The 71,368-nt window shown below is 47.6% G+C and overlaps 1 protein-coding gene across 3 annotated transcripts; it reads left to right on the forward strand.

Moving 5' to 3' along the window:
* Positions 1-643: 643 nt before the first annotated feature.
* Positions 644-51,175, forward strand: TNS4 (tensin 4). Of its 3 annotated transcripts, XM_059726961.1 has the most exons (15): positions 644-822; positions 23,342-23,527; positions 24,768-24,908; positions 33,578-34,252; positions 40,372-40,819; positions 41,278-41,708; positions 42,929-43,015; positions 44,293-44,412; positions 44,857-44,949; positions 45,398-45,475; positions 46,232-46,303; positions 47,478-47,646; positions 48,536-48,604; positions 48,950-48,976; positions 49,554-51,175. In XM_059726961.1, exons 4-15 carry the CDS (start codon positions 33,727-33,729, stop codon positions 49,681-49,683), a joined length of 2,250 nt encoding a protein of 749 aa, XP_059582944.1. In that variant the 5' UTR covers positions 644-822; positions 23,342-23,527; positions 24,768-24,908; positions 33,578-33,726; the 3' UTR covers positions 49,684-51,175. The 3 variants fall into 3 exon arrangements, with proteins under 3 accessions (XP_059582944.1, XP_059582945.1, XP_014460239.1); XM_059726962.1 differs by lacking the exons at positions 644-822; positions 23,342-23,527 and having other exon boundaries at positions 24,632-24,908; XM_014604753.3 differs by lacking the exons at positions 644-822; positions 23,342-23,527; positions 24,768-24,908 and adding an exon at positions 25,487-25,893.
* The last annotated feature ends 20,193 nt before the right edge of the window (positions 51,176-71,368 follow it).

A 71,368-nucleotide genomic window follows, 5' to 3' on the forward strand; every position in this document is an offset into this window, starting at 1 on the left:
GGTCCTGGAAAAGAAAGAACAGAAAAGAAAAAAAAGTGCAGCAGGTCTCCTTCCCCCCTTTTTCCTGGGGCTTAGCAGCTTACTGGAAGGGCCTTCCACAGCTACTCACTGCGGCTTAACTTTGAGGAGCAGCCTCCCTTTTTAGTTAGGGTCAGTACTCCTTCGAGAAAAAAAACAAAAGACTCCTAGATGCAAAAGCCCTATCCTTGGGCTCTTCGCCTTTGTCCCAACTTCAACCCATCTGGGTTTTAATCTTGCCCTTGGGCAGGGTCTTCCTCACCAGCATCTCACTGGGCTGTCCCTCTTCCCGAAAAAAAAGAAGAAAAAATAGATCTCATTCCACTCATCCCATGGTCATCGCTTCCTCTGACGGAGTTGTAGCAGAAATGCCACCGTCTGTGTCCCTCTCCAGAAATCTGTCTCTGCCAGCATGAGAGGCTGCTGTTGAATTCCTCAGGGAGGGGGATCTTTCTCCCTGCCTACATGACAAAAGCCTGGTGCCTCGGATGTGGATTCTCTGGTCACCTGGGGAGGGGGGGGGAAAAGCCCCACTCACCAGCCCAGGTGACCAGTGATGCTTTTTAAATTGGTTGGCTAGTGGCCAGCACTGGCAGCTTCGATTGGACCAGGCTGCTGAGGTCAGAAAGGTTATTTAAAGGCCCGGTCCAGGAAGAAGGCAGCCATTAGCCATGCAGTCATCGAGGTGAATCTGAAACTGGGAGAGGAGCTTCACCATCTGAAACAGTCTCTCTCGTCATAACCGCATGCTCAAAGAGTGACCTGCCTCCAGAGGAAAACTCCAACCACCTCTGGATGATGAGTGTGAGTAAGCTACTTGAGATTCAACTAGATATTTAGCTTACAGTAACTCAGATGCGTGATCAAAAGGCTACCTCAGCCATACTGGTTTGCTCTACCTTTTACCCTGTTTTCACCCTACCCCCCTGTAATCAATAAAGTTCTCCTTTGTGACTGGTGTGAGAGACTTATTGAGGGGTGGGTCTGAATTATGCCGAGGAGGCCCCTTAGGTCTGTGGACTAAGGGAGACTTTCCTATTAAGCCCCTGACTTGGGAAAGTGCCCCAAGTGCCTGTATTGGGTCTAGTACCAAGTGGACGATCAGGCCTGTGTTTTCCAAGGTGAGCAGAGCCAGAATTGAGTCCAGAGCCTTGGATGGTGGCAGTGGGAACCCCAGGCTAGCGGGTGTGCTCCAGGGAAGGGGTCGGCCGGACGTGAGGCACCCCAGGGAGGCACTCAGAGCCTGGAAGGTGGGTGGGTGCAGTGAGGTGGGCAGCTCAAGGCAGGAGCGCCCCCTACTGGCTCGCCACAGGAGTTTCCTATCGGCTCCCACCACTGCTCCTCCGTGGGCTGACTGCCAGCGTCCCGGTTTACTTGGCAGGAAGCTCCTCCAAGCTTCTTCACTGGCTTGCTCCTGGCTCCGCTCTCTCTGAAGCGGTTTCTCTCCCTCTCTCTCCCTCCTGCTGCTACACCCCTGCCTCTTCTTCTGCCATGCCGTGTTTGTTTTGTTCCCAGTACGTGTTTGGGTTCAGGCTGGGAAAACCAGAGAGGCTCCAGGACGATCTGATCCGGACTGTGTAGCTGCCCATAAACCAGGCTTCCCTAAGCATCCTCTTCTCCCTCAGCTGGTCCAGTAAGTTCTCTGCTGTTACAGGAAGAAGCAGTGTTTTTCTCTCCTCTTCACACAGCCTCCCCCTTAAGATGGCTCTAGGCACCTTCACTTTTCTCTCCCTCTGTCTTTGCCCAGATATTAGTGACTCACTCAACTGTGGTCTGTTTTCATTCGGAGGATTCTCCTCTTGACCGCACCAGGACAGGAAGTCGGCTACTACGTTAGCTCAACCAGATCTATATTCAATGTGAAAATGAAACAGTTGAAGAGCCAATGCCCAGAGGGTTATGAAAGCATTATCAGTTTGAGTGGTTTTTAGCAACTTGAGCGGGGAGTGATCGGTTATCAGAATGAGCTCCCGATCCAGTAGGTAGTACCTGAAGTATTCCACCCCCACATTTGATGGCTAGGCACTCCCATTCTATTGTCACATACCAGTTCGTGTGCGTTCAGCTTCCGGCTGGCATAGGATATTGGTCGGTCCACCCTGTCTATTTCTTGTGAAAGCACAGCCCCCATCACTTTATTGGAGGCTTCAGGACTATCTCATGGCACAGGGCCTGTTCTGTGTTCTTAAATGTCTCCATGCACTGCTCTTCCCATTTTACCGGACCATTACCTTTGCCTTTTAATGTGTCAGTTAAAGGGGTTGTCACCTCCGCAAAGTGAGGGATAAAACGGCAGTAATAACTGGCTAGGCTCAGAAAGACCCTTATCTATTTCCTGCTTTGAGGTAGTGGGTAGTCCTGGATAGCTTCAGTTTTGTCTGTTAAAGGCCAGATGCAGCCTTGCCCCACCGAGAACCCTAAATACTTGGTCTCTGCTTTCCCTAGCACACATTTCCCTGTGTTGGCAGTTAATCCGGCCAGCTGCAATTCCTGTAGAACCGCTCGGAGGGCCCCCAGATGTTGGCCCCCTTTGTCTGAGTAAATAATGATATCGTCGAGGTAAGCAGCTGAATACCTTTGGTGAGAAGCCAAGACCCAATCTATAAGCCACTGAAATGTTGGCACAGCCTCATGCAAACTGAATGGCATGTGCTTAAACTCATATAGTTCCCATAGGGTACCAAATGCAGTTTTCACCTGATCTTCCTTCATAGATTCATAGATGTTAGGGTCGGAAGGGACCTCAATAGATCATCGAGTCTGACCCCCTTCATAAGCAGGAAAGAGTGCTGGGTCTAGATGACCCCAACTAGATACTCATCTAACCTCCTCTTGAAGACCCCCAGGGTAGGGGAGAGCACCACCTCCCTTGGGAGCCCGTTCCAGACCTTGGCCACTCGAACTGTGAAGAAGTTCTTCCTAATGTCCAATCTAAATCTGCTCTCTGCTAGCTTGTGGCCATTGTTTCTTGTAACCCCCGGGGGCGCCTTGGTGAATAAATACTCACCAATTCCCTTCTGTGCCCCCGTGATGAACTTAAAGGCAGCCACAAGGTCGCCTCTCAACCTTCTCTTGCAGAGGCTGAAAAGGTCCAGTTTCTCTAGTCTCTCCTCGTAGGACTTGGTCTGCAGGCCCTTGACCATACGAGTGGCCCTTCTCTGGACCCTCTCCAGGTTATCCGCATCCTTCTTGAAGTGTGGCGCCCAGAATTGCACACAGTACTCCAACTGCGGTCTGACCAGCGCCCTATAGAGGGGAAGTATCACCTCCCTGGACCTATTTATCATGCATCTGCTGATGCACAATAAAGTGCCATTGGCTTTTCTGATGGCTTCGTCACACTGCCGGCTCATGTTCATCTTGGAGTCCACTAGGACTCCAAGATCCCTTTCCACCTCTGTGCCACCCAGCAGGTCATTCCCTAGGCTGTAGGTGTGCTGGACATTTTTCCTCCCTAGGTGTAGCGCTTTGCATTTCTCCTTGTTGAACTGCATCCTGTTGTTTTCTGCCCACTTGTCCAACCTATCCAGGTCTGCCTGCAGCTGTTCCCTGCCCTCCGGCGTGTCCACTTCTCCCCATAGCTTTGTGTCATCTGCAAACTTGGACAGAGTACATTTGACTCCCTCGTCCAAGTCACTGATGAAGACATTAAAGAGTATCGGTCCAAGGACCGAGCCCTGCGGGACCCCACTGCCCACACCCTTCCAGGTCGAGACCGACCCATCCACCACGACTCTTTGGGTGCGACCCTCTAGCCAATTGGCCACCCACCGGACTGTGTAGTCATCCACATCACAGCCTCTTAATTTGTTCACCAGTATGGGGTGGGATACCGTATCGAAGGCCTTCCTGAAGTCTAAGTATACGACATCCACCCCTCCTCCTGTGTCCAGGCGTTTCGTAACCTGGTCATAGAAAGAGACTAGATTGGTCAGGCACGATCTTCCCGCCACAAACCCTTACAGGAATCTGCCAATATCCCTTGGTTAGGTCCAGGGTGGAGATAAACCTAGCCTGTTCAACCCTCTCAATGAGCTCACTAATCTGCAATATGAGGAAAGCGTCAAACCGGGAGATGGCATTGAGCTTCCTGAAATCTATGTAGAGAAGTAAAGTCCCATCTGGCTTAGGGATGGCCATAAGGGGACTCTGCCATGGGCTCCGGGATTCGGTGATCACCCCTTGAGTAGCAATTTATCTATCTCAGTCCGTATCAGGTGGTACCAGTGATAGGGATCCACCTCCATTTCTCCCTTACTACTTTTCTTTCCAGTTTGATAATTCTGTGGCTTATGCCCTTGGCACAGCCCGGTATTTCACTAAACACATCACAAAAGGTTTTTACCAACTGTCTCAGTTTGCCTTGCTGTCTGTGCATCAGTTGTGATCCCAAGAGTACCTCTGGGCAGCCCCCTGGCTCCTCCTGATGAGTGCCTATTTGTTTAACCACTTCTTCCTCTGAAGAGGGGTTTACTAACAAGCCTTCCTTCTCTTGCCATAATTTCAATAAATTAATGTGAGAGATTTGTTTCTCCTTTTTGTGCCCTGGGCAGAGCACTTCATAGTCAACTGGGCCGACTCTTCTAATAACTTCAAACAGTCCCTGCCGGCAGGTTAAGAACTTGCTAACCATGCTGGGGAGGAGTACCAATACCTTTTTCCCTACTCAGACCTCACATACTTGCAACCCTTTCTCATAATAGGCTTTTTGTTTCTCTTGGGCCTGGAGGAGGTGGTCCAGCGCCACCTCACCAGCCACTTGCAGCCTGTGCCTCAGTTCCCACACGTATTCGGTGGGCTGGGGTCCTGTGGGTTCTTCTTTTTCCCACCCTTCACAAACCGTATCTAATGGGCCTCAGGGTTCATGCCTGTAAACCAGTTCAAAAGGGGTGACTCCCAAAGAGAATTGCAGGGCTTCTCTCACTGCGAACAATAAGGGTGGAACTAACAGGTCCCATTTACGGGGTGCCTCTTGTGTGCACTGGCATAGCATATTTTTAAGAGTGCTGTTGAACCGTTCTACCAGCCTGTTTGTTTGAGGGTGGTACGCAGCCATGCGCAGATGGCAGATTTTAAGTTCCATGCAGAGGTTCCTCATAACGTGGGACATGAAATTTGGCCCTTGATCCATGATTATTTCTTTCAGGATCCAAACTCTCACCACCCATTTAAGGAGTTCCTCAGCAACACAAGGACCCATGACAGTGCATAGGGGGTTAGCATCTGGGAACAGTGTGGTGTAGTCGATTAAGACCAATATAAACTGGTGGCCAGCAGAGCTCTTGGGTAGCGGCCGACTACATCTAAGGCAATCCATGAAAATGGTTCAGCTGCTACCGGTATAGGCAATAATGGCACTTGTGGGGGTTTCCTGAGACTGACTCATTAGCAATTGTGGCAGGCCGGACAGAAATTTTTGACTAGCTCATATAGGTGGGGCCAGAAACACCACCAGGTTAGCCTAGTTTCCGTTTTTACCCTCCCAAGGTGCTCCCTTCAATGGGTTCTTGTGCACAAGCCTCAATAGGGGAGTCCTCATAGATCATAGAAGTAGGGTCAGAAGGGACCTTGTAGATCTTCAAGTCCCACCCGCTGCCTGGGCAGGAGGAAAACTGGGCTCAAATGACCCCAGCCAGGTAGGCATTAAGCCGCTTCTTAAAGACCCCCAGGGTAAGAGCCAGCACCACTTCCCCTGGAAGTTGGTTCCAGATCCTAGCCGCCCTAACTGTGAAGTAGTTCTTACAGATGTCTAATCTAAACCTACTCTCCAACAACTTGTGGCCGTTATTCCTTGTTATCCCAGGGGGGCGCTAGGGGAAACAAGGTCTCCCCCAAACCCTTCTGGTCCCCCCTAGTGAGTTTATAGACAGTCACCAGGTCCCCCCTCAGCCTTCTCTTGTGAAGGCTGAACAGGTTCAGGTCCCATAGCCTCTCATTGTAGGGTCTGCCCTGATGTCCCCGGATCATGCGGGTGGCCCTCCTCTGGACCCTCTCAATGTTGTCCACATCCCTCTTGAAGTGGGGTGCCCAGAACTGGACACAGTACTCCAACTGTGGCCTGACCAGTGTCGCGTAGAGGGGGAAGATCACCTCCTTGGCCCTACTTGAGATGCACCTGTGGATGCACGATAGGGTCCGGTTAGCCCTGCCGACCTTGACCTCGCATTGTCGGCCAGTGTTCATCCTGGAGTCAGTAATGACTCCAAGATCCCTTTCTGCCTCCGTGCTCTCAAGAAGGGAGTTTCCCATCTTATAAGTGTGCTGCCAGTTACTACTGCCCAAGTGCAGCACCCTGCACTTGTCCATATTGAAACGCATCCTGTTTTTGTTAGCCCACCCTTGCAACCTATCCAGGTCTTTCTGCAGTCTTTCCCTCCCTACTAGCATGCCCACCTCACCCCAAATTTTGGTATCATCAGCAAATTTGAACAGGTTGCTTTTCACCCCATCGTCCAAATCGCTGATAAAGAAATTGAACAGTGCGGGCCCAAGGACCGAGCCCTGGGGGACTCCACTGCCCACTTCCCCGCAAGTCGAATATGACCCGTCCACCACCACCCTCTGAGTGTGACCCTTCAGCCAATTAGCAATCCATCTGACTGTGTAGGCATCGATGCCACAGTTGCCTAGTTTTTTAATGAGGATGGGGTGGTCAACAGTGTCAAAGGCCTTGCTGAATTCCAAAAAGACTACATCCACGGCGACACCTGCATCCAATGCTTTTGTGACCTGATCGTAAAAGGCAATCAGGTGGGTCTGACATGACCTGCCCCTAATGAAACCGTGCTGGTTGCCCTTGAGCATCATCCCCGATGCTGGCCCATCACAGATGTGCTCCTTGATGAACTTCTCAGAGAGTTTCCCCAGGATTGAGGTAAGACTGACGGGCCTATAGTTGCCCGGGTCCTCCCTCCTCCCTTTTTTAAAGATGGGGACCACATTGGCTATCTTCCAATCATCTGGCACCTGGCCCGAGCACCACGAGCGCTCATAAAGCCGTGCCAAGGGCCCTCCAATAACCCCTGCTAGCTCCCTCAACACCCTGGGGTGGAAAGCATCTGGACCTGCTGACTTGAACACGTCCAGCCCCTCCAGAAGCACTCTAACCCAGTCCTCCTCAGCCTTAGGTCTTGAGGTGTTCCCCTCAAGTCCATCTTGAAACACGGTGGGGGAGTCCCGGTCCCTGCACAAGAAAACGGAGGTGAAGAATTTGTTAAAGAGGTCTGCCTTCTCCTCTGGCGCAACCACCAGATTGCCCAGCGCATCTTGCAGGAGCCCCACATTTCCCGGTGCCTTCTTCATCCTCCCTACATATTTGAAAAAGGACTTTTTATTATCTTTGATCTTGGACACCAGTCCTAGCTCTATGTCCGCCTTAGCTTTCCTAACAGCCCCCCTACAGGCCCGAGCAGTGAAGGTATACTCTTCTTTGGAGATACCACCCCCTTCCACTGGGTGTACGCCGCCTTTTCGGCAGTCAGGCATTCCCGGATGTCCTTGGTGAGCCAGGGAGGCTTTTGGGCACTCTTGCCCCTCTTGCTTCTTGTTGGGATCGTCACCCCTTATGCCCTGAGTATCATCTCCTTAAGGAACGACCACTCATCTTGGGCACTGAGTTCCCCTGCCTTCAAGAACCCCAACGCCTCTCCCACCAATCTCCTCAACTTGTTGAAGTTGACCCTCTTGAAGTCTAGGGCTACCGCCTTGCTGCAGGCCCTTGACACCCTGCGCTGGATGATGAATTCCAGCAAGTGATGATCACTATCACCCAGGTGGTCAAGGACCTGGAGCCCCCTTACCAGATCATCGCTTGTGGCCAGGACCAGGTCCAACAGGGCATTTCCTCTGGTGGGACTGTGCACCTCCTGGGTTAAGTGGAGGTCCTGTATCTCGGCTGGGAACCTCCTGGAACGGTCCAACCTGGCTGACTGCTCCTCCCAGCAGATGTCCAGGTAATTTAGATCACCCATGACAACTACATCCCTTGCCTTAAGTGCCTCTGCAAGCTGCCCTGAAAATTCCCAGTCCAGCTCCTCCCCTTGGCTGGGGGGTCTGTAGTAGACCCCCACCATTAATTCCCTTTCCCCACGACCCCCTTGTATCTTGACCCAGAGCACTTCAGCTTGCCCCTCCTTGCCACAGTCCTGAAGGGGTGTGATGGGGTTTTTCTCTCCTCTTCACAGTGCCACCCTGCTCTACCTGCTGTGTAAAGTGCAGGTGTCTCTTTCTGTGGGACTGACGAGGCTTTGTTTCTTTAGAAGATTATATAAGCACAGTATCTGTAGGATTTCTTGTTTGGAAAGATCCCAAAGTGCTTTACAAGCCATGCAGGGAACATTTCATTCATCCCTGCTGTGGAGCCAGCTGAGGCATTTAGTGTTGGCACCTGCCTGAATGTTGGATCCAGCTTTTGTTGAAGCTGATGGCGAAACTCCCATTGACTCAGCTGGGACAAGCCTAAATTCTAGGCATGAACACAACCAAGTAGCTTAGGAAAGGACATGTAGAAGAAAGCTGTTTCCCTTTGAGGATGCAGAGTTTAGCTACCAAGTATGGCATTTGACCAGGTTGGTAGAAGATGCACCCCTACCATAATGAAAATTCCCAGGCATTGTTAATGGCCAGAGGTGGTCGGGCCCTCTGTTTTATCTAGCATATCCAGTGGCACCATTCTTCCTAATGCCACAGAGTGTAAATCCTTATGGAGTTTGACCACTACATCCTGCATCATCAAGGTAGTCCTTGGAGATCTCGTATCCACATTCTGGCCAGGACTAGCTAGGATCACAACTGGAGATCTCTCATCCACATTCTGGCCAGGACTAGCTAGGATCACAACTTGAGACACCATGCAAGAGACTGAAAGTTAAAGAAGTAGACTGGAAGTAGGTTGAAAGTTAAAGAAGTAGACTTTAGATGCTTTCTTTTATACCATCAAGAGAGGCATGAGCATCCCACGCTCCTCCATACTTTTACTGGAAAATAAATAGGGCTGTGGTTCCAGAGAGTCTCAAGTAAAGCCTCTTGGGAGCTGAATTCACTGGGCCTGGCACAGACCTTCAGTGCTGAGCCAATATTCAGTGCCCAGTAGAAGTAGCAGGAATCTCCCCTTATACATGGAGTATACCAGATAGTTGCTGTCCCATATCCCTACTGGATTAGTAATCTACTGCAAGCACCAGTGTATGGCAATTAGCAGTGAGGTGATGGCATCAGAGGGTTCAAGTTACAATCTGTCCACTGGGGCGCCAGACAGCGTGCAGCATGATCCCATGATTCACTCCTGCTCTTACATAAACACAGAACTTATTCATAATTGCATCCAGAGAAGAATCTAGAGGCATCTCTATAAGGAAAGCGTTGGACCCTAACATCTGTATTTCTAAATGGCAGACGCTTCCCACTCAGATATGCTCAGCACACCCAAAGTACCCATTTCCCAAGGGACAGCATCACCTACTGTAGCAAAGAGAGGGACTAGCCAGCGAAATGCTGGTAGGATCATTTTAAGCAAACCTCTTCATTTAATCACAAGAAACAACTCATTAAAGGCAATGTCAGTGCAACTGCCTAGCCAGAGAGAAACATTTTGAAGATATGATCTGTTTTAACACTTAGAGCTTTAGACAGGGGAATGCATGAGCAAATACATATTGTAGGGAGTCACTCCTTGCCCTTGTGTCAGTTCAGGTATTCTCTTTCCTCCCTGCCCCTGGGGAAAACAGGAGCCCCAGACTGGCCACAATTGAATAATTGTGTATTCCAGACTTGCTATGTATGCTACCTTTCTAAAAACCTACCTTAGTGATGCAACTTGTGGGATAAATGCAACCCACTGAGGTTGACAGCATTGCCTGGGGCCACCTTTACTCTTTAAAAGGGATGTTCAGAGCCTGATCATATGACCATCTGATGTCCAGTAGGCCATGCCTGCTACAATGATTAGAAGTAACATGAATTGCTGGAACCAGTAGACTTGGATGGAGATGGGAAAGGAATTTACCTTTGAATTAAAGTTGGTGGCAGCTGTGATCCACTCCATTACATGCAACTTAAAAGCCCAATCCAAAACTCACCAGCCATTGGGAGCCTTTCTATTGCTTTCAGTGAACTCCTTGATCAGTAACCAAACAGTTGGTAAACACTTCCACCTTCTTTGGACTTTCAGGGCACCTAGCACCTCACAGGATTTGTCCTTGGCGCCTCAAAGATTACCAGTATAGCCCTTGATTGAGCAGAATCAGGGATTGCTGGGTCCTCCACCCATTTAGCAATGGAATCATTTATTGATGCTAAAACCTTGAAAAAGAAGCAAGTAGGGCAGCTCTTGAGCTGACCTTCCAGCTATATAGATCACTCTCCTACTTTCCCCACATCCGTGGTGGAAAGCAGAAAAATCCCATTTTTGGCACTGGAAGTCATTCACTACTGAGCTCACACCGTGCAGCATGTGCAGACAGATGTTGAAAACCTTGCCACCGTCACTGCCTCTGATACGCTCCATGTACAAAACAGCCACATTTAGATTCAATCCTGCAAAGACATATCTGTTACCTTAGGGCAGATCCAGCCAGTACAGGATTAAGAGCATGCGGGGGAGAAAGAGACAGGGATTTTTTTGGCCGTTTTCTCAAAAAGCCTTCTGTTACTTGGCAGACCCTTGCTTTCACTTTGATACCGGGACCAGGTGGTGTTCCCAGGAAGCAGAGATCAAAGCTTCTGGGCATGGCAGGCTCCAACAAAGGTATATTTCTTCAATCAGGGAAGCTTTATTATTACAGTGAAAAACAAAAGGGTTCTTCAGTAAAGGGAGTCTGATTAATATCACTTCGGGGCAGGGGGGAAACGGGGGAGTTCTTTGCAGTACTCTCAGTCAATATGTTTTTACATCCTTGGTCAAAGAATAGGTGACTCACCTGACAGCAGTTTTAAAAGCAGTGAAGGTGCAGTCACAGGAGCATGTGATGCTGTTAAACTGCCTCTTTCAGTAGCTTGTGGTTTAGCATAGGTACTAGCAACAGAGTCCTCACCTCAGGCTACCACTGCTTGCTATCCCATGTTTCTAGTGTGAAACTATGGGCCAAATTCACTTCTGGTGTAAAGCCTCTGGTGGCCTGTCTCTAATCATCACAAATGTCATTAGGTGCTTCAAACTTTTTTCTGCTCTTCTGTATTCATGTGGCCTGCAGTGCTCATGTCATCAATAGAGTCTGTTATGGGCCCATAAGCCCAGCATGGTTAAGGCAGGCCAGTGGCATGGAAGGGAGTGATGTGGCCAGCATTCATGTCCAGCCTCCCATTACTCCCAGCCTGACCTGCTTACAGCTGAATCAACCGGAGACAGCTTTTAAAAAACAAAGGTCTAATTCTCACCTTTGGAGCTTAAATCAGGGGCCAGCAATGTTTTTGAGCAGAGTGCCAAAAAAACCTGCAAGCTCGACTTATAAGATGTTGGCATGCCGGGGGCAAACAGAGAAGGAGCTGCAAGGGGCCCAATCTTTGTTGTGGCAGTGCAGCCCCATCCCCATCCCTGCCATCTGCCCCAAGGCACATGTGCCAAGCAAAATGCCTTCGCATACTAAATTCTAGCACCTGTGCCAGGGGTTGCTTACCCCTGCCTTAAATACTTTTTCATTGTGCCCTTCATCACTGGAGTCCTGTGCTCAAATCCCACTGTGATCCCCCCAAAAAATGGAGGGTTAGCCTTAGTACATGGCTTGGCAAACTTGGGGGTGTGCTGTGTCTAAGAGGTTTTGACCCACCTCAGAGATGGAGGGGAGAAAGGTGCCTCTTACCTACAGGCTAAATTGTGCAATACTTTTTGTAAATTCAGGCTGTGATTCAGTGACCTTGGTGAGAATGCCCAAGATGCATGTGGAATATATATGGGAGGGGTGGGGGGCTGCTGATCAGGTTAAACATGTATCAGTAGAATTGTATAAGACAGCCATCAGTAACCTACAGCCTGCCGACTGGATCCAACCTGCAGAGCCATTTGATTCGACCCACAGACCTGGATCTTCAGTGGCATTCAGCAGCAGAGAGCTGTAGCAGAAGTCACTTCCCTGTACAACCATGGAGAAAAGTAGCAGTGGTGGGTGCCGTCCCCATGCCACCATAGGGAAAAGTGGTGGCTGTGGCTGGTTCCTTGTGCCTGCCTCCCCATCTCTGACCCAAACTGGGTCACTGTAGCCTGTTGCCATAGGGGGGACCACAATATTAGAGTAGCAGTGGGCTGCAGGTTCAGACCAGGGGGGTATTAGTAGAACTTCATGAAGATCCTGAGACTGAAATACTAGTGGACTGGCCAGAACTGACCTTTTGAGTACATTATAGAAAGCCCACTTTCATGAGCTGTCAATACATGCAACATTGTTGAAATGATCAAAAAGCGAAGCATTTGTTTTGTATAGTATCCCTTGCAGGAAAAGCATACTCTCCGCCTCTCCTCCCAAGTGACTGCAGATAAAATAATAATCACATATTGTATTCCTGCTTTCTGAGTACCACAGAACTGCACAGGTGTTAGGGATAGAACCTGCCCTTTGTACAATAAGATAGAGTTAAGCAATGGAGTAAATTGTTAGTGTTTTTGGGTAGGTCTCTGCTGCAAATAGAGGTCTTACTGCAGCACAGGGAGATTATAGATTGAATCCTGCTAGTTTAGGTATCAGAAGTGTGCTAACAGCTACCAAAGATGCAGTAACAGCATGAGCTTCAGAGCCAAATTAGTACCCAGGCCAGTTCAAACTCCAGGCCTCTGTGGCTTTGCTGCTGTGTGCTTTTAGAACTGGGGGATCTGGGCTTTCTAGCCATGTCCTTAGTGGCTGTGACAGGAAGCCTTAGAACAGCTGTGAAAGGTGCCTGAGTTTTTGCTTTGCAGTATTTCGTTTGATGTTACACCTACTGGATCAAAGGAAGTTTTGCTACTGAGTGCAGGATCAGGCACTTTTATCCTTCATATTGTGTGTGTTGCGGGGGGGGGAGAGGAAGAGGGGGCCCTGTTTCTGGACTCTTCCTACAATTATCTGACTAATAGGGCTTGGCATAATCGTCCACCCTGCGTTATCAAGCATATAATACCACATGCATATTAGCTCTGACTCAGAACATTTCATCAACCTTTTTGTGTTGGCACTGATGCTTTGTATGAACACGTGCAATGGAAAGAGGATTGGAAATGCAGCCTGGTGGCATCTGTGCCATAAAGAAGTGTTATAAGCATCTTAGTTAAAAGGCTAGGTATCATCTTATCTCGGTTCATTATCCGTCCCCTGGCAGTGGGGACAGATGGCAAAAGTTGGGCTTGAAGAACTCTGGGAGACTGCGTAGTAAAGGGGGGGAGGGAAGGGCGAGCAGTGAGCAGGGACCACCCACAGACACTGGTGATGGTGTTGGGGGGGGGCAGGTGACAAGCAGTGACTGCCCGTAGAAGCTGGCAGCAGCTTCAGTGACAGCCAATCTCACGTGCCCTGCCATGCCCCCCCTACATGTCACCTATGGTCCCAGGCCAGCTTTTTGCAACTCATCAGATTTTAGAGTCTGTGGGACTACTTGTGCTTGAGTGTTTCGCTGGAGACTTGGGCCTGATCCTAAGCCTATTGCTATAAATGCTAGGGCTGTGTGAAGCTTTGGTCCCTGATTTGATTTGGCGGAGATTCGGCCCAATTCAGTGGCCAAATCTCTGAATCCACATTGAATCAGGAGAACCTTTCATCTCTCCAAATTGAATCAGAACCCTCTGAATCGATTTGGAGAGATTTGAAAAGAGCTGTAGACACAGCTTTAAATGTTTTTTCTTCATACCTCAAGGTACCAGGCGACTCGTGAATGTTGTGATGCTGGGGCGCATGGAGCATCCCTCAGGAGCATGGGGGGCTCCCCAGCGTGCTTGGCAGCAGACCCAGAAGTGTACCAGAAACACTTCCAGTCTACTTCTGGGGCCACTAGGGAGTGCGCAGGGGGGCACCCTCATGCCCTCTCAGTCAGCAACAGGTGCCTCCTGGGTCTGGGCTGACACTTCTGGTCTACTTCTGGGTTCACCGCCGAGCACACAGGGGAGGGCCCTGCACTCCTGTGGGGCTCTCCATCCGCCCCAGCATTGCAGCATTCACATGCCGCACCTGGTACCTCGAGGTATGCAGAAAAAACATTTAAAGCTGTGTCTGTGGCCAAATCGTTGACTCTCCAAACCAGCATCAAATCTTCAGATTCGAATTCAGCTGAATGGAATCAGGGACAGTGGTCCGAATCAACGATTCAAATCACTGTCCCCGATTCAGGCTGAATCCGAATCGAATACAGCCCGTTTCGCACACCCCTAATACATACCAGTTTTTCCCAAGATTTATTATTCCTGTAGCAGTTAGAGGCCTGAACCCATTGTACTGGATGCTGTGCACACATAGAGTAAGGGACAGTCCTTGTCCACACAGTTTATAAACTGTATGGACAAGATGGACAAAATATGGAAAGGAGAAGGGAGGGGCAGTAGCTTCCCAGCAGATCAGCAGTAAATCCTGGAACAGAATCCAGGTTTCTTAAGTATCCGTCTGGTTTACCCACTGGACCCCAGCACCTTTATTGCTTCAGTGTGCTATGGATCTAGGCCTCCAAAGTGTAGAGCTGCAGGAATTCCTGAAGGTCAGGATTTTCATCCAGGGTGCATGGCCGTGCTTCTTCTGTGAAGGCCATCCCTTTTGTCCTGACAGACAGTTCTGTGCTGCTCATTGGAATGTTTTGTTGGGGTTTTTTTCAAGGAGGGAGCTAATTTCTATTAATTTTTGAGGCAAAAATAGCATGAGTTTGTTTCCTGCCCTATTTAACTGTCTTATCAAACTTCCTGTGAACCACTTTGATGTTTTGGGTGTGCCGCCACTTAACAGCTGCTTATTTGGTGGAGGCTTTGCAAGGCATTCTGCAGACCATGGCTAGGGGAAGATTAAAAATATATCACAGAGCTCTGACATTTTACATCACACAAAGCAGAGCAGATGAAAAGAATGCAGCCCACACCAGTCCAAGGAACAGCAGTCAGCCCAGAGTCCTACCCTTTTTCTGTTCCATTTGTCAGATTAATACTTTCCTTTTTTTCCCTTTGTTTTGTAAATTAGCTATGGATCAGGCAGTGCTGGAAAAGTCCAGTTTGTGTTGCAGGAATAAGGAGGTGTGCCTGAAGGAGAGAGAAATCAAAATAGAAGTGGGAAGGAAGAAGCATTTTCCTCTTTGAGGATTCCCACACACTGTGTGTAGCTGGGAAGCAGGGGTTCCTAGAGCAAAGAGGATGGGACAGATCCTACCCTTACTTTATCCTGCTCTGGCATTCCAGCCCCTGGACCAAGCCAAGGGACTTTACAGCCATCTTTGCTTCCTGGGTGGTGATGGTCTCATAGTTTCATAGTTTTATAGTTGGTAGGGTCAGAAGGGACCTGAGCAGATCATCAAGTCCGACCCCCTGCCAGGGGCAGGAAAGAGTACTGGGGTCAAACAACCCCAGTGAGGTGTTCATCCAGTGTCCTCTTAAAGACCCCCAGGGTAGGACCATGCACCACTTCTCTTGGAAGTTGGTTCTAAATCTTAGCCGCCCTGACAGTGAAGTAGCACCTCCTGATATCTAGCCTGAATCTACCCTCTGCCAGTTTGTGACCGTTATTTCTAGTCACTCTTGGTAGTGCTCGGGGGAACAGGGACTCCCCCAATGCCTGCTGGTCCCCCCTGACTAGTTTGTAAACGGCCACTAGATCCCCCCCCACAGCCTTCTCTTGTGGAGGCTGAACAGGTTCAGGTCTCGTAGCCTCCCCTCGTAGGGTCTGCCCTGCTGTCCCCGGATCATGCGGGTGACCCTCCTCTGGACCCTCTCCATGTTGTCCACATCCCTCCTGAAGTGCAACACCCAGAACTGGACACAGTACTCCAACTGCGGCCTGACCAGTGCCGCATAGAGGGGGAGGATCACCTCCTTGGGCCTGCTTAAGATGCATCTGTGGATGCATGACAAGGTGCGGTTGGCCTTCCTGACCGCTTCCCCACACTGTTGGCCCATGTTCATTCTGGCATCAATAATGACTCTGAGATCCTTTTCTGCCTCTGCACTGATGAGAAGGGAGGTCCCCAGCCTGTAGGTATGCTGCTGGTTCTTCCTCCCCAGGTGCAGCACCTTGCACTTGTCAGTGCTAAAACCCATCCTGTTCTCATCTGCCCACCCCTGTAACCTGTCTAGGCCTGATTGCAGCCTATTCCTCCCTTCTAGCGTGCCCACTTTTCCCCACATCTTAGTTGCATCTGCAAATTTGAACAGGGTGCTTTTTACACCCCCATTCAAGTTGCTGATGAAGATGTTGAACAATGCAGGTCTGAGGACTGAGCCCTGGGGGACCCCACTGCCCACATCCCTCCAGGTCGAATAAGACCTATCCACCACCGCTCTCTGGGTGTGGCCCTCCAGCCAACTAGTGACCCATTTGACTGTGTAGGTGTCGACGCCACAGTCTCCTGGTTTTTAAATGAGAATGGTGTGAGAGACAGTGTCGAAGGCCTTCCTAAAGTCCAAAAAGACTATGTCCACTGCTACACCTGGGTCCAAGGATTTTGTGACCTGATCATAGAAGGCCACCAGGTTGGTCTGACAGGACCTGCCTGTAATGAACCTACGTTGGTTGCCCCTAAGCATAATCTCCCCTGCTGGCCCCTCACGGACACGCGCCAGGATAATTCTCTCAAAAAGCTTACCCAGGACCAAGGTAAGACTGACTGACCTATAGTTTCCTGGGTCCTCCTTCCTCCCTTTTTTGAAAATGGGAACCACATTGGCCCTTTTCCAGTCCTCTGGCACCACAGCAGAGCACCACGAGCGCTCATAAAGCCATGCCAGGGGTCCCACAATGACCTCTGCTAATTCCCTTAGCGCTCTGGGGTGGAGATCATCTGGACCTGCTGATTTGAACACGTCCAGTCCCTCCAGAAGTTCCCTAACTAGGTCCTCACTGACCCTAGGCCTGGCTGCACCTCCCTTGGGTCCTATGGGGGTCCCAGTGGTGGGGGGTGACCCGGTCCCTACTCAGAAAAATGGAGGCAAAGAAATTGTTAAATAGGTTAGCTTTGCTGTCTGGTGCGTCAACCAGATTTCCTAGCGTGTCCTGCAGAGGCCCCGTGTTACCCAGTACCTTATTTTTACCCCCTATGTATTTAAAAAAGGACTTCTTGTTGTCCTTGATCTAGGTTGCTAGTCCCATTTCCATCTCCACCTTGGACTTCCTGACAGCCCCCCTACAGCCCTGAGCAACCGAGGCATAGTCCTCCCTGATGATGGTCCCTCCCTTCCATTGGGTGTACGCCTCCTTTTTAGTTAGGAGACGTTCCCATATGCCTTTGGTGAGCCATGGGGGCTTTTGGTCGGTGGTGTCTCTTCTGTTTATCCCCTGGAGATGCAACATGGAATCCCTACCAATTTATCAAATAAATAGCTCTTACTTCCCCTTGAGAATGACAAATGGAAGCAGTTCTCTTAAACCTTTATACATTCTCATTCTTAATATACATTAGCATTCCCTGTGAGTTTAAAATACTATTAATAAACAGCTTCTTTTACTTTACATTTGTGTTTGGTCAGCCTTGTATTAAGATCTGCAAATCTGTTTGTGTTAAAACTGCAGAAATGACAGCCATACATTAATCACCCCGTATGATCCAGGTCACCAGTGTTGGGGCAGGGAGGGGGAATTGGTTCATTTCCATTAGCAACCTATTGTACATATAGCTGCAAGAAATAATTGTCTGTATTTATCTATGGTCTTCTCTGAGTCACCATAGATCCTGAAGTAGCCCATTTTCACTGTCTTGCAACCTTCTAGCTGTTGTTTTCCTCCGCATTGCTGTTACCTCAGGGCTTTTGTACCATATACATAGAAAGGTCAGATGGACAGACTTCAGGAAGAAGATGATACTTGAGTTCATCTCAGCCAGTCGTTGGGCTGGCTTGGCTTTGCTTGGCCTTCTCTAGTTGTCAAAAATAACTACAGTAAATCCTTCCGGACCTCACCTTGCAGCCTCCTTTGGAGATGCTTGACTTCTGTGGGGGATCGTGTCTGTTGACCGCTAGAGAGCGACTCTATTTCAGCTCAGAGAGGGTTTCCTTGCTATTGCATACTGTGCCTGAAATTCTTTTATTTATGGATAATAACAATGAGTGAACTTATCCCTATCTATATAATTAGCTAATTGTCTGGAATCTTTGGGATGGGAAAAGTTCAGTGTTATATAGGGACTTGTCTACACTGGGACTTTCCACATAGATGTAGCTAAACCAATGTAGCTGAACTAGTGCACAGCTCTAGTCTGGACCCTCACCTTAGTTTTAAGAAAGGCACCTTGAACAAACAGAGTTTAACTGGGTTTGAAACGAGGATAAATTCCACTGGTGCAAGACGGTTTTACACTGGGGTGTGTAGTGGCACAGTGATGTTGGAGCAAAACACCTCTGTGTTGACAACGCCCCGAGTGCTTGTTTATTACTGGTCTCTGTGCAGGGCACATCAAGGACCCACACTGGATATGATGGCCTGAAGAGAGAGCAGCTAATGCTGTCAGACAGACTACAGCACCAGCAAAATCAAAGTCAATGAAAATTGTTTTTCAGAGGAATCATGTAATATCTCTGCATTTGTATTTGTGTCAGAATTCACGGAGGAGTTTAAGAGTATTGTAACAAACAACCCACTTTCTATAGCAACTGGGCCCTCCAGGACATCTCCAAGTGCCTTACACAGTGGAAATGGGAAAGCACTGAGTTGTGAATGTTTGTTACGCTGATTGAAAGCAACATTAAAAAAGCAACACAGGATTTCAATTTGGCTTTAAAAGTGCCAATAGCAGTAACAATCCAATACTCACTGGCAAAGAATTGCATCACTCTCGGACAAAGAAGCTTTTTAAAGCCTTTGGCTATAGGGTGGACTGTTAAAAATACAGCAAGTGTCCTTCACCTCTCCCCTTTTTTTATCAAGGGAATTTAGCACTGTTGAATAGTATCAGATAGATGGAGGCTGCCATGCTCTGCTCCTGCATGGTTTAGATATGGCATAGGGGGTTGTTAAGACAGCATTTATTAATATTTGCTTCCCTCTACCTGGAAGGAGGGGAGTTCAGTTCCTATGACCCCATCTATCACTGGCCTCTCTACTGAGAGTGCCAGCCATGGGGCAGATTATAGCATGGACACTTGCCACAAGGGACTGCACTGAAAGCTATCACTTCTTTTCAAATTGGGCAGCCAGAAGCTGTCAGAGGGCAAGGACCTTGGGGCTAGATATGGGCTGAATTTGATATGCTAGTCTAGGAGCTAAAAGTCCCATATCCTATTTCCAAAGCAGTCAATTCTTCCTTCCTCTATTACCATCCCTAATAATGCTTTCCTCCACTTGGCTGCATATAGTTCTTGGGTACTGTGTGCATCCCTTCTTGGATGCAAAGCCTGAAATACCTCAAGAAGGGGCAGAATTATAAGACTCCAGACTTGGGGCATGTCCAGATGAGTGTTACACATGTGAGGTATGAGGTGCTGGAGACCGGTCTGCAGCACCACGCACCGCACCTGCTGCACATGCAGGCATTCCCCGCGCTGCTAATTTGCAGCATGGGAGAGGAGGTTTTGACACTAGGAGATCCACAAATTGTGCTGCAGCTGTTTGTCCCCAGGGAAACACATGTTTCTACTCATGGGGACTCACTCTTGGTGTCTGACAAAGATGCCCTTTGTAGCCTCAAGCTAGTTACTTAACCTCTGTATTTCAGTTCCTTAACTATGAAATGACAATAACACTTCCTTTGTCTGTTTAGATTGTAAATTGTTTGGGGCAGGCAAAGCATCTTACTGTGTAAGCATATATCACCAAGCACAAAAGAGCCCTAATCTCAATGGGAACTTCTTAGTGCAACTGTAATATAGGTTAAGAGTCATAATAAGTATCTTGGCTGTAGTAAAAAATTCTGGGTTTTGAGCATATCAACAATAATTGTGGTGAATTTTGCCATTAAAGGGAAATAAGATTTGACAAGAAATTACTTTCTAATAGAATACAGCGGCTTTTATGGGAAAAAGGTGACCTGTGCTGGCAGTTGGTTACATCCCAATGAATGTACAATGCAAAACACCGTTTACGCAGGAATGTGAAAGGAGGGGCATAAAAGCCCAGTGGCTGATGATAAATGAACTGCAAGAAGATTGTAGAGATTAAGGAGCAATAAGAAAGGAAGTTTATATGGTGAACAAATGGATTTCCTTATACTGTCGGATATTTCAAAAGAGTTAGCTAACAATGCAAGAATGTTAGGGATAATCTAAAAAGCATTTATGGGTATACAGAATATGGGTATACAGAATAAATGGGTACCCATACATGGGCTGATTCTCCTGAATGAATGAAAAAATATAATTCTTTAAGAGAATACTCCTTCTCTCACTGAGACTGCTGGCAAAACTCCCTCTTTATTTCAGTGGCCCAAAATCTGTAACTGCAAGAAAAAAAAATATTGGGGGCATTTTGGGGAGGCAACAAAGAATATCCAGTTGTGGCTGGCAACTTCTGTGCGAGTTTTGTATGTGTAAAAGCTGCAGGCTCTGACCCTCTAGCTCTTTTAAAGAGAATCCCATAATTCCAATGATTTTATAGTGATTGTGTCATAAAAAATATCAAATCTCTCAAGTAAAATCTGTTTTATAAAGATTCTGGATAAACAATAAACTCTGTATAGTATTGATCATAAACATGTCACAAAATGCTTTACTGAAATCCACAGTATAGTCTTAAAACTGTACAACAGTTACAATTAAATCATGTGCTTGTCTATGGAGATTTTTCCATGGCATACATTTGTTATTAAAAATAACTTGTTTTATGGTTGGACCTATAAGCAAAACCCAAATTTGGTCTCATTGTACTAGACACAAATGGAAGCAAGTTTGTACAGTTGTCCTTTGTGCCTTGGAAAATCTCTACCTATTGTTCAAGTTAAATGATTGTCCAGGAATCAGGAAACAATTTACATCCCCAGGGGTACATCTACATGAGATGTGGTAGTGCGCATTTGTACAGTTTACTGCACAGTAAGCACACATGTTTACATATGTGCGTGTTTACTGTGCAGTAAAAACCTTTAATCCCACTTAAATTTGCTATATGTAAATGCAAGTAACAAATTTAAGCAGGATTAGATACTGCACAGTAGTGCATGTGTACACACGACCCAGGACTGCCCAGCCACTAGCCCCAGGGCTGGAGGCTAGCAGCCTCTCCTGACACAGGGCTGGACTGCCTCTATGGCAGCCCCTGTCTGCAGGCTTTAAAAGCCTGCAGACATTTTGAGCCCTGGAGCACGCAGGCAGGGAGCCTGAGGGCACTGCAGGCTCCTGTGTCCCCCTGGGCAGGTAACATCATAGTTGTGCCTGCCTGCCAGCACCCCAGCACTGCTGCCTGTCACCACACTGCTGAGTGGCTGCCAGGACAGTGCCATCCAGGCCAGCAGGGTGCTGCAGGGTGGGCCTCTGACCAGCCCTGCCAGCCCCCAGGTACACCTACAGGCAGCCTCTGGACAGCCAGACCAGTGCCACCTCCCTGCAACACACCCCCAGCAGTCTGCCCTGCACCTGCAAGTGCTGTGGGGCATTGCCACTGCCATGCAGCTGTCAGTCCTAGGCCATGGCCCTGCACTGGGTGCTGCAGGCAGCTACCCAGGCCTCACAGTACCATGTACCCACACTCATGCCCTCCATCCAGGCCTTCAACTGGACCAAGGAGGAAACTGGTAATCTCATAGCACTGTGGGGCAAGGCAGAAGTGCAGCACCAGCTTGAGCAGGGCAGGCACATTTATGAGGCCCTGGGAGGCCAGACAACTAGTCAGCGCAGTAGTGCCACATAAAAGTCAAGACATTGCAGGCACAGCGGGTTGCCGTGACTGGCCACAATGGTTGATCTGGCCATGCATGTAAGTCCATGGTCTTTATGTGGCAACTGATGACCATTCTTGTGCATATCTTCAGCAGCACGGGTGGCCTGCCCGAGTCCCTGCCCCAGCCTGGCACCTCCAGTGACACATCACCAGAGGAGGGCCCTTCAGGTCTACAATGCCCCATCCTGCTGAAGCTCCCCAGCTGCAGCTTCTGCCAGCAGCTCGGGGAGCCCTGTCCAGGGCCTACCTCACCAGTTCTGCAGCCCCAGGGTCAGCCACAAAATGTGGCCAGTCATGACACTGCTGGCCACCAGCAGTGCCAGCTCCCCCCTGTGGCAGGGCCCTGGCTGTGCACCTGCATGGTGCATCCCTCCATCAGAGGACACTGGCTGGAGCCAGATGCCATCACTGCCAGCCAGATCTGAGCAGAGGCACTGGTCACACCACCCCAGCCATGTGGTAAGGCCTGCACTGGGGGGAGGGCCCTCCCCACCCCTGCTCCTGCCCCTGGCCCTAGCCTCTTCCCCTGCCTCCCCTCCCTGCCTGGCCTGCCTACACCCCCCTGGCCCTGGTCTCCCCCTCTCACAGCACACAGGGAGTGGGGAGACAGTGCCAAACTTTATTGATGTTCTCCTTGGCAGTGGGAGGCAGGGACATGTAGCACAACCACAGGTAGCCCTCCAGGCAGCAGCAGAGGTTGCAGAGCAGTCTAGACCTGTCCCCTATGTCATCACAGCTCAGGGTCCTATACCAGGTGCACCTAGGACACCATGGCAATCAGTAGCAGCAGGGCATAGTGGGTCAAGCATTCCTTGGCCTGCTCAAATAGCTTCTCACACACTGCCCATGACACGCACAGCATGGGCATGCTCAAAGCACAGCACCAGCATACCAGGGAGCTGGCCCTAGGCCAGCACCCCAGATAGACCCCATGTGGGGAGGGCAAAGGCATGGGCATCTCCTTGTTCCAGGCATCTGGGAGCACCATGGCCCCTGAGCTTGGGTGCTGTAGGCTGGTGGCAGCACAGGAGGCAGGCTAGCCAGCCTGCAGGAGGAGGGGGAGAAGGGTGAAGTGGGGTCTGGAGCTGCAGCAACAGGTGCTTCCAGGAGCCTGCCCTGGGCACAGTGTGGGGGAAGCAGGCTGCCTGCGGCCAGCACCCAGCAGCCCACCGACCCCTGGGGAGTGAGTGGGGATGGGGGATTCAGCCAGTGACTGCCTGGGTCTCAGCATGTCAGCCTGACTTATTACGGTCCCTGGGCACCCATGCACACCCAACCCCTGATGTGAGACAGGGCAGCACACGGTCCCTGGTACAGAGCATCTTATCTCAGAAATGTTGCAAACTCTCACAAACAACTTCTGTCTCACGGCTCTACAGGGCCTGCAGCTGTACACAGAGGAGAGGCTGCCCCTGGAAGCTGGGATATGGCCTCAGGGTCACTGCCTCCCACAGCCGGTCCCTGTGGATGCACTGGCTCCACCAGAGGGAGACGCAGGACAGGACATTCATCATGGAGCAGACAGTGACAACATCACAGGACTGGCTGGACGTCTCACGGGCCTGGTGGGTGGAAGGCGTTGCCCACAAGGACGCGTAGGACTGGTGTGAGGAGGCAAGGGACTGGACCAAGGAGACATGGGAGCAGGTGGACCAGTAGTTCTGGGCTGAGCCCCTGGCCCTGGAGCGCAAGCGGCTCCAGGTGCTGCAGGAACAGAATGCCATCCTGGGCTGGCATCCTGCCGGTGCAGGTCACAGATGACAACTGTCAGTTCCTGGACATCATTCTGGCCCTGGTGGTCACATTCATGCCACCCACTGCCCAGCCCCTGACTCTAGCCCTGCACACTCCCTGGCAGCCACCCATCACCCCACAGTAGGCCCCCTCCTAGGCCTGGGAGGAGGTCCTGCAGGTCCAGCTGCCAGGATTTCCTGGCCCTGCCCTAGATGCTCCACCACACAGCCACCCTGCCACCCCACCTGGGTCCAGCCCCACCACTTGCCCTGGCTCCACAAGGGCTCGGAGCCAGAGCTGCCTGCAGCAGCACCAGGACCACACACTGGCCCTGCTGGGCCTGGACTCTACCTGCCGGAGGGGGAGCCGCCTGCACTTGCCGCACTCACTGCAGCATCCGGACCTGCAGGGGAACAGCCAGAGGCTAGGGTGCTGGCTGCCTGCCCCTGGGCTTTGCCCCCTAGGCACCTCTACCCTATGCCCCCCACCCCACCCCAGGATGGCCCACAAAGGACATTGTTGTAAAAAGTTTGCACAGGGAAGGTTTTTTATTGTTGGTGAGTGGGTTGGTTGATGGAGAGGCTCTGTTAATTGGTGCGGGGGTGGCTCTGTGTGCTAAGTGGGAAGGTCCCGGTGGTGACAGGGGCCCATTGCAGGGCTGCAGGAAACTTGGTGCAAAGAGCAGCAAATCTGCTCCCTAATCCCCACATGTGTAGATCCCTGCCCGAAAGCACTTACACCAGAGAAGCTTATACCAGTATAAACACAGGCCAAGTCAAATCCATATGTAGACATGCCCAGGATAGAAGAGTTGGGGAAAAAAGGAATTAAAGATGCACATCCTGGGGAGCAAAGTTAGTTGTAGCCTTTTCCACACTCTCCACTTCTTATAAAATCTCAGTTTAAAAACTACATTCAAAAGCAGGTCTGAGGCATTGTTGCTGCGCCGCACCCCCCTCTCACCCCCCATCACCTCCAATGATCTGTATGTACAGCAGAAGGTCAGCCTTCAGGGATGCTACTGTTTGCCTGTGTATATCCCATTCAGTACTAATAGTCTTGTCCCAACAGGATGATACAGTGCAGCTCTGGAGCCCAGAAAGCCATAATGTCAGCTCCTCAACCAATTCCAGTGGAGGTACCTCAACACACACCACCTGAGGATCCTGACCCTTGAGCTTTGCCACCCACTTCCAGTGCAAATGAGATTTGGTACTTACTTTATAAAAGCCCTTTCTTCATGTCCCACTGAAGGTTGTAGTGATTGCAGCAGTGTTCCCTGTGCATCTGCTTATCTGAGTGTAGCTCATCTGCCTCTTGCTGATCCTGAAAAGCCCCAGAAAGAAAAATTATCATTGAATGTTTCAAGGTGGAAAGGGGTCAGCACTGATCACTTGTGTGTCATAAGTCCTATGCTGCTGACCACCTAACAGAGAGTGCCCTGTAACTCTAGCATTCAGTACTTGACTTTTGGAACAAGAAGTGAGTTCTATCCTTGCTGTCCCCAGGAAGTTCTCAGTCACTTTGAGGGGCAACATATGGCAAGTTGTGAAATGCTAGCAGGATTTAGCTTTTTAAAATATTATTTTCTAGGGTTGGTGTCATTAACCTCTCGGTTACAATAACAGTAATTAATACAGTATTTTGCCCATCTGGATTTTTCCTACTAAAGATCTCAAAGTGTTTTGTAACTCCTACAGGAATTATTACTAGTGTCTGGTTGTGATAATATTATCATGGTGCAGGGGCATACTGCCACCTTTCTAGGTTTGTGCTAGTATGGTAGGGACACAATCTTTTGCAGCTCTGAGCTGCTCAATGAGGAGCATGTCCCTCTCTGAATTCTCTGTCCTCAGTCGTTTCCTGTGCAACTACCTAGGCATGCATTTTGGACTGGATCTGGTCTGCTGCCAGCTGTGTTCAGCTCCTCCCTCTACTTACAGTCTTTGGACCTTCCCTCTTGCATCATACCTAGACTGTGCCACACCTTGCAAAGTGGAATGGGTGTGGATAGGCATGGTTCCTACAAGCTCAGCCCTGTGGGTGGGACTGGGCTAGTATTAAAACAAAGGCACCCACAGATTTGAGTCCCTGCACACATTCACCCCGGGTTTATTTCATAAAAAGCAAGAATCTTAAAGGAGGCATCACAGCAGGAGCCGTGACAGCAGAAGGGACTAGTTAACTCACAGCCCAGGTACCTGCTTTGGTTGCACCAGAATCTATTTCAAGTATAATTCATGCATTTTCCTTCATCTTAGAAGTCTTTTTGAATTCTTTGTTCCTCTTAAACTTGTCTTTTTTAAACTTATAATTTTGTCTCTCTTTTTCCCCCTCTTCCGTCATATTCCTCCTTCCTGTGCTGCTTGGTATTTGGCTGGTGATTCATTTCATTTTATTTTTCCTGAGAAAATACCATATATCCCACAGAGACATCAAATAAGCCAGGACATGGTGGTTCTTCTCTGATCAATGCCACAGGCTGGCAAAGAATCCAACACTATTTACTCTGGGTGAGAAGGGGTGTCGTATGCTCTGTTTGAAATTAAAAGGCTTTATATTTATTGTGAGGGCCAAGGAATGGCTGTTTTTTACTGTTTTTTAGCTTTATGCTATTAAAGTAGTTGTTATTTTCTCTGTTCGGTCAGGGTTCACACAGCGTGTTCAGCTTTTCTGTGATGCACGTGGCTTGCGTACTTGCATCAGTGCTGTAAAATGCTTAATCCACCCCCAATGAAATCTGCTTAGCCTGCAGAAATGAAGCAGTGAGGGGTTTCTCCCCCTCCTCCCTTCCCTTCTTCAGTGGCAGCCTTTTATTGTGATAAAGTGTTGAAAGTTAGGACAATAGAAATATAACACTGCAGCGAGAAGTCTAACTAGCTGTAGGCGATGCATTCTATGGGGCTCAGGAGGAAAATGAATCGCGTGTTAGTCAGGCTAAGGTAAGATTGCAACCTCTTCATTAAGCCACTGAAAGTCAGCAAGGATGAACTATACATCAGGATTCAGGTATGGCAAGCCCACCTAGAGAGAAGCTGTTAAAATAGAAAGGGGGCTGTGGTTGGGGACTGAGGATCTTGCTTTAGTAACATGGCTTCAGGATTTAACCTTTATGTTATGGTAGCACCTAGAAGTCCCAATTGTGAACATGGTGTTGGGCACTATACAAGCCTGGGAGCGCTGACAGTCTAAATAGAACAGACAGACAAAATGTGGGATGGGATGCAGGCCCAGAGAGAAGAAGAGACTCGCACCAGATCATACAACAATGCTGAGCTAGGAACAGAATCCACCTTTCCAGGGACCCACTGCACTAGTCACCAGGGATTGTTTCCACAGTCAGAGATTTATAAATTAGAAGTGCTCCCCACTTCCCTAGTAAACTTTCACAGCAGTGCTATGAACAGTCCATGACAAGCACAGGTCAGAGGACCCTGCACTCTGTGTGGTGCTTTTGCAAGATTGCAGTCTCTAGACAAGGGGCTTCCTGGGACCTGCCCCCAAGGAAAAACAAGTTGTGGTGCAGGAGGGCAGAATCTGGATTGGAAACCATGAGAGAAAAATATTGGGACCAATCCAGGGAGACATGAGCTCCACCCCGCCACAAGATCTCAGTGACTTCAGTGGGAAAGAAGGATGCTCAACTCCATATGAGATCCAGCCGCAAGTGTTTTAAAGGTCAGGTAGCCACCTTAAAGGCCCAAGCCCCTATCCAGTAGCTGGTAGCAAACTCTGTAAGGACCCGTTGCCTTAACACTGGCATCATCTAACACCAAACAAGGTTTAATGCAGAGCTGTATAAAAGAAATAAGGTGACGTTGGTGTTATAGGGTAGCAGGTGACTGGACTCCATGACCCAGAGGTCCCTTTCAGTCCCATGTTCTTCAAATAAGATGCTTCCTATGAAAGAACACCACTCCCCCAGAGATGACTTTCATTTGGGAACATAGTGGTACTACTGTTCCTATTTTACAAGCAGGAAACTGAGGCACAGAAAGGGGATGCAACCTGCCACAGTCTCTCAGCAGGTCAGTGGCACAGAGAGAAAAACAAGACCCATATCTAAAGTGCCTGACTGTATGTTTGGGATGGAAAGCCCCCAAGTCAGGTGACCTCTTTCAGACAAATCTGAGATCAAATCTAATCTGCTATTTGGACTGGACTCAGAGGACTCATATTTTTTCCAGAGTTTTCAGCTGTTTTTCCCCCAACTGGTGAACGGTAGTGCAGGGCCTGCAAACTTAAACCCACTTTAAAGTTTGTCCTAGGAACAGATGAGGGAACAGCTACCACCTGCTGAGTTAGAGGCAGAGCGTTCAAGTGTGCACAACGCAGCTGTGCCAAGGTTTATAATGGGTTTAGCTGAAGTATGATGGCAAGAGAAGTCCATATAATAGGATGAATCCATCTTCACTGGTGGAAGAAGGGAGGTTTGCATTGGGCAGAGAGAGAAATAACAGCAATTTGAGCATTGCTAACCCCAAGCGTGCAAAGCTCGTGAGTCAAGATCAAATTCCTGACATTTGCTAAAATGTCAAGAATTTTAATCCAAATAGTTTAGGGTTACTTTTGTGGGAGGATCTTCTGTGCCTTCTGGTTTTTGAAAATTTGAGGGGTTATGTTAACAAGCTTTTCTCGGCAACCACAAGGGCTGGAAAACTAAATGAAAGCTGAGATCTGTTGTAGTCTCATGCATCCAGAGGCTAGAGGCTTTAGGAAAATGGCCAAATAAGAGACTCCTGTTTAAACTGGTGAGAGCTAGCAAAGTTGTCCACTGTTTCTGAAAAAAATCCCTTGCTGCTTCTGAATGTTTACTCATCCTTATTGTCAGCAGTTGAGGAGAGAGGGTAGATACAGGTAGGTACACCCCCAGACCCACACACGATGATCATGTTGTGACAGCTTCAGGAAAGCAGCTTTTTGTCCCTTTGCTGACATCAGCTGACTACCTCTGGAGGCTGCTACCTCCCTAATAGCTGGAGGAATATTAATAGTTTGTTACTTGATACTGCTGTTGCACATTCTGCAATCAAAACATAGCCAACATAACCATAGCAACCCCTTTTTCTCGACCTCACTGACACACCCTGGTAATCTGGGCAAGTCAAAGAATTGTCCTCTTGATGATTACGGGGAGCGTAATCAGTTCTGTAGTCTTCTATGGCCAGGGAATCTCAAGATTTGTCCACCGCTCTCTGGCCAGTGGAGGTTTAACTGGCCTGTCCTCAAAGGTGCTTGAGGGCACTCATTTACGGAGAAATAAGACAGACTCCACAGCTGAAAACTATCTGGGTTTTACTGTTTTGGGTCTTCCATTAGAGTAAGGGGGAAATGACCATGTCTTCATTGCAACAAAGCAAGTTTTAAAGTTGAAGGCCATGGGGAAAGGGGAGCAATTGCTCAGCTATATGCTGACATATAGCTGAGCACCATTATGAGCACCATTCCATTGTGTTAGGGCAGGGATGGGCAAAATGCAGCCCGCGGGCCAGATGTGGCCCGCCAGGCCATTCTACCTGGCCCGTGGGGCCCCTAAAAATTTTAGAAAATTCATAGTTATCTGCCCTGGCTGCCTGTCATGTGGCCCTCGATGGCTTGCCAAAACTCAGTAAGTGGCCCTCCGCCTGAAATAATTGCCTGCCCCTGTGTTAGGGGAATCAACAGAATGTCTAAGAATGAAAATAGGACCTGTGTTTGTAGGGGAGCAAGCACACACCAGTGCACACTTCCTCTGACCAAGGCTACAGCTGCACTGAACTCAAAATGGCAGCTGCTACTGCAATTTAGTGGCATTCACATTTACACAGAGAGGCTCTGTGTGCCTGTCTGGTGACTGGACCAAACAGAGGTCTCCGTTTATTCCTAGTTTTGAGCTGCCAGGAGTAAACTTTTTTAGTTTAGGCAGCAATGGCTGGAGGTCCTGGCATGCGATTTCCACTCCCACTCAAGGGCATCACATTGCACAGCAATTAGAAGCTGTGTTCACTGTGCTGGGCTTCTTAGTTGGCAGAGGTTAGGGGCGAGGGATCTGGAATGGGGATAGGGACCTCCTAGATCAATGAGTCCAGTCCCTGCTATCATAGGTAACATCACCACAGAGTCCCATTCATACCCTTGGCACATTTCATCTTCAAACTAGTCAGGTTTTTGCCCATAGCTCCTTATGCAAGGCTGTTCCAGAACCTCATAGCTCTGGAGGTGAGAAACCTCCTCCTACCCTTCCCTCCAATTTTATACTCTTACATTCTTAGTTTATTCACGGCTAGTTTATACCTATTTGTTCTTGTGCTGACACTGTGGTTTGGACTGAATAGCACTTTTCCCCCTCCAGTGTTTGTTTCCCTTATGTACTTATCCAAAGTAGTCCTATCCACCTTTAAGTTGCTACATTAAACAAGCCAAGCTCTTCTAATTTTTCCATTTCTCTGATCAACCTAGTAGCCCTTCTCTGTGCCCACTGCAGTTCAAATTCATCTTTCATGAACATGGGTGACCAGAACCATACACACTATTCCATGGGAAGTCTCACCAGATCCTCATAAAATGGTATTAATACTTCCCTGTCTTTACTTGGAAATACCTGATTGACATCCTAGGATTGCATTTGCCTTTTTTTTCATAGCTGCATCAGGTTGTTGGCTGATATAACTACCCTGTGATCTCCTGATCTCCCCAGATCTTTCTCCTTCTCTGAAGCCTCCAGTTGACCAGTCCCTAATTTATAGCTGAAATTCTTGATGATTAGCCTGGCATGATCTCCGTCTTTAACTGGAGAGGAGGAAGAGACACGAAGTAGATGCCAGTTACATTAAAAGTAGATGTAGCGCTAAAGATACAAAAAAAGTAGAAAATCCTCTGGAAATACTGGATGTGTGCAAATTCACAACACCCATCTTAACCGTGTTCTGTGGGTAGTGCATACTCCTGCATACCTACTTTAATTTAAAAAACACCTTTTGTTTTGCTGATGCTGATCTGAGCTAGCCAGTCCTCCCAAAGAAGAGAATCTAGTTTCCATTCTTTCCCTTGTTCCCCTCCCGTTTGAGTCTGAAATGATGTTTTCATCATCACGCTTCAACTGCTGTACCAAAGTATCCTTCTGAGCACAACTGTGTTGAGCATTGTTGGACCACAAAGGGGCTTGTTGTGGCGGGGAGGGCGAGGGGAGCCGTTTGTCCATAGAGCAGACAGATAAGGATACCTGTGTTGCTGGCCTTTTGGGAAATGGAACGAAAGTATTACAGCTTTTGCAGTCTTGCAAGTCAGGTCATGACCTGCTGATGAGCACAGGGGTATAATTTAAAATGAAATCATTTGTCAGGAAGTTACCACTAGTTGTTCATTTAACATTACCTTACAGCACCTACAGGACTTGCCTGCTGCTAAAGAAATTGCGGTGCAGTGGTCAGAGTAGTGGATTAGGACATAGTAGATTTGAATATACTGGGATTTTTGCCATAGACTCCCTATATGACCTCAAGCAAGTCAGTGAGGTGTAGCATGGGTGTTCTCCACCACCAGACTGTTGTGGGGATGAATTTGTTAATGGCTGTGAGACAGAAGGAACCACAATGCAAGGGTGGGGGGTCATATAAAGTATCACACCTAGACAGACTCTTTCCTGTTTTTATTCCTCAAAACAGCTTCCTAGTGGCTTTTTTTTTTTTAAATCACTAATAAGGAACCGCTCCCAATGCTGTAATTAGACCAGAGCCCACGGCATATTAGTGATGGAACAGGCTGTGTTTTTGATAAACACAACCTGCTCCAAGCAACATGAGCTAGATTTGAACATTTAACAGTAACAACTGGAAAAGGCAGAGTCTGCATCTTCCCCCTATTTGTAGCATAAATCAGTGTTCGTTACAGTTCAGAGGCACCATGTGCCCATCTAATTTCCAATTACAGGCATAATAGCTGCTGTCTCAATGGTGATTTCCCTTTTTTGCAGCACATTTCCTGTCGAAGGATTAAACATAGCTCCCGAACCTTTTATTACTGGCTTCTCTGCCTGCCAGCTTTATATTATATTTTATTTTCATGGCTGCACAATAGATACAGGAAACACAGTGGGGTCCCTGGTTGTAAAGGAGCTAAATGAACTTAAAATATTTATTCATTTTTCATTCGATATTAAAACTGGCCCTTTTGGAAACGGAATGGATGCAATTCATGATCTTATAGCCTGACTGCCACAGAACTGCACAAGTGGCTAATAGACAACAGCTGAGTGTTTGCTATTATTCACAAGTCAAGGTGGTTTTTCTTATTCCAGGGTGTCTCTGATACAGTGAGTGTTGAAGGTGAGTCTTGAAGGTGTATGTTTGCTTTAAGATTATAAAATTTTGTAGAGGGTAAATGCTGGCTGTTTTCAAGGTATGTCTGTCATCTCACTAATAGATCTCAAAGCCTACAAGGCAATTAGTCATTGCTTACCAGACATGACGTACCAAGCCAGCCTTAATACTTTGCTCCTCCACCCAAACCTTGTGTTATAAACTCTGTCTACAGTCAACATGTGGCTTTTCTAATTCTTTGACTCCATAGTTAATAAAATCTAAGATAGCCAAGTAAATTCATGTAAATGAATGCATTCTTGGGTGAAGCAAGATTGGACAGTTTTTTATTAAAACAACACATATAATCCAGTGTTCAGGGTGTATTACACAGTCTGATCCACACAGGATATGAAAGTGTTATAGCTTCCAGCTACAGAACTTAGTCATTCTTCTGATGCTTCAGCTCTGGAGGTCTCTTCCAATTACAGCCAAGATGGCAAGTCATCTCATATACATCTATAAAGATTAAAAATCTATTATCTAGGTCTAAACTTTCCCAAAGTTCTGGGTAGGGTCCAGATTTGAGATGTAGATCCTGGCCCATTTCTCATAAAGGCCTTCCAATAAAGATATAATGAACTCATTCATGTATTATTTTGTTGAACACCTAATGTTAGCTCCTGGATTTTGTGAGGCATTGGATTGGAACATGAAGAATGAAGCTGAACTTACTTTTTCACCTCTATAAGAAGTATGATTTTAATGGCTAGTTTCCCACAATACGTTTGATGCTTATATATTTTATTTCATGGCACTTATCTGCTGTGTTTCTGCAAGCAGAATGTGAGGGATGTTGTAAGTTCTTAGAAATTTAAGCTGTTTCCAAAACTAAGAGAAGAAACACAGCAGGATTACAATTGTTTCCAGGCAATGTCATGAGACTTTGCATCCATGTGAATAATGCCAAGAAACTTCAAGGCAGGCTGTGTTGTGGGGAGGGGATTGTTCAAGTAGTGATTCTCCAATTTCCGCACCCTCCCTCCCCCCAGGTGTGTTTGATTTGGATTAATATTCAATATTTAACACAAGCCAGGTTCCTAAAATATTGCTTCAGGCTACTGTGTAGCCATATTGGTTAGTGTCCTGGGCTTGGTACATTCTGAAGCAGTAAAGTAAAATAGGTTGAAGATAGTTCATCCCCACATGAAAATCACTATGCTAGCAATCAGCTCAATCATTCCAGTTCCTCACAAGGCTTAGTTGCATTGTTCAGGGTAAGCTGTCTATCACTGTCTTCTTTGACATGTCTCTGGTTCTTTTTTGGAAGCCAAAGTTACAGTTCAAATGGAGCTGAGAGAATTTAGCTGTTTATTGGGGTAAGAGAAGAGGCAATTGAATGCCGAAAAACTTTTGCAATGAGGATTAACCTACAACCTGCCTAAAGACATTCTAGGACTCATAACTTGCAGGCAGCATCACATGTAAAAAAATGCAGCATGATTGTTTTTCCCTTTCAAATTTAATTTCACACGGTTCTGCTGAAGTGCATTCCTGGTCCATTTGTTCCTCGTCTCTAACCATTCCTTTATTTGCATTCTTTAGATTCCATTGGAGTGCCTCCCACTTGAGAGAGTGGCCCCACAACAAGTTTGTTGTCCTTGGAATTCAAAGGCACATACCTTTAAAAATCCACTTAAAGGACAACGAGGAGAACTCTTGAAGACGAAGTCCGAAGGCAGAAAAACAAAACAATGTCTCAGGTTCTAACAAATCATGTGTTACAGGTTGGACAGACAATATGTGTGACATCACGGGAAGAAAGCCAATGCATGCACCCAGCTGGGTGCCCCTGCTGCCCTACCAGATCTGCAAAATGCTCCTATTATTCAACAGAGGGCTGGGTTGGCCAACCCACAATGACCCAAACCACAACACATCTGCACCCAAATGGGGGACTCCATGGTACTAACTCTAATGCAGTGTTTAAACACATGACCTCCCAAGCTCAAGGGAAAGAGCATCAGGTCATCTTTATGGAAAGACCCAGTCTTGCCCATCAGTCAAAAGGAGATGATGAAACTGATGCAAATCCTGAAGCCAGTCCAGCATCTCCTACCTTGGATGTGTCAATAGAAAGCCTGAACAAATTGATCTTAGAGATTGATCCTACCTTTCAGCCACTTGCATTCCAGTCAGTCAATGGCAAGAAGGATGCTGTCAAAGCCAGTGCTCTCAGCAACAAGTCTGTTACCAAGCAACAAGAATCAGAAACATTAGGTAAGACAAAGTTCATCAAAGTGCAATGGACCCAATGCTGAGCAAGCTCAAAGCTGGTAAAAGGCTGCTCATAAAGGAGCAGAAGCAGAGTCCATCACTGTCTTAATGTATGGCTTGTGCCAGTTGCAAGCCCTGGAAATTCAGCCCTTTGCAATTCGCCAACCCAAGAACCAAGCAGTGCTTAAGTCCTCAAATTGGGGCATCAATGCAACTAAGCCATGAATGTTACCTGGGTACAACCTGTGTTGTTCTGTATGTGAGACATTACTTGTCTCTCATATCATTGATTGGGAGGAAGGGGCAGGCACTTGTCTCCGAGCTGGTGAGCTTTCTGTCTTACTGAAGTACATATACTTAGTATATGGAAGCCTCAAGCTGCAATGTTTTTCTCTTTGTAGCTCCCCTGTGAAGTAGGGAAATGCAGTCATCCCCATTATAAATGGGCAGCTGAGACACAGCAGGACTAAGTGACCTGCCTGAGGTCATCATGGGAGCTTGTGGCAGAGTAAGGATTGGACTCGGGTGTCCCAAACCCCAAGATAATGTTCTTACCTGTGTACTACCTTTCTCTTCTCTAAATTTTCAACCTGTTTTACGAGGCCTAGTTAACTGTAGAAAAGTTATTTCTGCATGCTTTGTACCAGGTTCTGTCTGCCATCGTACCTGGCCTGGCAAAACACCTTAATTACAAATATACTAATGGTGATCTCAGTTTTAGAACATCAACAGAGCATTGCAAAAGCCCTCTCACTATGACTGCTAGGGTGATCTGAATGTTTTAACTCATAACACACAACTAATTGTCTTCCACTCATTCAGAATCTATGCTGTGCCCAGCTGCTGTATATGTCTCATCTTAAGGATGTGACCAGGCTTTTTCTTCCATTTGTATTTCTGTCTCCAAGCCATTTAGGTGGTTACTATGCACCACTTAATCCATAATTTGCCTAGTATGATAAGAACATTCATTACTCTCAGCTATTCACTGGGGGCTGAGTTTTTAAAGGTATGTAGGGACCTAAAAATGCCTTTGAAAATCTGGCTCTGAGTCCCACAGTCCAGGAGTTACCAAATGATGGAATATCAGAGGTATATAATAAAACACTGTTCTCCTGCTCTGTTGGCCAAAGGAAAGGCATATGAGCCTCAGTGAACCTTTGTTCATGAGAAGCATGGATTGAAGGGAGGAAAAGGTGAACGGATGAAGTGCAGTGAACTAAAGTCAGAGCCACAGCAGGTATGTGGTTTAATGATGTGCTAGCAGGGAAGGCAGATGATCAGATGTAGCATGCAGGGGGCAATGAGCCCGGGTGAGTGAGCATAGAGGTTAGAGCAATGTGAGCACGTATCAGTGTTATTTGTGTGTTCTGCAGTCATTGCTGGTGAGCAGCCATGATGACCTGATTGGAGGGGCTTTAACAAGTGCAGTTAAGGTGCTGCAGTGGGAATGGGGAGGGGAGGGGGGGGAGCTTTATTTTTATTTATTCTTATTTAAATCTGCCTCTTCAGCCACTCTGCCCCTGGTTAGCAGCAGGGAGATGAGCAAAATTTGGCCACCATGTCCCTCTCATTAGGTTCAGTAAGAGCACAATGCATGTTGGTGCAGACTGCCCCACCGCACCAGTGTTGCCACAAGGTAGGGTTGTTGTTCCTTAATAGAAAAACAAGTTTAATGTACATAAGGCTTCTGTATCTCAGTTTCTCTGTCTGTAATACCCAGTTTACTTTACCTTTATCTTATGGGAGGTAATAAGGATAACACTGCTTGCAAGAAACTCTCAGGTGTTGCAAGAAACTCCCAGGTGATGGGCTCGGCCTGTGGAGATAACTGCATGCATTGGAAAGCACTAGCATCCTTCCAAAGAACAATAGAGAATTTCTGAGAATGGCATCTTTTATGGTTTTTCTTTTTCCCTTTTGGGTTCCAAGTCCATTTTCTTGCTGGAAATCACTTCTAAAGAAACAGCACTGGGGAGCAGGGAATATTCAGGGCTGAGAGTTACTTACAAACTGCACCATGTTGCTTGAGGGCTGTTAGGGACACATTGGCACTGGAGAAATGTTTCTACAATGGCCCTGGGTACACTAGAGGGCTTTTCTTGTTGTTCCTGTCTAATGGAAAACATGATATGTGCTTTTTAACCTTCCAGTTAGGGAGAGTTTGCAAAATAGGCACTGTTTTTATAGAAGACAAATTCATAACACAGGCTAATTATCTCTGGTACTTAGTTGTTTTGGAGAACATTAGATTGGTCCCCTCTGCCCTGCAGTGCTTTCAGCACTTGTGACAACTGGGCTGTCATTTTGCAGTCACTTCTACTGCTTGTCAATGCTGAAAAAATAGCAAGGACTATAAGCAAATATTTAAGGATTAAACATGTCTGATAAACGTGAGCTTTTGCAATAGCAAAGAGCTTTGTTAACCTTTTTACACAGAACCATTCAATTATTTCTCTAAAAGGGATCTTTAAAGAGTTACAACAATGTCTTCTTCTAAAGATGAAGAAGACCTGGACAAACCACATCCAGCGAGGGGCTTGTTAAAAGAGCTTTGCCTACTGATTAGCTGACACTGGAACTAATTAATTACTGAGCTTTGGCAAGGATCAACTCTGATGGTATTATTGTTGCATTTTAGCTATGACAAGGGGGAAACAGAGTTTTGGAAAAGGTTTTGAAGCAAGAGGGGGTTTTTATCTTTTTTTTTTTAAGAAAAAAACAATTTCAAAGCTTCTGAAAGGATTCCTAAAGCCCTGTCACTTAGTGCCATTTATATTTCCCTTTCTCCTCCTCTGTTCCACTTGCAATAACTATGTGGAAAGGAGCTGGGGTTGATCTCACACTCGGCTGTGTTCCTCTGTTAGACCTGAGTTGCACTGACAGGGTAGAAGCAATTCAAGCCCTTGATGAAACCCAGGGGCCCCATAGCTAGTATGATGCACTGAAGCAGGACTGGGGGTTACTGTATACAAATAAAAGTTTGTATATGCTCTCTTTGCTGGTTCTGGTTTGTCATGGATCTGAAGTGCTTTGTCTAAATATTATTTCCTCAACAGTAGACAGATTCATCATGCCAATTAAACCAAGCATCTCCTTGTGCTTAGCCTAGGAGCCTGGCATCAAGATGATGCCTGATGAGTAACTTTTGTACAGGCTTGCACTTTTACTAATCATAGAACTTGATGCCTCCAAGGCCTAGTTGTTCCTTACGATAAACAGTTACCGCAATCCTTGGCAATCTGGAATTTAACTGTCCTCCCGAAACAATGCAGTCACTAACCACGAGTTATAAGATGGTAATCAGTGTAAAATTAAGTGTAAGGGAAACTCAAGACTTTTTAAGAGCATTTTCTCATTGCTACAGCAAAAAAAAAAAAAAAAAAAAAATAGTTCCATTCTACAGATGCCTTTAAAAAACAGAGCACGGGGCCTTTGTGGACTCAAAGGCATAGCCAGATCTGGCAGCTGGAAAGGGAATACTAGCTACATTCAGAACAGAAACATGGTGCACATATTTAACAGGGAGAGTAATCAACTGTTGGAACAACTTGTCCAGGGAACTGATGGATCCTCCGTCATTTACTTCCTTGAATCAAGGCTGGGATGTCTCTCACCTTCCAGCTCACCCAGAACTGGTAGATCTGGTTCAGGAACCACTGAGGAAAATTCTCTGGTCTCCTTTCAGGAGGTCTTAACTCAGTGACCAAATCATCTGAGTAATGTTCCTCCCCTGCTGGTTTTGTGGCTGGGATTTAAATCCACTGCATTACACTGTTTTACTAGAGGAGACAAATAGCCCTTTCTTGGGGAGAAGTAGCTTGTTACACTGGCTGCACCACTCCCTATAGTTTTTCTGGGGCACCTGCCCCTCAAAAGTAAGAATCAGCCCAAATGGCTGAGGAAACAGCTCACTGCAGGGTGGTAGCAGCAATGCCTTGAACATTGGCACTTAGTACAATGGGAGTGGGCTACAGGCATCAGCTGGCATTACTGAATGAAGGAATCCCTCTGGAACATCCTATGACTTGCATGCACAGAGATCCAGCCACTGGAAATCAGTATCCAGTAGCCAGATGTCTCAATGTATGTGGCACTTCTCCCGTACTTCTCACTTGAAGATCTCAGAGCAAGTTACAAGAATTAACTAATTAAGATTGGCATCCCAGTAGATGTGAGCGATTTCCTGATTTACAGATGGTTGAGCAAAGGTACACTGCAGTTCACTGGTGTCTGACAGAAATGAGAATAGAAACAGAATTGAAGAGTCCTGGTTCACCGCTCCCTGCTGTAGTCACTAGACCCTGCAATGCTCCCAAAAGCAGGGAGTTAGAACCCAGAGACCTAATATCTCAGAACTCATCTCTAACCCTCAGAGCATGTGAGCTGTTTAGTGTGAGCGTGCAGACCTGGAGGCACTTTTTTTTTAAATTCTAGGTGTATCTTAGGTGTGCTTAGAAACGAGCCTTTTATCTTTTCAGGCATGTGGACAAACAGGCCAATATTTGCACCTGCTTTTTGCATGGTCCCAGGGGTGACTGGTGCCTCCTGAGTCTGGGGGGGGGGAGCACAATTTGTGGGTGGGCCCAGTGCCAGGCCAAAAGTCCCATATCCACTCCTATGCTTCTCTGTCGTGGTTTAGTGCCCCCCCCCCCCCCCCCCCCAACATGCCATCAACCCGCGTGGCAAAAAACTGCCCTGTCCTGAGCAGTGCCGAGTTGGGGGCCAATCTCAGGAGGGGCACGTGCCCCCCCTACCAGTCACCTGTGCCTGGTCCCATGAACTCTGAAGGAGAAGGCAAGTGAAGGATAGTGGGTTCTGTCTTGCTGGAATGTAAAATACCACTGGTATAGGAAGAGGAAACAGACTGTGAAGTGCACACTCTTGAATTGCCCTAGGAGTGATTTCTATCATCAAATTGCCCAAATTGGGAAAATGCAATTGTCTGTCTACATTTGCTAGCAGAATACTCAACCCACAATCTGTTTAACTGGAAAAGTGGAGGCATTTTTAAACCAGTCACCTTGTTCTGCCCCAGACCACACAATGCCAGTTCTGTGCACAATTACCAGTGCTAAAAACCTCCAGCCACACCTGAGAACAGACAAAATTCACCCCAGCATGTAGAGTTAGCCTGCAGCCTCCACACCCAGTGAGCTTTAGATCCTTAAATGTCTGTAAGGGGCATGAATTTCATCCAGAAAGCACATCCCTTTCCCCTTGCATCTGATGTAATTGCTTATGTGGGAGTAGCCAGATGTCTTTATCTTTAGTCAGGTACAAACAGAGTTGCTTGTTACAGAAGAGAAATAGAAGCAGCCGCCCTTGTGCTGCAGGTACCAACAGGCTTGCAAAAGGTTCTGTGGTGTCAGAGATGACCGTACATAACCTATCTTTCCTTAGAGCCTGCCAAGAATTGGGATTGGGCCACTGGGGCTTGCTATCAGTGGAGAAAGCAAACCTTATAGGGTCTCAACTCAAGACCGTTTTGGTCACTGTGAACCTTTCCCATAAAGCAGAGTTCAGACAAGCAGTGCTTTTCTCAAGGCCTTTTTGTTTTACCACTCCTGCAGGACCACTTGCTTTGGTGTCATGTAGGCAGCAGAAATAGAGGGGTGTTCAGCACAAGGTCAGACAGAAGGCACATGATAGACTGAAGTCTTGGACTTGGAACCGGTCGCAGACAAAATCTCCGGGAGAATCCATGCTACATCTGGGCATCAGTGCAAGATGAGCCTTTTTGCAGGGCTTGTTGCATGTGGTGCAAAGGGATGACTGCACAGTCCCCTCAGGCACAAGTTCTTTGAAATCACAGCTGTTGGCTGTGCTTGTTTGTCTCCATCCCTCAGGGCAGGGACTGTGTCACCTTTATGTATGAGCAAATGCCATGGAGGCCTGATCTTTGACAAGGCCACTAGGTGTTGTGAGGGTGTAGGACAGCTTTTGGAACTTTGGCCTAAGTGACTGCATGTCCTGCTTATATGTACTGTACACTGAAATCTCCTAGGTTTTGAAAATTGTTACCTAAATATAAAATAAAAATGGAGACAAATCTCATGCTGTGATCAGGAAATGAACCTGCCCAGAGCCTTTGATCCTTAACTCCACCTGTTTTGTTTCAGACATAAAGTACATCGAAATGACCCCCACCAGAGCCAAGTGTCATGAATCAGTGCAGGGTTCAGGAAGCCCCTCCATGACTCCGCTCTCCAGGTCTCCTCAAGGCCATTGCCTCCTGCTCCAAAGGACAACCCAGCCCAACTGCAGCACAAATGGCAGTGTTGTCTTCTCAAGTCCTTCTGCATCTGACAGTGCCCGGGCAGTTCTCCAAAACAACTCTTCCCTAGGGAGTTACTCCAAGACCAGCAACAAAGCATCAGAATGCATCTCCATCCCACAGCGAGGTCAGAGGGACTGTATCTCCTACGGGTCAACTTCTCTGCTGTCCACGTCTCCAGGCTTTGAGAATTTGCTGAAGCCTTTACATGCTGGGAGGGGTCAGCAGAGAACCAGTGCAGTGTCTCAGCTCTCCACTAGCCCAGGTTCGGATACCAGTTACATGCTTGGAAGGTAAATGCAGCTTTGTATTGTATGCAGGTCTGTAACATAGTTCCCCAGTCAATGAGACAAAACCGACAGGGGCTGATATTCCTCCACCTTAATTTTATGTGCATTGTATATTAAGCTGGCCAGCTCTGGATGAGCAATGACAACTTGGAAAATTCAACGCCTAGTAGAACTCCGATTTAGCCACTTCTACTTTCTTCCTGCCCTTCAGCAATGAGCTGTTCAGGTAGGAGAAGCAGAGAGGGAAAACAGGAGTGTGGCAGGAAATGGAGCCAGCTACTTCCAGTTTCTCAGTCCCAAGATGTTTTCCCCCTCCCCACAAAGTTCAAGGAAGTTTTTGGTTTAGAGTGACTCTAGCAGGCATGGTGCCCCTCTGTGGTCTTGTGGTTGGCTTGCTACATGGCTTGCTGGCTAGAGAGCTAGCCCTCTAATTTCCCCCTTTCCTCTGTTTCCTCCTGCAGCAGCACTCCTTCACTTCTTAATGATGACTCCGAAACTCACTTCTCAACTGATAGCTCCTGGTCTGTGGGATCCCTCGGCAGCCCATACTCAGCCTCCCCTACTGTCAAAGTGGATCATTTAGGAGAAGGCTTCAGTCCGGGTTCCTACCAACCCAATGGAAACCAATCACAAACAGTGAATGCCACTCCTTCCACCCTGCTCCAGAAAGGGCAGGCCAGCAGTTGTCCCCCATCAATCGTTAATTCTATGGCAGATATCCCCATACTACTGGTAAATGGGTGTCTGGAGCATAGCAAGTCTTCTCCCAGGTTGACCAAAGGCCATCATGGTTCCACCAAGAAAGCTGTTCCACCCAATTCCAGCCCAACCTCAGGGCTCAGCAGTTTGATTAACACCTCTTCTGACTCTTCTCTCGCCTCCACCATGGACAGTAAGTTGTCTCTCTGCCTTGTATAGTAGCCACTTTCTGATTTGTGAAGCCATCTAGGACAAGGGAACCAGCTTTGTATCATAGTATTCAAAGGAATACAAGGATCATCTAGTTCACTGAACAGATGCAGGATTTGGAAATGAAAGCATATGATAAAACTGGAGACTATGATTCCACTCTTTATTAAGGTTTCATTTATAAATGGTTAAGAAATTATTAATACATCAGAGGCATAAGTAGTTTATGCAAGATGCTCTTATGCATTAAGCACATCTATACATGATCCTAGAGTTGGCTATACACTATGATTATAAGCAACCTGCTCACTTGTTGTCTTCCTTGATCTATAACAATTGACTGGCTGTTGATTGGCATTTCTTGTTATTTGAAGTGACCTTTTATAAATGGAACCCTAATGTAAAGTATGGCCAATGTGGTTTATAAATGAACACACACACACACACACTGCTGCAGAAAATCTCGTGCAGAAATTGTCTGGTCACTAAAAACAGTTGCTTTCAAAAACATCTTGTCAATATGATGTCCTTTAAAGCAATAAGGTTGTGATTTCACATGATGTCATCCTGGTAGTTCCACTGAATCAGAAGTAGCTAGACATTTACTTCAGTTGAAGATATAGCTCCACACGTTCTAATTTTATTCTTATTTGGGTGCTAAACTTGCGAGTGTTTTTTCCCCCTGTGTGTTTTGAAGGACATCTGAAGATATCACAAGTTTACAAGGTTCCAAGTTCAAGAGTAAATAATAGGTCCATTGTTCTCTGGAAGAATCTAGTGGGGGGAACTCATGACCCAGGATTCTCATGGGAAAGAAGGAGGGGAGGTATCAGGTCAGATTTTCATTTGATGTAAATCAACACAGCTCTGGCTCTTGTGGAGCTCTGTCGATTTACTTCAGCTGAGGAGTTAGCCTGTTATCTTTCTGATCTTGACTGTGGTTTGCCAAGAAGATGATTGAGTAGAAAGTGAATTTTGCTGAGAACCAGAGAGGAAGTTCCGTTTAAACAGCTTAAATAAACAGTTCAGCCCAAGTTTAGTTTAAAAAGTAAATGGTCTTTGTTAGGGCTCTTTTCCCATTAGAGATGCCTGTGGTGAGAATCCCTAGGACTTTTATACCTGCAGCCCATAAGTCTACCTCTCTCTAGAGGCAAAGTTCAGTGTCACATGCCCACCTTGAGGAAACTGTGTTATCTCTTGTAGGTTTCTCCAAAGATGGCCAGCCCACCATGAAGTTTGTGATGGACACATCAAAATACTGGTTCAAGCCAAGCATTACCAGGGAGCAAGGTAATTGCACATTACCAAATCTGCCCCTGTGCAGAGTTCTTTGAATTCACCCCCCTGCAGTGAGCCAGCTGAAGCCTTTTGCATCACGCAAGTCCCCTGGTGACTTACTTTCTGATTGCATACCATCCCATAGAAGCACCTGGGATGGAAATGAAAAGGCTCACTCATCAGCCTAGAGGGGGAAGATCACAAGAATACATTGAGTCATCATTCTCCTCGTACTGAGTCAAGAAGGATGTGCTCCACCTTAGAATCATAGACTCATAGAAAGTTAGGGTTGGAAGGGACCTCAGGAGGTCATCTAGTCAAACCCCCTGCCCAAAGCAGGACTGTCCCCAACTAGATCATCCCAGCTTAAGTTTTGTCCAGCCAGGTCTTGAAAACCTCCAAGGATGGAGTTTCCCCAGCCTCCGTGGGTAACCTGTTCCAGTGTTTTACTACCCTCCTAGTGAGAAAATTCTTTCTAATATCTAACCTAAATTTCCCTTGCTGCAACTTGAAACCATTGCTCCTTGTTCTGTCATCTGCCACCACTGAGAACAGTCTAGCTCCATCCTCTTTGGAACCCCACTTCTGGTAGTTGAAGGCTGCTATTAAATCCCTTCTTAGTCTCCTCTTCTCTAGACTAAATAAGCCCAGTTTCCTCAGTCTTTCCTCATAACTCATGCCCCCCAGCCCCCTCACCATTTTTGTTGCCCTCCGCTGGTCTCTCTCTGATATCTTCACATCCTTTCTGTAGCGAGGGGCCCAAAACTGAGCTCAGTACTCCAGATGTGGCCTCACCAGTGCTGAATAGAGGGGAATAATGACTTCCCTTGTGACAAGGACAAGAAACCTTCTGACAATGAGCTTAGCCAACTTTTGTTTGAAAAGGATTGACTTTAGTTTCCAGGTCCCAAAATCCAAGTCCTGGCTGAAGTCAAGGTCCTCTTCAGTCACTTGTCTGCAGTGGCACACCCCTGGGCAGATCACATGCAAGAGGAAAATTAAGAAAGTCTGCATTTAAAAGCAGGAAGCTCTGCTACCCAAGGTAGCTGAGAAAGGGACATGACTTCCAGCTTAGTGAACTATGAGACTCATTCGGCCTCTCTATGCAGATGTGCCACTAGAGGGAGACAAAATGCCACTCTGTTCCTGTGGCTTTTAACTGCAGGGACCGCTCTTTAACACACAACAGACTTTCCACTGTTTCATTTCCCTGCCACCAGAGAGGGTTTAGCAATGGGTAAGTGCTGCCCACCCTGTTTGCTTGTCTAATCCCCCTTGTGTTTTGACAGCAATTGAGCTGCTGAAGGACAAGGAGCCTGGCACTTTTATTATGCGTGACAGCACATCATACCGTGGGTCGTTTGGACTGGCAATGAAGGTTCTTGTATCACCATCCAGCAGTAGGACAGGTATAGAAATGGCCCTCAAGCACACGGGATTTTCCTCAGTGAATTTGTCTCTGTCAGCTCCCTTCTGCATTTCTTAAGTGAACTAAAAAACAATGGGAGCTTTGCTCAGTGAAATATCCCAGAGTTCAGATCAGCCAGTGCAAGGTCTATGCACCTACAAAGTCAGGGCTCCAGCAGGACATAAGGGCTAGATCCCAGTTGTGGTTGGAAAGGATTTTCAGAAGTCCTTGAGTAATCTGATAGCATCCATCCCACTGAAGTAGCACATCAACCACCCTACCCTGCATGTGCATTCAAAACAGAGATATTGCACATGATTGCAATAAATCCTCCTAAAACACCAGTCTGGTGGCATGTTGAAAATGTGGAGGAGGGGAGGATGGAACATATTTTGAGCCATATCACTGTAGCATTGATAAATGTTGTCTGGCCTTTCGCTCACAGGTGATGATAACTGCGACCTTGTCCGGCACTTCCTCATTGAGTCATCTGCCAAGGGAGTGCACCTTAAAGGGGCAAGCGAGGAGCCATATTTTGGTAAGGGTATATGATCCTGCAGACTGTGTCTGTGGCTGCTTTTTATTATGCCTGTTACAGCAGTATCTTGAGGCTGCAGTGGGCTGGGTGCTGCACAGATGTATACGGTGGTTCCTGCCTCGAGCTTTCCACCTAGGTGTTTGATCCCTAATTATCTCCTAGCATATTTTTTCTCTTGGCCAATCAGAGCTGTTAACAATGTTTGTGAGAATATACATATACCTGCACATACAATATAGATAATATGTATAAATGTATGTATGTGAATACACACACATACTTATAATGTTGCCCAAGCTAGACATTAGGCAGATCCTGCAGTCTCTGCTGACACTGATGTCTGTAGGAGTGTTCTCAAAACTCTGGGAATTCATTCAATAATAGCTTAAAGTCCTGGGTTTCATTCACTCAAAGCAGTTTTGTAACCTCTCTCCCTTCCCTGCTGCAGGGAGCCTGTCGGCTTTTGTGTATCAGCATGCCATCATGCCGCTCTCCTTGCCCAGCAAGCTGATCATACCTTCACGAGGTACGTTTGTGAATCAGAAAAAAATGGTGGGAAGGAGACTGGGCAAGACAGGAGGGCAGACTAGTCGACCAAAACAGTTCCTTAGGGACTGAGCTTCTGTCCTCCTTGGCATATGGCTGCAAGTGACTTATTTGCAAGGCAGGGCTCATGTGACTCATTTGCAAGGTCAATCTGATCAAGAGAAGGGGAGACTAAGGGGAAAGAGAGGCTTGAATGGATAGTAGTAGTAAGTGCCACTGGGGTGAAAGGTGAAGAGAGAACCTGGCTGGTTGGGGGAAAGCAAGAAAATTAGGTGTAAACCTGCATTTGAAGTGATAGTACTGGAATGGCCATTGCACATGACCCCAGACAGAGAAGCAGTGAGTGTGCTCTGCTGAAGTGTGTAGGTCAGGAAGGGGTTTATCCTCTCCATGTGTGATGGACAGAGTGTTCCAGAGAGCAAAACCCTCTTAAGTTTCCTGGAGGAAATGGGGCCAGTGAGCAGAGCAGATGAAGGCCAGGAGTAGTGAGATCCTGGGAAGTGGACAGGGGCTGTATCCAAGAAGAGCTTGGGAAAGGGTAATGCTGGCTAACATCTTGATCCTTAAAAATGACCCATCGATAGGGGGTTAAAGTCACCATCATGCTGACCAATTTTGAGGTTTTAAAAGATCCTGGGCCTTATGGGTCTTCTGGCAGGAGGCAAATTTCAGCCGTGGCAAAGCAGTGAAGTGCAAATTAACAAGTGCCTTGTGCCCTCATTTGTTGTTTTCGCAGATCTTGCTGATGGAGACAGCAGCCCTGATACCACTCCAGAATCTGTACTTGCTGCACTGAAGAAAGCTGCTGGTGAGCACAGAAAAACAACCATATTTATGGCCCTTGTACTGTGTGCTGAAGGGACTGCCAATTGCTGTCAGCTCTCTGGACTTCCATCTACTCATCTGTGTTTTAGCTCCTAACTCACCAGATACCAATGTTTTTGTTGCAATTCATGGCAGGAGCTGAGAAACAGCTGCTGGGAGTAGGACCTCATCATAATGCCAGACCTAACCTAGAAACTCAGGATAGGATAGTGATGTTTATTCTCACAGTTTTGTCACAAGTGTCATGATATCTGGTGTTTTGCTTAAAACCTTCAACTCCTGGAGTCATGGGATTTCCTGAAAATCAGAATTTTCATTAAAAATGGAAATTCAGAATCCTTACGACTGAGGAGAAAACCTGACTCATATAGTCTCAAACCTCAGGAAGAAAAAAACCCCAACTTTTTATCATGCTTTAAAGTCTCCTGATATTTAAGATCAATCATATGATTTCGGGACATGATTTTTGAATACTTGGAGTTTGCAATACTGCTGTAGTTTACCTTTTAGATGCCTAGAGTTGAATGTCATCTGGTTTTAGACCTTCACCTGTCCATAGTGTGAATTAAGCTATGGATACTGTGAGTGAAAGCAAAGGAGCAACCAGAAACTGGTATTATGTCTTGTATTGCTGTGGTAGAACAGCAAGAAAAAACTGATCTTTCAATTTTACTGAGAATTTTTTTAAAAGATAAAATAAAGCTGGCGAAATGAAAAGTTTTATGAGGAGAGAGGGGTGGGGGAAGTTTTGAGTCAAACTAAAGTGGGCTCAACCAGAAATGCAAGGTTTTTTTGGTTAAAAAAATTTTAAGGACATTTTAAATAAAGTCACTTTTAATCAGAAAAGATCAAGATGTTTCTTTAGAAAATGTCAATATTGCACACTTGATTTGTTCAAAAATTATTTTTTCTATCTGAATAATTAACAAATCAAAGATGAATTTGTAAAGCATTTTTTGGCTGAATCTGCAGTTTTCACTGAAAAAGTTTCAGCTGAAACATATTGCCCTGTTCTGTGCAGTAGGGCCTAGGAGCTCCTGTCCTGGACCTCACCGCACTGGGCTCTGAACAAATGCAGGAGAGATAGGCTGGCACCAACAGCAGCACCCCTGCTCACTACTCTGTACTAATCTTGGTTCTGTGCTGTGGTCTTGCAGTGTGCAACGTCTTGTACCTCAACTCTGTGAGCATGGAGACACTCACTGGTGCTCCAGCTATTCAGAAAGCCATCACCTGTACCCTGGAACTGGAGACACCCCCTATGCCCACCATTGTGCACTTCAAAGCAACAGAGCAAGGAATAACCCTGACAGATGTCCAGAGGAAGTAAGGATACTAATTTGTGATTTCTTGATGTACCTCTCAAGATGTTGACATTGGACTTTGCCAGGTATAGGAAGGTGCCTCAGATGAATGTTCAGGGCCAGCGCTGGGGCTAGGTCCCATTAAGAACAAACATAGGGAAAACTTAGAGCTGCATAGCATGCAGCTTATTACTTTCTTTAATCCTGTGTTGCTACTCAGAGATGGGCCAAACCGTCTTCTTAATTACAATATGGCAACCATGCTGACTTGCACCAGCATAACTAACTCACAGGGTAAACTGGCCTGTCAAGACAAACTAATCCCTGCTATCATCAACAAGGCCAGGCATGCACTTGAACCCAGTAATATGTTTAGGAGTACTGGGCATGATTCTGCTTAAAGACAGTGAGAAAGAAGGCTTCAGTGGCTCTTCAATGATGGGAGCTAGAACCAGGCTGAATTTGTTCCTCTCATCAGCTGACATGGACAACTGGTGCCTCCCAAGTCGGGGGGGGGGCACCAGATCACTGACCAGGGTTGGTGGGGGGTCCCTCAGCAGCCGATCTCTGACTGGGATGGGGGGGGGGGAAGGGAGGGAGTCCCCCAGCAGCCAATAGCCAAGCCTGAAATGACCAGCAGTGAAACCAAAAGTGCTCTTCTGCCAGCACTTCTGGCTTTGCAGCTGGCATTTCCAGGGGGTGCACAGCTGATCTCAGGGAGTGCACATGCACCCACGTGCACCCCCGACACGTCGCCAGTTTCAGCTGATATAGATTTGAAGCCATCCCTTGGGAAGTGATAGCCTGATCTGTTTATTGAAAGGTCCCTAGATTTCCATGGTCTCCTCCCCACTGATTTGCTCTGACTCCTCCTCTTTTAAAGCTGTCTTCTTCCTTTTCCTTGCCTTCAGGGTATTCTTCAGGCGACACTACCCACTTGCTATCATCAGCTTCTGCAGCATGGACCCTGACAACAGAAAGTAAGCTTCAAGAAACTGCTCTGTGAATTGGCACAATTAAGTGAGAAAGTGCCTATAGTGTGGTAGTGTTCTTGTTTCCTGGAGCTGGACAATAAGTGCAGAGTGTCCAACACTACAGAGTGGCAGACTGGCTTGAATGGAACAAAGGAGTTGGCATTGAAACGAATGTTAAAATTAGATGGAATCAGTCAAAATTCCAAATATGCTAAAAAAAAGGTCATTCCTCCTCTACACTAAAAGTAGCATTTTTTTCACTAAATACAAATATATGAGTATATTCAAAGCATAGAGATAAGTTAAACATCTTTTCCACTGTGATCTTATTCACTTCTTTTTTTTTTTCAGGTGGCAAAAATACTGCAAATCTTCAAGGTACGACCTTTATAAAGAGACCTGAAACACATACTATGCTCTATAAGAACCAAGGAAAAAAGAAAGTGGTATATTTTTATTGGGCATTTGAAAGGTCATATTTCAAAGGCAACAGAGGGAATAAGGAGATTAAGGTTTTAAAAAGCTGATAATGGGTGGGAAAAGTCATATTAAAAAGAAATTTGGGACAGTTTGTTGGTGCCATGCCAGGCCTGTGCTGTAGCCATCCCAGATGTTAGGGCTTCACTAGTGAATAAACCAACATAGAAAGTGCCCAGTGGAATTCTCCTAATCTTCCCAGCATCGCTGACTTGTTTGCTCAGCACTCAGGACGTGAGTTTATATCTGGCTTTTCCTTGTGTTCGAGAAACTTTTTTTTTCATAGTTAGGAAGGTCATTGCCAGAAATGCTTAATCCTGACTGTTTTTCTTTCATGTGAACGTGATTGGGGAATGGGCCAAGGTGGAACTGTTAGTCAGAAGTGTTCTCTGTGCCTGAGGCTTGTTTAAGTTTTTCTTGTTAATTTCCGAATGCAGTCTAATTGTGAGTTCTTGTCTCTCTCTGTCTCTTTTCAAAGGATCTTTGGTTTTGTAGCCAAAAGCCAGACAGATTCTGAGAATGTCTGTCACCTGTTTGCAGAGTACGACACAGTTCAGCCAGCTTCTCTTGTCATTGACTTTGTCAGCAAACTCCTACCAGAGTCATAGAAGATAGAGACCTTTGTATAACCCAAAGCTGGCAGCCATCTAGAGATACCACTGAGCTGGTTCCTAACATTTTATTGCTACCTGGTTGCATTCTGGCAATAGTTCTTATTTATATTGTTTTGTTACGTACTTTGATATCAAGAGTTTCTGCTAAAGGTTTTACACCCACTGCTCAATTCCTGGAAGCCTCTGATGGAAATAGATCTCATTTCAGGATCTTTGATGAGGAATCACATGGGAACTTCTTTTATATGGCAAATGGACCTGGTATACATAACGCAGCAAACAAGATGCCAGGCCTAGCCTGGGATGGGTAAATGTTACAGGAGTTGGACTTGCCGTGCAGAATTGTTTGCTCACTAACCTGGGATGCGTCGTTTTGCTTTCTTAATAACATGTCATATACTGTGGCTAAGACTTTTAATAGCAACTATAAGTGCTTCGATTTTGGGATGTTCAACTAGAGACATTTCAAAGAGATTAGAGCAGCTATCTTCCAAAAATCAGGCTTTATGCTTCCTTATCTTGCAGATGTTTTATGAGACAAATACATTGAAGGCCCTCAGGATCTTGGATATCATAGAGATGGGGAGAATAAGAGTGGGTACTCTGAACACAGAGGCACCTGAAGTCACTACCCCCTTTGGGAACACCTTGGTCCCGTGATGGCTCTTTTAGTGCATTAAGAAAGAAAAGTTAAGCAAGCAGGTTTTTGCCAAAGCTGGTCAATTTTTATGCCATTTTCACAAAGATGGATTACACTTAATTAAATTTATAAAGGTTGTGATGAGCTTGAGAAATAATTGCTGATATTTTCATGACTATAACACACACAGTCTTTGGAAGGAACTTGCATAAGTCTGGGCTGCCTTGAATGACGTAAATTGGCATAGTTCCATGAAAATCGGTTGTACTCTGCTTTATATTAGCTGAGGATTTGGGTCTTGCTATAATATTAAAGTAGAATAAGGCTGTTCTCAAAACACAGTTTTTTTCCACCCTTTTTGAAAACTCCCGTCATACCAATATACTGATCCTATTCGCAACTCATTTGCCCAGGGTATTAACAAGTCTTATAAAATGGTATTTTAAGGTTAGAGTGGTGGATCCATAGGTGACTGGTAGAGGGCACATGCCCCACCGCCAGCAAGGCCGTCCCCACTGCCAGTGCTTGCCAGCCCCGTCCCTGCTGCTGATGCAGACGGTGGCTTCTGCAGGTGCTCGCCAGCCCCGTTCCTGCCGCTACTGCCACCACCAGCTTCTGCAGGTGCCCCCCCAGACTCAAGAGGTACCAGTCGTCCATGGGTGAATCACTTAATTCATCACAAAAACTATAGCAAGGCCATTAACAACTCAACTATGTTACTATGTGTAGTAGTGTAGTATAAACTACCCACTACATCGGGGGGGGGGGCGGGGGGGGGGGTGTGTGTGTGTGTACACATCTAAAAAAAGTATCCTAGGAAGAACAAAATAAATGTTTAAAAGATTTTCTCAGCCTCGGGTGTGTGATTATTGACATGTTCTTTGTTTCCATGTGTTTAATTGACTGCAAGCCAGAAGCAGATGCCCACAGCATTGTTGGGTGCCTGAAAATGCCTTGTCTGTTATGTTGACAGATTCTGCACACTTACACAAGGATCCTTTTATAGAATTGAAGAAAAAGTATGCACCCCCAAGTAAAAGAATGGCCTTTCCCCAGATCTGCCACTTCATTAGGTTGAGGGGGGATGTTTCACACCTACTGTCTCCCTTAAAGAAAAAGATGAATCCACTGGATAAGATAGACACTTTCCTGGGTTAGGCATGGGACTAGGACTCAGGACACCTGGGTTCACTCCCTGAATTTCAGATAACAGGTATCTGCAGAAGAAAGAACTAGGCTGTCTCCACTTCTCTGTGCATAAAGCTATTAAACAAAAAATTAAACAAGTTAGTTTGGACCTGTGAAATCATATCTGGTGTGTCATTCGTTGGTCTCTCCTTGTCCACTAGCTGCTGTATTTTGTCAGCATTTCCAGTTATGTTTATGGTAGAAGTCAGAGGTTGCACAACCCCAGGACCTTTGTAACTCTTTGTTCTTTGGCTCTTCTGACCATGGGCAGCATTTGGGACAGAAGGATTTCTTCAGGCTGGACGTTGTCTCTCTCTTTATACAGCATCCAGCACCAGGGAGGTTCATCCCCAACAAAGGAAGAGAAGTCCTATAGCTGAATTATTGTTACACAGCTAGTAAATCACATGCAAAGGAGTATAAAACGGGACTGGAGCATTAGTAGTCAAGCAAGAAAGATTCTGAACTCCTGTACTTGTTTCCATTACAAACTCAAGACATTTTGTTTCCATTTTAGTAACAGGCTCTGCCCAAGGGCTGATCTCAGGTCTTGGTTAGTTCTTCCAGGCTCTCAGATCATTGTATGGAGATTGTAAGAGCAGTACCTTACTTTGCTCTTGTCCTGGCTTCTCAATGTAGTTACTTATAATATCCTGATCACTAAATCTCTGAGCACCTCACAAATGCACCTCACTAAGTACATTTATCCTCACGATGGTTCATTGTCCAAATGGGGAAACCAAAGTATAGAGACTAAGTGACTTGTCCAGTCTCATACATGCAGTCTATAACACAGCGGGCAGTTGAATTTCTTCTGACCACTGAGCTACCTTTTCATATGTGCTGGACATCTTTCCTATCACACCCCTCTACCACCAAACCCTTGTCTTACCCACACTCTCCCCTCCCCTGAAAGTGAGTCTTCACTTCTGTCTAGGTCTTGGGGTGTTTCTCCCCACAGAGGTGAATGCTACTCACAGGGAATAAGTTAACTAAGCTTCTTCTGACAGCTCCATTGTCCCCTGCTCCTCCCTAAAGTACATCCCAACTTGGCCTTTTTATAGAGTGTTTTCTGATGGTAGACAGACAAGGTTATTTGGGTAAATCTGATATCTTTTGTTAAACCAACTCTGGTGGTAGAGAAACGTATACACAAAAGTAACAATTGCCTATTGCACCCTTGTCCTTACTGCTGACGGTGCTTACAAAGGGGCCAGTTAGCACTGTTGGAAAGTTTTGCTGCGGGAGCTGAGGTTAGAGATGGGCATGTAGTGCTAGTTTTGACCACTGGGGGGCTCCAGCTAGTCAGCTTCCACCCCCAGTCCTCATGTATCAGCTGGGAGTTATAAATAAATAGGAAAGTCTCTCTCACAGCTTTGGTAGTCATTGTAAAGCTGTTTTGATTAAACAAAATTTAATTACTTCTGCGAGTTTCAATCCTCTGCTCATGGCCTGTAAGATCCCAGCCTCTGGGATTCTGATTTTTCTTACGCAACCTGTGAGCAAGCAGTACGTTAATTCGTTGTATTTATTACAATGCTTTTCATGCAAACATTTATAAGCACAAAGGGAATATGAAGATTCCAGTGCTCTGGCTCTTCAAATGACAGCACTAAGGACTCAGCTGCTTATACAGCGTCTCCCACACGTGTACATACATGCTCTTGCTCGCTTGCATTCCCTTTCCTTCCTTCCTTCCTTAAGTCTTGGGACTTTGCAAAATATTCCCCAACGAAAGCTGAATTTTTTTTCTTCCACCCTGCTTGTCACTACAAAGTGTTACCAGCATACTTCCACTTCGCAAAGCTCCCAACAAAATGACCCGAAGGAAAGGTGTTTGTTTTTTGCCTTTCAAATCAAGACCAGAATTAGAGCAGGAAACAGGACCAATTTTCAACCAAATCCTTGAAAGTTTTGCAACAGGAATTTTTGTTTCAGTAAAGATCCCTCTTCCTGTGAAACCTGGTCAATGCTGCAGTCCAAATGCTCTGAGGGAAACTAAGCCAAAACCAGGAAGAAACCAGCAGCTGTCTCCAAGCTCCTTGTGGTTTCCATATTTTGGCCCGGGCTTCCTGGAAGCTCAGCTTCATGGTTTGGGTTTTTCGGTTTGGTTCCAGCCATTTTTTAATGAGCCCTGATCCTTTCCTTGCCCAGCCTGTGGTTTTATGACAATAACTCCTAGCAGCCGCTCGACAAATGCCTCATGTCATCACTGCCATTCTGGTTTGGGGTCTGGCTTAATCAAGATATCACAGGCTCCTCAAAACACCTAAAGAGCTCTGCCTGGCAACAGACTCTGCAGAGGATCTTTCTCCAGCAAAGCCGCAGTCTTTCTACTGAATCCATCAGAGCAGAAGTGTTCTGAAGATGCTGCACTGGCCTCCACTCACATGTCCTCAGCAAGAGATGGGTTTTTATGGAGGGACTGGGCATGGCACTGTGAATACATCCTGGGCATTCCTCCAGCTATGCCCACAGTAAGAAGTAGCTGCTCAAAGGAGCTGGCCTCACTGAGGTGGGGGAAATACATGCAACTATGGAATCACCTCTAAGAAGTTCTAATGAGCTGGAATCTCCTCCCCTGGGCAGACCTGAAGGATTTCTATGGAGACAGTTTCACAATCACTGGGTCAGTGGTGGCATAGGGGGTACACAAGGTGCACGTGCACCCCCTGAGGGTGCTGGTGCACCCCCTGACAGCCAACACTCCCCGCTTAGGTGACAGGCAGGTGGGACAGGCGGGAGCACCGGGCCCCCCCGTGCAAGCGCTGGCTGAGGAGTGGGGTGCCAGGAGAAGCTCCACTAGCACTTCCTGGTGCCCCGCTCACTCTTCTGGGTTGGTGCAATCAGCCATGGGAGGACCACCACCCCCCACCCTCCCCCCCGTCAGTGAGATCAGCCATGGGGGGACCCCCTGCAGTCGCTGACTGGCCACTGGGGGGGGCAGCCCCCTCAGCAGCCCCCCCCCCCGACTCAGGAGGCACCAGTCGCCCATGCACTGTGTCCTGGGCAAAGCCAGGCTGTTTCAGCTGCGAATTTCCCTGCCCAAACCCAGACTGAGCTGGTCTCAGCTGGACATTTCTCCTTGCCAACACCAAGCACCAATCCTACACATTCCCCATCCTCACCTTCCAGGACTTTGAACAGAAAGGTGCCCTCAGGCATTTACCTTTACCAGCCCCAGCACTGCTGGGCCCTGCAGCCTCCTCCCACAGCTCTGCTCTGACCCCCATGCCCCTCAGTCCTTCTAGCAGCACTCAGGCCTCCTTTTAGTTCATCCCATACACTGACTCCTACAGGTAACTCGCTAATGGTTAGGTAGAGATTGTGCCGTGCCCACTTCCCATCATCCTGACTTACCTCCTGGTCCCTCATCTATCTGTCATTTCTGCTTGCTTCCTCTTGCCTGAGGCTCTGAGCTGAAGCCAAGTTAGGATCTTGAACACCCTGGTGCCCAGGGCATGGCTGACTCAGAACCATTTCCCATCTGTCTCAATGGACAAGGCACATCTCTGCCGTCCTGTGAGGAGCCAAGAAGCTTGTCTTGAAGATGTTGTCTTGAGGATGCTACCTCCTGGAGAAGATTACATGGGGCCCCCACTCAGAGCTGTGGGTGCTGAGAGGCGAGGTGCCATGATGAGATTATGGCTGTGAAACCCCATGAAAGAGCCCTTCTGAAGTCCCCAGCCAGATGCTTCAGCTGAAAGTACCTCATACATGCCTGTAACACTCTCTGCACTGTCTTCCATTACATCTTGGGACACAGAGTCCAGTATACAGCAGTTTATGCACTAGCACTACTTTGGGGCAACTCTTCCTGCCCAGCTGCTCAGACTGAGCTGAAGTCCTACATGCCTTTTGCAATGCTGGTCCCCAGGAGAATGTCACCCCGCTTCCTATCCTCCCCCTGCTGTCTGAGTATTGTGAAGGGCGGTGAGAAAGGAGCTCTTCCATGAGCCACTGAGCCCTAATACACCCTCTGCTTTCTTTAGGACAGCATTTCTCAACCGATGGGTTGTGATCCAACAGTGGGTCGCAGGAATATATGACAGGGTTGCAAGCAAACTTTAAAAATGGATCAACACATTTTAAAAATCAATACTCCTTTAAAGGAGAAAAATGTGGGAAATGATGGCTTTTCCATTGCAGGCTGGCAGAGTTTCAGCCTGGGAGGGGCTGCTTGGGGCCTCCCTGCCCCACACCCCATCCCCTGCCCCATGCACTGTGGGGCTGGGGCCTGGGGGCAGTGGGTCAGGAGTGAGGGGCACTGGGTCAGGACTGGCCATTGATATTTACAAAGGGGTTGTGGTACAAAAAAGGTTGATAACCACTGCTTTAGGAGACAAATACTCAGTCAGGACCATGTTCTAATTCATAGAGTCATAGATGTTAGGGTTGGAAGGGATCTCAGTAGGTCATTGAGTCCAACCCCCTGCCCTGGGCAGGAAAGAGCGCTGGGGTCAGATGACCCCAGCGAGGTGCTTGTCCAGCCTCCTCTTGAAGACCTCCAGGGTAGGAGAGAGCACCACCTCCCTTAAAAGCCCATTCCAGATTCTGGCAACCCTTACTGTGAAGAAGTTCTTTCTAATATCCAACATAAATCTGCTCTCCAACAATTTGTGGTCACTGAGCTTAGTTACTCCAGGGGGTGCCCTAGTAAATAGCATCTCCTATTCCCTGCTGCTCTCCCCTGACTAATTTATAGGCAGCCACAAGATCACCTCTCAGCCTTCTCTTGCGAAGGCTGAAGAGATTGAGGTCCCTCAGTCTCTCCTCGTAGGGCCTTGCCTGCAGGCTTCTGACCATACAAGCGGCCTCCTCTGAACACTCTCAAGATTCTCTGCATCCCTCTTGAAGTGCGGCGCCCAAAACTGAAGGCAGTACTCCAACTGTGGCCTGACCAGTGCGGCATAGAGGGGAAGCATCACCTCCCTAGACCTGTTCGTCATGCATCTGCTGATGCACGATAAAGTGCGGTTAGCCTTGTTGATCGCTTTGTCACATTGACAACTCATGTTCATCTTGTAGTCATCTATGACTCCAAGATCCCTTTCCACTGCTGTGCTGCTGAGAAGGTCATACCCCAGCCTGTAAGTGTGTGAGTGGTTCTTTTTGCCCAGGTGCAGCACTTTGCACTTGTCTTTATTGAACTGCATCCTATTTCATTCTGGATCCATTCCCTACCCTCTGGTGTGTTAGGTTTGCCCCATAATTTGATATGATCCAAGGACCCAGCCTTGAGGGACTCCACTGCCCACATCTTTACAGGTCAGTATCGACCCATCCACCACCACTCTCTGGATGCAACCCCTAAGCCAATTTGCCACCCACCTGACCGTGTAATCATCTACATCACAGCCTGTCAGTTTATTTACAAGAACAGAATGAGATACTGTATCAAAGGCCTTCTTAAAGTCTAGGTAGATGACATCTACCTCGACTCCTGTGTCTAAGCATTTTGTGACCTGGTCATAAAAAGAAACACGGTTAGTCACACAGGATCTACCTGCAGTGAACCCATGCTGTTTTCCTTTCAGCATTATTTCCCCTGCTGGGCTCCACAAATGTGATTCTTAATGATTTTTTCCAGAATTTTCCCAAAGATAGAGGTGAGGCTAACTGGCTTATAGTTTCCCAGGTCCTCCCTCCTCCCCTTCAAAGCATCAACACACACAGGCTAGGGACAGATATTCAAAAAGCCTGAGGCTGAATTGATTCAATCTTTGCAGGTTAGTCTAACCTGGATAGGCTGAATCATTTTGTAACTGTACAGACATCCCAAAAATGCAGACACATGCCTGCAGTGGCTCAGGCTGGAAGCTGGAGGGTGCTGGAGCAGCCCTCCCTCCCCTTCCACAATGCTGACCTATGTGGGGCATGGCCAGGCCCTAGCAGGACACTCTGATTAGGGAAGGCCTCCCCTACACCCCTTCCGACCAGCCCAGCAGGGAATTGATAACACAGTGTATATCACCCCTAACTCAGTGTTTACCACTCCATTAAGAAAAGAACAGAGGGACACTACCAGCTCCCTGTTGATTCTGCCTTTGTTCCATCTGCCACAACATGAACTGTAGCCAGCATGTGGTCTGCTAGCTAATGCTGAGAGGTGTCTGTGTAAGGCAGAGGGAACAGAGAAATCCCTGCCTAGCAGGGAGTGGGGAGGGGAGGGTGGGGAGTAAGGGGAATCCAGGCAGATGCCTGCAGTCTCTGCCGAGCTCCAGCCAGGGAGCAGAGAGGAGAGGCCCACTCTGCTGTGGAGCAGAGAGCACCGCCCAGCCCAGAGAGCATGCTGGGATGCAGGGGGTCTGGTTTAACTTAAAACATCAAGGGATCTGGGACAGACATTGCATAAACTGGTTTGACCCAAATCAGTTAAATCTGATATTACATTCAACCAAGTTTATCTCAGAGGGGATCTGGTGACTATCTATAAACTCACCGGGGGGGGCGGCAGCGGAAAATATGTGAGGCTCTGTTCCCCTGGGCACCACCTGGGATAACAAGGAATAATGGCCACAAGCTGATGGAGAGCAGGTTCAGGCTAGATATTAAGAGGCATTACTTTATGGTATGGGCTGCCAGGCTCTGGAATAGGCTCCCAAGGGAGGTAGTGTTCTTCCCTACCTTGAGGGTCTTCAAGAGGAGGCCGGATAGACATCTGGCTGAGGTATTATGATCCCAGCACTTGTTCCTGCCCAGGGCAGGGGATCGGACTTGATGATCTGTTCATGTCCCTTCTGACCCTAGAAACTATGAAACTATCTCAAACCGGTTTCAGTCATTTTCAAACTAGTCTATGTGCACTGAACATTTGTTCTGTTACAAGTTTAAACCAGTTTCTGATCACTTAAAACAGTTTATGTGTAATGTCTGTCCCTAGCCACAGAGATGCTTCCAAGGCCTAGTCTGTGATTGCCTGACACAGGACTGGGTGCCAGGAACTTACAAGGTCTCATAACACAGGTCCCCTTTCTCATCTTGGATGAGTTTCTTTCCCACTAGTGTCACTTATCTTGCCCCACTTTCCAGTGGAGTCTCCCCCTTCCCACCCTACAGCTCTAATGAGGCCAGGGCTGGCTATGACACTGCCAACTTGCTAAGCTGTTCAGAGCCCCCAGTTATCCTCAGCTGACACATCTCTGTAATTTATAAGCCTGGCACCTTGTCCACCAAGCTTCCAGAAAAGGAGATGAAGTCTGTGATCCCGCCGTGCTGAGCTCACCATACCTCATGCCGTCTGAGACTCACTCCAGGCCCCCCTGCTGCCAGCTGCCCAGAACTGTTATTCTCACCCAGGCTGTAAAAGAGTAGGGAGTCTGGCAGAACCAGAAAGCAGAGATCCCTGCCTCCTTCCCGGCTACAACAAACACACTGTCATCTGGAATCAGTTCTGCTTGAGTGGGACTCTGCGGTTCAAATTTCCCTGGCACCCATTCCCCGCTGCCAGCAAGTCATTGCTGTGTGAGGTGAGAAAGGAGTAAGACCCTCCTAAACTGGCCTCCGTGCTTGCCATCCATGGTTATTTTCAGCCTAACATGGGATTGCCCCTCCTGGTGCTAGCCTGGCACTCAATGTGCCCAGATGCTGTGCAGAACAAGGAAATGGCTGGCTCATGTTCTGTGAGAGGGCAGAGACCTATAAAATCATGAACCAGCTGGAAAATGTGAATGGGGAGGAACTAGTAATAGCTGTGTCCCATAGTATGAGAACAAGGAGAGCCCAATGGACGTGTTAGGTGGCAGGTTTAAAACAAACCAGAGGAGAACTGCCTTTTTATGCAAAACACTGACTTGGGAAACCCCTGGCCATTGGAAGCTGCGGAGGACAATAGCACAACCAGATTCCAGATGGGAATAAACACATTTATGGAGGTCCATCAGGGGCTTTAAACACAACAGCCACAGATGCAGCCTGGGGCCCAGGACACACTTAACCCTACACTGACTAGTCACTGGAGGATGTGACAAAGGATGGCTCACATACATATCCTGGTTCTTACAATCGGTACTTGTCACTGGGCTAGATGGACCTTTGAACCAGCAAAGAACAGCAAAACTTAGGTTGTACCCTTTCTTTCACTGTCTTGATAGTCAGACCAATTGCCATATTTGAGGTCAGGCTACCCCATGGTCAGATTGGTATGGACTGTGGGGGGGCCTTTGCCTTTCTTTCCAGTTAGGGGGTGGGGTGGCCCTCTACTTGGGATCTCTTGAGTGTATATTAACAACCTTGTGTAAAAACAGGGAGTTGGTTGCCGTGGTTCCCCTGCTTTACCTGTAGCAGGTTAGGGTGTTATGATTTGTACCAGGGTTGACAGTAGTTTTACTAAAAGGTTAGATTATGGATTTGTATGGAATACTTGGGATAGGGACAATCCTGCCTCAGGCAATGGGTTGGACTAGATGACCTATGGAGGTCCCTTCCAATCCTACTTTTTTATGATTCTAGATTCATACATGAGCCCAGAGAAGAGGGGGAATGTTAAATAGGAAACTAGCTATGGACCAGGCTGAGGTGCTAGGAGGGCAATCAGTCACCTGCAGTAATGAAGGGGGTGCACGTCAATTCCAAGGCTCCATGGCCTTTGCATTAGTCTGGTACCCACGTGCAATTGCCAGCACATGTTTGTTTAGGCAAATGACTTGTTGGGTTCCAGGGAACACAGAACAGCCAGATCCACTTTTTCTGTAAATTGGGTCTTTGGATTCTCCTCCTGCAGCATCCGTCCTGGGTTTCCTTTTGCAAGGAAGGCTCCAAGGAGGACAGAAGGCACCTCTCTGAGTAAGGCATTTGGAACATAAAGAGGAGGTGCTGCCATCTTTCTCACAAGAAAGCTGCCATTCTTCTGTTGAACAGAACCTGTGCTAGGACATTGCAAACCTCAGGATGCAGACAAGCTGCCCGCAATTCCTAGCCTGGGCCTGAGCCTGAACAAACCCAACTCATCTCCCCCATAAGCATCTCTGCATGAGCACTCTTGCACCCTATGACTGCTGGCCAGCACCGACCCCTGGGCAGAGATGGGTCTGATGGAGGCTGGCGGCTCCCTGACAACAACCCTGTGCTACAAACCTAGCACCCAATAGTCATTGCTCCCCAGCTCTTGCCCTGTCCTGCCACAGCTGCTGATGCCAGCTCAAGAGGATGCAATGCCCTTTGCTCTTCTCCCTCCCTAATCAGAGCATCCTGCCAGGGCCTGGCCACACCCCCCTGCCCCTCAGCTCAGCATTGTAGAAAAGAAGGGAGGGCTGCTCTAGTGCCTCCCCAGCTTCTAGCCTGAGCCACTGCAGGCATATGCCTGCATTTTCTCAGTCCAGAAGGAATGTCTGTACACTGTCCACAAACTGGTTCAGCCTAGCCAGGTTAGACAAGCCTGCAAAGATTGAATCAATTCAGACTCAGGCTTTTTGAATGTCTGTCCCTAGCCTTTAGGTTCCTAAATGATTTGTGCTCCCTTGATATCTCAGGCCCTTGCCATTGGGCTGACTCTAAATCCTAGTTTACAGTAACAATTCTGAAGGGACTATGGGCCACTGAGTGGTGGATAATTGTCATCAGTTATTGAATTAAATGTTCAAACATTCTTAGCCAGGATCTAGGGCAGGGCTGTCCAACTTCTAAGAGGTCAGAAGCTGAACAAATAGGAATGGTCTCAAGTTGCAGCAAGGAAAGATTAGGTTAGATACTAGGAAAAAATTTGCACTAGGAGAGTAGTAAAGCACTGGAACGGGTTACCCAAAGAGGTTGTGGAAGCTCCATCCTTGGTGGTTTTTAAGACCTGGGTAGACAAAACCTTGGCTGGGGTGATCTAGTTGGGGATGGTCCTGCTTTGAGCCGAGGCTTGGACTAAATCAGTGGTTCTCAACCTTTTTTATACCAGGACCCATTTGTAAACATTGATGGCCAGTCCCAACCCAGTAAATAGTTTAAGTAGAAAACAGCCCCCTGGCCCTGCCAGTACCCCTCATTCCCAACCTGCTGCCCCCTGCCCCCGGCTCCAGCCCTCATGTGAGTAGGGGCTGGGTATATAAGGTTGGGGGGGGGTGGCAGGGAACCAAGCAGCCCCAAGCAGCCCCTTGCAGGCTGGAACTCTGCCAGCCCACAAGGGAAAACCCACAGTTACCCACTTTTTTCTCCTTTAAAGGAGAATCCATTTTTAAAGTTTGTTTGCGACCATTCCGTATATTCCTGCGGCCCACTTTTGAGTCACAACTCACAGATTGAGAAACACTAGACTAGATGACCTCCTGAGGTCCCTTCCAACCCTATTTTTCTATGATTCTATGAATGCTTCATGGACACACCAGCAAAGGCTGCTCCAAGGCAAGCCATAGGTTTCCTGGGCCGCACGTCATGCAGACAGCCCCTCCACCACTGCACTGTGCACCACTTTCCACCCTCCAACCACTGCACCATGCAACCCCAAGCTCACCCTCAGCTCCCCCAGTCTCACTGCCATGCCCTCTGAGGTAGAGATAGGCAGGAAATGCTGGAGGGGAGTGAGGCAGCTGGAGTGATGATGGGAGTGGTGGCTAGGCAGGAGCTCCTCTACTGCAATTTAACCCCTCACCAGCCACATGCATCCCACGAGCTACCAGATGGACAGCCTTGTGCTTGGTGATCAAGTCCAGTGCTCCTCAACATCCCATGGGAGATGCCCTTGCATGATCCCTAATCAGGAGGTGGCTTCTGTCTCCCTGTCTCATAACTGCACATGCCTCCTGCATCACATCCTCTTTCCTCTTAAAAAAACATGCCCATACCTGCTTGTACATATGCAGACACATACACACACCCATTTGCACACAGGTACATGCCTGCACACTGAGTCCTGACTGCACACATGCCTATGCATGCTCAAACCCACCCATTCCCATACACGCAGGACACCCCCTCTGGGTGATGCTGCATGAGGCAAGGAAGTTTCTCTTGCAAGGAGGGGCAGAGGGAAAGCAAACAGAGCATCATTGCCAGGGGTGATTTATTTAACAGCAACATCCTCATCCAATACAAATTGAGAGAAAGGGAAGTCAGTGCCAAGCAATAGATTGAGCAGGGGTTCCCTTGTGCTCAGTTTAATTTAAAAAGGATGACAAAGCCTCCAAAGCTTTTGATTTTTAACAGAAGTCCGAAGGTTCACTGGCTGAAATGTTTGCTTTCTCTGCTTTAATTGCTTAAAACAAGTTTTTAAATGAAAGGAAAGCAGTTTAAAATGGATCTGGAGTTCAACCCACTGACAGTGGGAAGCAGCACTGTGTCCCAATCCATTATTGCCTGTCACAAAAGCCTGCTCTGCAAACATATGAGAAATGCCATAAGGGGGAAGATTGTGGCCTTGGCATATCTGATTACGGGGCTCCATTTCCAAGGGCTGCTTTTTTATTTCATGGTGCAGCTTTTATTGCTCCCCGCCCCCATTTTATTTCTTTATTGTTTGTTTAAACCTTTCAGAAGTATGATAAATACTTATCCAGATGCTTTCCCTACTGGTTTTGTCCCATACTGTTGGAACTAAAGCATCCTTAGCTCTGGCATGTCACTCAGGGGCAGCCCTTGTCAGCTCTCTGGGAAGCTCAGGTCTTTCTATTCCGGCTGGCAGAGTCCTGCAGGACAGACTTCTGGTCCATTCTTAAGGCTCCACCTCAATATGATGGATAATAATGATCCCATTAGAGCCCATGAAGCTACAGCAATGGCAGTGAGATGGGGATCAGGATTGGGATCGTGTCTGCCCATGTTTTATACAAGGGATGTCAGACCTGCCAGGCTTCATAGGAGCTTGGCTGATCTACAGCAGCTGTATGAAATCCAGCCCTACACAGGGCTGATGTGAATGCAGTTGTTTTGGGCTCACTTCCTTTCTGCATGTGAAGCTGTAAGGCTGAGATCCCAGCAGAGGGACCCCAAGAGCCCGTCATACTGAAGACAGGGTGGTTCTTTGGGCGTCTATAATGTATTGAGGTTGGAAGATGGAAACCCTCCCTGTGGCACCCCGAGGAGCTGTGTTGCAGTCAGCTCCCCCAAAGGGCAGGTGATTCACCTGACTCGGACAGGGAATTTCTTGGGTCTTGACCCAAGAGTCAACCTCTTGGGGAAAGGAAACAAGTTAGTGACTTAACTTCCCAGTCACTGTGTGAATAGCAGTTTCCAAACAAGAGGCAAACAAGCTGGGGGAAGGAGAGAGGAGAGCTGTTTACCCCGTCTCTGCCCAACTTCTCCACTCTGTTGCCTAAGGCCAGGGCTGGTGTAAACATCTCTATGCTGCACCCATGTGTACCCTATGCAGGCACCAGCATAGGAGATAGATTCATAGATGTTAGGGTCGGAAGGGACCTCAATAGATCATCGAGTCCAACCTCCTGCATAAGCAGGAAAGAGTGCTGGGTCTAGATGACCCCAGCTAGATACTCATCTAACCTCCTCTTGAAGACCCCCAGGGTAGGGGAGAGCACCACCTCCCTTGGGAGCCCGTTCCAGACCTTGGCCACTCGAACTGTGAAGAAGTTCTTCCTAATGTCCAATCTAAATCTGCTCTCTGCTAGCTTGTGGCCATTGTTTCTTGTAACCCCCGGGGGCGCCTTGGTGAATAAATACTCACCAATTCCCTTCTGTGCCCCCGTGATGAACTTAAAGGCAGCCACAAGGTCGCCTCTCAACCTTCTCTTGCAGAGGCTGAAAAGGTCCAGTTTCTCTAGTCTCTCCTCGTAGGGCTTGGTCTGAAGGCCCTTAACCATACGAGTTGCCCTTCTCTGGACCCTCTCCAGGTTATCCGCATCCTTCTTGAAGTGTGGCGCCCAGAATTGCACACAGTACTCCAACTGTGGTCTGACCAGCGCCCGATAGAGGGGAAGTATCACCTCCTTGGACCTATTCGTCATGCATCTGCTGATGCACAATAAAGTGCCATTGGCTTTTCTGATGGCTTCGTCACACTGCCGGCTCATGTTCATCTTGGAGTCCACTAGGACTCCAAGATCCCTTTCCACCTCTGTGCCACCCAGCAGGTCATTCCCTAGGCTGTAGGTGTGCTGGACATTTTTCCTCCCTAGGTGCAGCACTTTGCATTTCTCCTTGTTGAACTGCATCCTGTTGTTTTCTGCCCACTTGTCCAACCTGTCCAGGTCTGCCTGCAGCTGTTCCCTGCCCTCCGGCGTGTCCACTTCTCCCCATAGCTTTGTGTCATCTGCAAACTTGGACAGAGTACATTTGACTCCCTCGTCCAAGTCACTGATGAAGACATTAAAGAGTATCAGTCCAAGGACCGAGCCCTGCGGGACCCCACTGCCCACACCCTTCCAGGTCGAGACCGACCCATCCACCACCACTCTCTGGGTGCGACCCTCTAGCCAATTGGCCACCCACCGGACTGTGTAGTCATCCACATCACAGCCTCTTAATTTGTTCACCAGTATGGGGTGGGATACCATATCGAAGGCCTTCCTGAAGTCTAATGGGATGGGGCAGGGGCTATGGTGCTCAGCATTACCAGGGTTCAAGGCTATGGGAGGTTACTGAATGACTCCAAGCGCTTCCCCTCCCCTGCCTTTTCCAACCTAATTTGGAGGCTATTTTCACCCGTACAGCAAGTCAGACTGCAGACAGCACAAAGGTGACATGCTGAGGCACTTCAGTCCTGACCTGCATCACCCCCTTTACCTCTGACTTGCCATTTCCAGGCCAGGACTGAACAACTCGAATCTTGCAATGCCTCCCTGTTCTGAGTGTGCCCTCCTGAACCCTGTCTCTCAGCTACAGTGCCGACACCCTGGCTGCAGCTTCACCCCACCCGTTACCCCAGTCCTTTGCTGCCTGCACCCTCCCCCTCTCCGCTTGGTTCTGCTGATGCCCTCAGTCCCAACCCACAGCACAAGCACATGGTCTGGCTGCTATTCCAACCCCTTGCTCTCCCTTGCAGGCAGCTCCTGTGTTGCCCCTTAGTCTTGACCTTCTCTCACCCCCACTGTTCCAGACCTGATGACAGACTACCCATACATGCTGTTATTGTGAAATATCTGCTGGGGGCGACTCTCCAAGGAGCCTGGACTCAGCCTCGTAAATGAGTGACCTCAGCCCAATTTAACGGCAGGTCTCCTGAAGTGACCGGCTGGGGCAAGAATCCATTGAATGAACCCCCTTAGACTTTTTTTTCCAACGGAGCAACCCCACTGTTCAGCTGGGATGCATGTGCCTGTCTGTCTCCTGTTAGCACTCATGGAAGCCAGGCACAGGGAGGGAGAACAGAGTGGGAGGCTTCAGCCCCTCGTTGAGGGATGAAAGCGGTGACAGCATTAGTCTCATAGCAGCGTGGAACCTGCTGCACTGCCCACAACAGGGAGAAAATGTTCTCACGCCACCAGGAATGCAAAACCAAAGGGAGGGAGGGGATCATAAGTGTGTGTGATGACCAACACAATAAAGTTCTTGTGGAGCGGGGAGCTGTCTGAAGCCAAGGGGAATTAAATTAGGCCTGTAGCAAGCCACATTCCTGGATTTATAACAGCAGGAGGAGGAGGAGGCAGCTGGGTTGGTGTGGTCCCAGCTCAGAGCACCTCTTGCCCACTGCTCTCCTCTAAATAAAAGACCGGCTCCCCTTAACATGTGATGTGTGCACAGTGGTCAGTTTGGATGATTTAACCTCACAGGAAGTAAAATCCACTGCTAAGCCTGTCTGGGTTTTCCACCTTCAGTTTTCTTTCTGGTTCCTGAGGAAGCCAAAACCCAGCTTCCCTGTGATGCTAATGCACCTTTTTTTAGTACCTCACAATGGAGGTACTAAATTCATAGCTTCATAGACAACAGGGCTGAAAGGGACCCTGTGAGATCATCAGGTCCAGCACCCTGCCCAAGGGGCAAGAAGTCAGCTGGAGTCAGATCACCTCAGCAAGATAAGCATCCAAGTGCTCCTTAAAGGCATCCAGAGTAGGTGCTTGCACCACCTCTAGGGAATTTATTCCAGACTCTGTAAACTTGGATGGTAAAGAAGTTTTTCCTTATGTCCAGTCTAAAATGGTCTTCCAGCAGTTTATGACCATTAGACTTTGTCTTCCCTTGGGGTGCCCTGGTGAACAGACATTCTCCCAGTTCCTGATGCACACCCCTTATATACTTATAGGCTGCCTAATCAAGTCTGCTGTAGTGTGTTAATTAACGTGCTCCAGCAGGCTCCATGTCACGTCTGTTCAGCATCCCTGCACTTCAAAATGGCAGCAGGAATGCTTTAACTAAAGCTCATTGAACAAGCTTTAGTTCAAGCAACCCCACCACCATTTTGGGTTGCTGAATACACATAATGCTGTAGGCACTTTAATTTGAGTGGTTCTAATTAAAGTGCCCGCACCTCCACCCTGGAGAATGTGTATAGATACCTAAAGGTATTACATTTAATGTGCATTACTGAATGCACATTAATGAATATGTAGATGCCCCCAGCCTGTGGGAAACTGTAGAAACTTTCTGCATGGGGGTGAGAAGGGGGCATTTCCTGAACCCATTATCCCTGTAGAAACACCCAGTGAGGGGTGCTGCCTGTGCCTACCTGGCTGCCATTGTCCCCACATGCTATTGTTAGAGAAGGCTGCAAAGACACTCTCTACTGATTGAAATGCTGAGGTTATTTCAGGAGCCTTCAGCTAATGCACAGGTATTTGTAGACATGTTCATCCAAACCTCATGGAAGTTACTGCTAAAACCTTTTTGCAACCATGCAACATCTATGGTGATGAGCTGGGTCTTAGCTTTGCAACCAGGACTCCCGTTCTGATCAGCCAGGAGCCTGGGCAAAGCTGAGATCCCAAGGCTGATTCAAGCTTTATTGCGTAAGGACCATTGCTATGTGCAAGGACTCCATGCAGTGGCAGGTCACCAGCACCCACTGCTTTATCCAAGTGAGTTGCAACTTACAAGCCATCTGCTGCACTCGTCATTCTTGGAGGCTTTTCATTTCTAATTTGGGGTCTTTTAAGTAACATGACCTTATTTTTATGGATATTACAGTAGTGCTCTGTGGTCATGGTAAAAGTTGAGGCCTATTGCCTTGGGTTCTGCACCACATGAGAAAAGAGAGTCCCAGCCCCACGAGTGCTTTGACTGGTGATTCTCAACCAGGGTGTTGCAATGCATTGGAGTACCTTGAGATCCTTTCAAGGGTGCCTCTGGCTGCTACACAATGTTAGCACTAGTAGGAATACAAACACGATTCACAAGATAAACCCAGAAATTTGAAAGAGGAATCCAGTGTGTTAAAAATATTATGACCTGTTGTGGGGTTTTTTTTACTTCTTTACAAAAAGAAAAACTGTACTATTATTTTTCCATTGTCAAAAAATGAATGAAAACTAAGAACTGGCATCCTGGAACCACACAGCTGCATCACATTGGCAGCCCAGTCACCCCATGATGGACTAACATGCCCAGATCTCTCTTCTCCTCCCCAGCTGGTTTCTCCAGTGGAATGCGAGTCCCCCCTCCTCTAGCTGCTCTTACTGCAGACTCCTGGCCATGGCCCCTCTTAGCACAAAGCACCTTGCCTTTAAATGACATAAATGACATCATTGTGGAAACTAAGCCTGCTATAACCTAGTGTCTTTAGTCTCTTTCTATGCTGTTGCCAGGTTTGGATCAGATGCAGCCCCCATGATGGAGGCTGCAGCATACCCCAAAGAGTTTGTAAAATGGGGAGAGAATATTTGAATGGGAGGGAATATATCAGAGAGTCAAATCCCACTTGCCCTGAGCAGGCCCTTTCCCAAACAACATTTCACCAACCCCAGGGGTAGGATTCTCTGTCTGACTGAGGGCAATATTAACTCTAGCCAGTGCTTTGACTGGTGACCATGATATCACCAGCCACAACATGCTTGGCTCAGCCATTCCCCCAAGGCTGATCTGCTCCCAGGGTATGTTAGCCAAGGGTTGCAAATGTGTGCAAAGGTTAGGCACCTCAGTGCATTTTTTAGGCAGTGTTGGAGTACTGTTAGCCGTGGGAACCTTCTCTGCACTTGACTATGAACAGGCAGCCCCTTCCCTACCTGCCCCAGAGTGAGACAGATAATGAGGGGGTCTGTGTGTCTTCAACTTCCATCACAGGGTATTTCTGGTCCTCTCCCTCTCCCCTGTCCCCAAACTCTTCCAAAAATGCCTGCCTTTTGCTACAGGTCTACTGGTAGGTCCTTGAATGAGCCCACAGGAAGCCAACACTGAGCTCCAAGTATGCTGGAGCCTGAGTTGTCCCACCACAGGGCACCACGAATGAACACCTGGAGAGCCATTCATGTCCCACAGGGACCACGACTGAGGCTTTAGTCTCACCTCTTCCCCAGTCACCTCCCAGGAGCATTCAGAGATGGAAACAACATCCTGCTGGAATCTGCTAACAAGCTAGATGACTGGCTGTTCCCTGAAGTGCTACAGGTTCCAGCTCAGGCCTGTGCCAGGGAAAGGGCTATGCCAGTTGGCTTGGTGCAGACACATTCCTCCTGCATGTACCTGCCAGCAGTTCTATTGCTGTGTGTCGTCAAAGCAGCCCCGAGTAACAAGAGAAGGGAATCGCAGTTGGAAAAGTGTGCTTGTTTCAGTCGTAGCAAAAGCTGCTGATGCAAAACAAAACAGGGGGGCGGGATGAGGATGGAGGAGCATTTCCAAAATTTCGGCTAGATTCATAGATTCATAGATGTTAGGGTCGGAAGGGACCTCAATAGATCATCGAGTCCGACCCCCTGCATAAGCAGGAAAGAGTGCTGGGTCTAGATGACCCCAGCTAGATACTCATCTAACCTCCTCTTGAAGACCCCTAGTTAAGCCTGTGGCTGGTGGTTGGGGTGGGGCTGGGAATCAGGGCTTCTGCATGCTGTCCCCTGCTCCGGGTGTTGCGTGGGATCTACAGAGTTAAAAGGGGAGGGAGTGGGGGAACTGGGAACCAGGATACGTGGGTACTATAATGGGTTCTGCAACAGGCCCTGGCTTCATGATCTCCAGCAAGCCATTTCTTCTCTGTATCTCAGTTTCCCTGCCTGTAAAATGGAGTTGTTTGCTTGCTTCCTGCCTGCTTAATTTCTATGCAGCGCTTTGAGCTCTGAGGCTCCACACCCATTGCAGGAGTTCACTTGGGTTTAATGTGGCCTCAGTTGGGCTGGGGGAGGAGTGGAAACAGTCTGCAGAGAACCTGTTTAAAAATACTGGCAGCTGCTTTGGTTGGAGCCTAGGTTCTGCGTATTCAGATGTACAGGACTGTTCAGATTAGTCACGACTTTGTAAACTATTTCTGGATTGCTTTGTGCCTGTGGGTAATAAATTCCAGGTATCACACTAGATAGATTTCAGGCAAGTATTGCTGACCGAATCCCACACCGTTGTCAGATCGCTGTAATTGCAGTGAAGCACGCACTTGGCATACTCTCCAAGCAGCTAGCTCCACAGGCTCTACTCCTGATATCTGTTTCATTCACTGTTGAGGCACTACTCACCTGATTAAGAGCTACTCGAGTTGCAGATTTGCCTCCCTGTAAAATACCGGCAATTCCTAGCACCAGAACAACTGGCAGTGCAGGAGATAATGGGAAACACCTGGGATTCTGCTGTGGCCATTCATTGAAAAGGAACAGGCTGAAAGAGATGGCTCAGAAAGAGCATCTCAGAGGGGGGGAAAGAAGGAGGGTCTTTTTTAGTGGTTTTAGTGAAACCAAATGGAATTACATAAATAGTGCTGCATCAATATTGCAGCTAAGTAATCCAGGTGCCCCCTAACCTTCTCAAGTCTGGAGCACAGGAGAGCCTAGGTCAGATTGGTAGGGAAAGCACATTGCAAGACAAATCAGAGGAACCAGAGCCAAGTACGGGGTGGTTAGCTGAGAAGTCTCTGGGCCAACATTTCTAGAAGGCTGAAGACCAGCCTTAGCTTGAACCAGAGAATTGGAAGAGCTCAGTGTGTCAGGGGCTGGGCTCCTGAAAGTGTGTTTATGTGCCAGAGTGGAAGTGGAGTGGGGTAAAATTCTGAGCATAAGTTTGACTCGGAGAAACTGCTTTCAGTGCAGGTGAGGCATTAGCCATGAAGGGAATGGATGGCACTGTACCACTGCAGTCTGCATCTGCTCCCCTTCCTCCTTGAGTGTTCAGCTCTTGGAGGAGCTGTGTAAATAAACTTGCTATACTTTTCTAATAACAAAGCCAGAGCTGAGGAATCTGAGCTAATTTAGGGGGCTTGATCCACAGCTTTAGCTCTTGGATTGGAGGCAGATTTGACATTTTCCCCAGGCTGAAAGCCAAGGCCTTTGGCATCCACCCTTTTGTATCCATAAATCCCAGGCCTGGCAAGAAGATGCTATTGCATCTATAGCTAGCTAGGCCTTAATCACCATGCCTTTTTGCAAAGCACTTTGGTGATCATTTCCTCAGATCACTGGTAAAAACTGATGACTCCAGCATGCTCCTGGATGTCCGTCAGCAGCATTGTTTACTGGCACAGCCAATGCTGAATGTTTCCGAGAGCAACGCCCTGCCCCGCACATCTGCTCTGCCCATCTGAGCAGCTGGCTCAGTCGCTGGAGACTGGAGGGGAGGACAGCATGCAGAGTGGCCAGTACTCTGTTTGCAAAGCACTCTGGGAGTGGAGCGGAGCATCCTGCGAGATTTTCTAGTGATCCCAGAATACGGTATTTAGCTACTCTTAAAAGCAGCAGGACTGGAAAGCCCCGTAAAGGACCAACCAAGCATCCATGTGGCTTGATTTCTGAAAGCTGCTGAATATGCCAAACTCCCTGTCTAGTCTGTGGGAGCTGTAGGGTGATACAGGTGTATCATGCCAGGTGCCAAAATATCAGCAACAGCCTCATAAAACTGTTGGCCTTTGCCAAG

Source organism: Alligator mississippiensis, chromosome 4 (assembly GCF_030867095.1).
Source record: "Alligator mississippiensis isolate rAllMis1 chromosome 4, rAllMis1, whole genome shotgun sequence".
In the NCBI taxonomy this organism is placed as follows: domain Eukaryota; kingdom Metazoa; phylum Chordata; order Crocodylia; family Alligatoridae; genus Alligator; species Alligator mississippiensis.

What these genes read in the sequence shown, in the direction of transcription:
- TNS4 (XM_059726961.1), top strand. Translation starts at nt 33,727, where the DNA reads ATGTCTCAGGTTCTAACAAATCATGTGTTACAGGTTGGACAGACAATA. An exon ending in ACAAGAATCAGAAACATTAG is followed by an intron (nt 34,253 to 40,371) that starts GTAAGACAAAGT and finishes GTTTTGTTTCAG; the next exon opens with ACATAAAGTACATCGAAATG. An exon ending in GCTGATCATACCTTCACGAG is followed by an intron (nt 45,476 to 46,231) that starts GTACGTTTGTGA and finishes TTGTTTTCGCAG; the next exon opens with ATCTTGCTGATGGAGACAGC.